Source organism: Gobio gobio (genome assembly GCF_949357685.1).
Source record: "Gobio gobio genome assembly, chromosome: 20".
Lineage (NCBI taxonomy): Eukaryota > Metazoa > Chordata > Actinopteri > Cypriniformes > Gobionidae > Gobio > Gobio gobio.
In genome coordinates, this window is record NC_137113.1 from 28,504,321 (window position 1) to 28,576,409 (window position 72,089).

Sequence of the window (72,089 nt, forward strand, 5' to 3'; positions counted from 1 at the left end):
AGCGCTGCTTGAGCTTAAATGCTTTTGCTCTTTATATTTTACGTTTACACATATTTTTAATCTTTTCAACTAAAAGAAAACCTTAAGATATAACGCAAGCTGGTTGTATATGTTGCCTAATCATAAGCTTGTTCAGAAATGGTGACAAAAACAATGCCTTTCTCGTTAAACGTCATTTAAATAAACAAATATTTGTTTTTATGAGGCCAAATATTCAAATACAATGTTTTTGAAAAATGCACATCCATAATTAGTTTGTTTATAGTTTAACTCCATGCCAGCAACCCCAGCTATATTCATGGCGAGAAAGAGATTTAAAAAAAGAACGATTAAAATAGGGTTTTAGTTTTTACATCTGGTCTTACTTCATTAAAAATTATTTAATATGTCAACAACTGAAAAATAAAGAATTTAGCGGAGTTCAACTAAAATAATGATTATTACACACTCACATGTGTGCATGAGTGATTAAATTGCTCTTCAAAATGGATAAAATTTGTTTATAGTTTAACTCCATGCCAGCAACCCCAGCTATATTCATGGCGAGAAAGATTTAAAAAAAGAACGATTAAAATAGGGTTTTACATTTTATCTTAGATAACATTTCTAAAACTAGATCTGGGGCCTCATTTATAAAACTTTGCGTAGGATTTGCATCAGAAGTGGCATATGGATGAAACATAGGACGTGCGTACGCACAGAAATATTCTGATTTATAAAACCGTGCGCACGCACATCCTACGCAGTTTTCCCTTAATAAATCACAATCAATTCTAAATGTAGCGCAGCTTTTGCGGCTTCATGTCACACCCATAGTTGCCCATAAATAGTCTGTGAAACACCCACAAGTTCATCGATTGCGAAATCATGGCAAACACAGAGAGGAAATAAAAAAACGCAACTTCACTCAATTTGGAGTAGAAATTATCGTTGGCGAGGTGAAAAAGAGGAGAAAAATGTTGTTTGGAGGGGACAGTGTGGGCATTACTAATGCCAAAAAGGCACTTAAGGTGCAAAAGGTTGCAGACGCTGTAAATGCTGAAGCCTCACAACCTCGGACCATCGGCCGAAATAAAAAAGAAATAGTCGGACATCAAAGTCGAGGCAAAAAAGCGTCTAGCGCTCCATCTCCAGATTGTGGATCTGCCTCCCATGGTCAGAAAGGCTCCCACAGTTGAATGTTTTAAGTCTCGTCTTAAGACCCACTTCTATTCCTTGGCTTTCAACTCCATGTGAGTTGGGTGGTCCTGTGTCTTATTGATTTTATTTATTTTTTTGTGTATTTTTCTTGTATTGCTAATATTTTTATGTGCAGCACTTTGGAAACTGATTGTTGTTTGTTAAATGTGCTATATAAAAAAAGTGGATTGGATTGAACTTGCCCCAGTGGACAATTAATCTGTCTGTCTGTCTGTCTGTCTGTCTGTCTGTCTGTCTGTCTGTCTATCTATCTATCTATCTATCTATCTATCTATCTATCTATCTATCTATCTATCTATCTATCTATCTATCTATCTATCTATCTATCTATCTATCTATCTATCTATCTCTCTCCCTAATTATCTGTCTGTCTGTCTGTCTGTCTATCTATCTATCTATCTCTCTCCCTAATTATCTGTCTGTCTGTCTGTCTGTCTATCTCTCTCCCTAATTATCTGTCTGTCTGTCTGTCTGTCTGTCTATCTATCTCTCTCCCTAATTATCTGTCTGTCTGTCTGTCTGTCTGTATCTATATCTGCTCCGCCAGACGGACACATTGACGAGAATATCAGTTTTGTACATTATTTCGTTCTATTTACCATATTATTTATGAGGATGAATTGCATAACATGCCAATATTATTGCAGAACATATTTCACTTTTCTTTTTGCAAATATGTGTTAATTTGCATTTCTGTTGTAATTTTGGTTTGATTTAGTTTGTTTTACACTGCGGATTGATCAAACGGGTGTTCGTGTAGGCTGTTAATTGTAAGACTTGCTTTGTGAAGTCTTCATGTTATTTATGAGAGGCAGTATTGCCATTTCTTTTACACAACGGTCTACAGTTTCACACACTTTCACGTGTTTCTTCATCTGCCGACGGTGTCTCCATTTCTCATTTCACCCGTTTTTGTGCGTACGCCTGGGTCAGAGCTTGCGTGAAGGACCACACATTTTCCTGTCAAGTTTGCTTTTTATAAATACCAATTATTGCATAGAGAGCGGCGTAGGCCTTCTTTTGTGCGTACGCAACGTTTATAAATGAGGCCCTTGGTCTTACTTCATTAAAAATTATTTAATATGTCAACAACTGAAAAATAAAGAATTTAGCGGAGTTCAACTAAAATAATGATTATTAGACACTCACATGTAGGGCTGAACGATTTTGGAAAAAAATCTAATTGCGATTTTTTTAACCAATATTGTGATTGCGATTTAATATGCGATTATTTTTAAACTCTTTATCTTCTGTATTATTCAACAATACATTATTGTATAGTAATGGTGGAAATCTTTAATTGGTACCTCACAATCCGATTCCGATTCTGGGAGTCACGATCCGATTCCAAAAAGATTCTTGAACTTTCTCCTTTTTAAGTTTTTAATAAATTAATAAGATTAATATTAATAATTAATATGTTTTTTATTATGATATATGTAATAAGCTTTTTAAAATAACTACACATTATAACATTTTAATTAAAACAATTGCATGTTAATTTTAAATATATAAACTAATATAGCTGCAAAACATAAAGTAGTAAATCATAAAGAGAAACAAAAAAACATATTACAAGCAATGAACAAAGAGTGCTTTCAGTATTTAAGAGTGTCTGAACTGTGAGTGATTTTTCTCTTTCTCAGCTTTACTGTTGTTTGATTATTAATCATGACATCATAGACAGCGGGAGACCTGCATTCACACTAATGCACAGATCTCTTTTGAAATATAAGATGTTTTTGCCCTGTCTGTTTAATTAATTAAGACATTACTGATGGTGTTTACATTAATTTTGACGCGTGCTCGCAAGCACTCTTCACAATGCGCCGCGTGAGCATTTGAAATGGAAAGCCTTCAGTCAGTGAGTTTCTAACGACATGAATGAAGCCTTCGTTGAGCATTTGTAAGGAAAATACCGGCGGGCGAGAACACACACTGTAAACGTGACATCAGTTTCTCACAGCGCTAATCCTGTGCAAAGAAGCCTGCGAATGTCATTGCAATTCGCGCCGTCAACCTTTCCGAACGTTATGAAATATTATTTTATGGTTCGTGCGTGATTGTGTGTATGTGTGTGTGAGAGAGAGATATAATGGAAGCAATCAGAATACGGGTGTTTCTAAAACACACGCAGCACCACCGCGCACCTGCAGTTAAAATCTAAGCTCAGAATCGATCCAGAATCATTGGAGAGATGATAGTAGCCTATAGTATGAACAACACCATATTAGATAGATCAAACACAAATAGTTTTTTTTTTCTTTTAGGCCAGGCATATGATATGTGTAACGTGCCAAGTTGATGCTTCTTCTGCAGACTTTACTCTCGCGTGTCACGTGACCAGACTGTAATCGCAGCCTTTGCGGTTAGGAAATTGCGTTATAGCATATCGCGATATTATCGCAAATGCAATTAATCGTTCAGCCCTACTCACATGTGTGCATGAGTGATTACATTTCTCTTCAAAATGGTATAATCGTTTTTTTAAAACCATAAGAAACCAGCATGAAAGTACATTTTAAGAACCTAGTACATGTATACACCTTATTTTGAACATAGGAGCGGTTGTGGCCGTTTGTAACATGAATGTGCGAGGCTTCCCAGTGTAATTCACTTCAAGTTGTGCATTGTGCTGCTTGATGTTGCAAATATTATCAATAGTTTTACTGTATACTCTATTTACATTTTACAATATTTACTATATTTGCATTTGTAAAGTTTACAGTATTTATCAATAGTCAACTGTTATTCTTTTGGTTTACCTATTCATGTATAGCAGCTAATGAATCAAAGTCTCAAACATTCACAAGAAATGGCTTACTTCTGCACTGAAAATAAGGTGTCCTAAACTACCTTTTCCTTTCCTTTATTGTGGACAATCTTATTTGTCAAATCCAAAAGTATTTTCTGCTAGGACTTACCTGTAGACAGGTGTCACATTTATATGGCTTTTCTCCACTGTGTGTTCTTTTGTGTCTCTCCATGTGGTACTTCTGAATAAAGCGCATGTTGCACTGGTCACAGCTGAACGGTTTCTCCCCTGTTGAGTAATAAATAAAAAAAATCTCAACACAACCATAATATTTACTTATGACAAGTATAAGACAAAAGTAAATGGACTCACCGCTGTGGATTTTCTCATGCCGTTGCAGCAGATACTTCTGTATGAAGCTCATATTACACTGACTGCATCTGAAAGGCCTCTCACCTGTACAATAAAATCAATTTTACCACATTAATGTTGTTCACCAAAACATCCCATGAATGCTGCTTGAGCCTGAAATGGGCAGTGAAAGCTGCTCACCTGTGTGAATGAGCACATGTCTGCGCAGATGATAGGAACTTCTGAAGGCTGCATTGCAGTGTTCGCATATGTGTGGTTTAGAGTTGGGAGAGAGGGGCCCAGAATCCCCATCCAGCATGAGGGACTAAAAACAGCAAGACAAATAGAAATTAATTTCTCCATGTATTAACTTTGTGTAATAAAATAAACTCAGCCTTTTGTTATACCTTTGAGATATATATATATCTCAAAAGTATAACAAATGTATATATCTTGATATTTATTCATTTGTTCCGAAATATTTATCTACCACAATTTTAATGACATGTAAATCATAGACACAAAATTAGGCACTCAATTTTTTATGATGGAGGTTACACAGGGTTCCCACTCTTTTTCAGCAACCATTTTCCAGTACATTTTCAATTTTACTACGGCGGGAATAAAAGACAAGGATCATGCCAAATATTGCTTTCAAAGTCTTTAAAAGCCGTACAGTTTATTGCCATTACTTAACAATCCAGCATTTTTCAATATGAGCTATTAATCATACATTATGACTATGGAAGCTTGTTTACACCACAGAATAAGAAAGAAAAGGTAATTGTGACTTTTAATCTCGCTATTCTGACTTTCTCGCAATTGCGAGTTTACATATTTGTGATATAAACGCGGAAATTGTCGCAATTCTTTTTTCCTCAGAATTGGACTTTATAACTAGCTATTGCAGTTTAGATCTCACAATTCTGAGAAAATAAGTCACAATTGCAAGATATAAACTCGCAACAGCGCAAAAAAGTCCATTGTGAAAAAAAGGTCAGAATTGCGAGTTTATATCACGCAATTCTGACTATATCTTGCAATTCTGACTATATCTTGCAATTCTGACTTTATAACACACAAATGTGACTTTATATAAACGAGTTAACATTCACTGCATACATTTGAGCAGTTAATAGCATTAGCTAACGGCTGCAAGTGGCAACACAAGACTAAACATCATTATTCAAAATACAACTCACACGCATTCCTGAACATGTGCTTTCTGCAACTAGCGCTAATTGTTTGGGCCAGCGATAAACTCCTTATACTCGGCTAAAGAAATAACTTTTTTTTAAATAATTTTCCCAGACAACAACAAGATTTTCCAGGATATTTTACATTTTCTCTAATTTTCCATGAGTTTTCCAGGACTGGAAAATTTGTCATCAATTTTCCAGGTTTTCAAGGTTTTCCAGGACGAGTGGGAACCCTGATACATAAGGTAAAATTAACGTCATATGTACATCTCTGGTAAAAAATTAAGAGACCACTGCAAAATTAGCAGTTTCTCTGGATTTATTATTTACATGTATCTGATCACCAGATCGAGACCCTATCATGGCCATCACAATCTCCAGAAATAAACCCCCCTGAAAACCTCTGGAAGGTAAGCAAGAGGTTCACCAGCCATTAAAAAAAGCCAAGCTGCTTGAATCTTTCAAAGTCTTAAGCCACTCCTGGAGAAAAAAAAGCCCAACAGCAATGTAAACGATTGCATGCCAAGACACATGAAAGATATGATTGGAGATCAGGGTGACTCCACCAAATATTAAACTCTTATAAACAACTCTTCTCATATTAAAACTCTAGTATTGTGTCGTTGTGTCGGGTGTTTTCTTTGCATTATTCGAGGTCAGAAATTCTCTTTCATTATTTTGACCAGTTGTCATTTTCTGTAAATAAATTCTCTAAATGACAAATGGAAATTTGGAAGAACTGTTGTCAGTAGTAAAATAAATAAATAAATGTTTATTTAACAAAACAGATACCTATAAATAATAAATTCAGAGAAACTGCTAATTTTGCAGTGGTCTCTTAATTTGTGAAGTTGTTGTACATAGTTGTACATTGAATATATTGTTAAAAAAATAAAAAACTATTTTTATAAGGTCATGATATATAGGTGTATTTGAGATGTCTTAGGTTCATGTTGAAATAAAAGCTGATAAATAAATGAATACTTCTGTAGTCAATTACATTTCTGCTTTTGGCATACACGGTCATACCAAAGCATCCAAAAAGAATGCATGATCCATCCACAATGCTTTTCAAAATCATACAAACTATGAAAGCTTTAAAGTGTCATGAAACCCTCCTATTTTAGAACAGGTTGTTCACACCTCAGATTTGAAAAAAGACTTAAGAAATGGGCATGTAAAGCTGTGGAAAAGTGAAAGTGTAGCAGGTGGGAAGAGGGGAGACAACAACCAATAAAATACAGACCTGCAACACACTCATTATACAGACGAATGAATATTAAAATATGTGCAGAAAAAAAAAAAAATAGCCCCATGAAACGCAAATATTTTCACTACTAACAACTATCATGAACAAATCAAATGCGTTTTGATAAATTATTCTTAGAAATATCAACCAAACAGTATTATAGTAGAGCTATTGGTTTGAAAAATTAGGAAGAACAATTAAAAGATACAATATTTGTATTACCTTTACGAGCACTACAATCTCTGAACAAATGACAAATCAGTTTAACAAAAAATAAAAGCATAGTTACGTATTTGTCCATTCTTCTTTGAATTTTCAGTCTACATCATTGTCTTCTGTGTATCAGAATAATTAATCGTGTCATCATGTTCATGATCAGACGTATAGCTGTACCAGTGTCCTTATTTGCACATATACATTTCATTTGATGAAATGTGCGCATACACAATGCTGGTTCTTGTTTGGCATTAGAGTATATGAAATATGTCTGTAATAAGTTAAACACGCTGGCTCTGGTCTGGAAAAGAACTGTGATCGGCTCTGCAAATGTTGTTAAACTCAGTGCGGCGTTTCGCGCATTAAATATGGTTAGTCATATTTTCCATGTATTAACTTGGTAGGCAAACTCCAACTCTAACCCAAAAAGTGTTGTTTGTGTTTTCCCCACTGTACAACAACACAAAGCTGAACAAGAAGAGATGAACGAACAGCGCTAAAAACTGTCTTCTTTGACACTTTTCGCTGTAAAGGCCCATTTATACTTCTGCGTCGAGTGTACGCCATAGTGTACGCCGTAGTGTACGCCGTAGTGTACGCCGTAGTGTACGCCGTAGTGTACGCCGTAGGCTACGCGCGTAGCCGACGCCGTTGTGAGCATTTATACTTCTGCGCTGTTGTCTGCGTCAATGTGCAATTCCACATGCAGATGCTAGAAGGCAGTGTCCTCGGGCATGTTGGTGTAATCAAGACAACAGCCGAAGAAGAAGCAGCTTGATGTGTAGAATCTGTACATTCATGTCGGAATATCAGCAGCAGTGAGAGAGCGGCTTTTCTTGCAGCTTGAGTTGTTGTATCTAATACAAATTAAGCATCTAGTTGATTAGTAAAGTTAAATAAGGCGATCTGGCGCAGGAATGTGTTTGTGAAATCATGCGGAGCTCGTGGCCGCTGTTTTCAGCAGCGGTGGCTCGAGCAATCGATTGCTGTTGCGGAGACTTCATTCACGAAATATACCCTAATGTGTCCTTGTTCTTGATATACAATTACTGATTAACATCTTTGGTTTTAATGAGAAAATAAATAAACTATATTCAGCGGATCTATGTATTTATTTACTACCATAAAGAATCGCTGGACTGCAAAATAGTGTGTTATAGCAGACGTAAGGAACTCATCCAATTTCTGGACACACACACACACTCCTATCGCAGATTTTTTATTTATTTATTGACCTGAGGGAAGGGTTCTGGCAGACCAATCACAGCGCTTGCGGTCCGCGTAGAATTGACACGTTGTTACATTTTTGGAGAGGTGCGCGTCAGGCTACGGCGTAGGGTACGGCGTATCCAACGCGTCTATGCGTAGGGTACGCCGTACCCTCTGCGTGCACTCGACGCAGAAGTATAAATTGGCCTTAATGCGATCTCATGCATAATTAGACATGTGCCGGTAAACGGTAATACAATATACCGCAATAATGAACATGCACAATATTGTTATCGCCGGCACTTCAAAATACCGTGAATAATTATTTATTACGAATTATTCCGATTTTTAGAATGAATTTTAAGAATACAAATCATGTATTCATCTTAGTTAAATGTAAATTGCAGCAAAATAATAACACATTATTAAAATCAAAAGTTGTAACTGTATTATTTAATGGACCTGAGCTAACACTAACAGTTGCTTTTTTTAACTAACATTATCAAAGAAGAATAACTTCTGTAAAAATGTAGCTATTTGCTCTTTGTTAAAGCATTAACTCGTGAGACTTTATTGTAAAGTGTTACCTATTGTTCTTTTTAATTCTTTAGCACTTTAATCTGTTTTAAAAATTTGTTTACTTTATACATTTTTGTGTATTGCTTTATTGTATTTAAATGTTTGGTTATTTTGTTATAAGAAAGTTATTAAACCTGTTATAGTATGGCAACACTTTTTTTGCAACTTATTTCAATATCGTGAAAATACCGTATACCGTGATAAAAGCTTCAGCACTCATGAATAATGCGGAGAAAAACTGATGACTTAGACACGTACTCTCCAGTCACGGCAGCCAATCACTAGGGCTGGGCGATATATCAATATAAAAAAATATATCGATATATTTTTAGACGCGATATGGAATTAGACCATATCGCGTATATCGATATACCGGTAGTTCAAATTTGCCCTGCTCCCCGCGCCACCGCCCCTCCTCTTCGAGGGGGGGAGGGGGCAGGCACACAGAGCCACTCTTAAACAAACATGGAGGAAGCAACTACGTCTGCGGAGCGCGCGGAGGATTCAAAGTATCAGATGAGCAACAACATCACGTTATTTGTAGGGAGTGCAATAAACAAGTTACAGCCAGGGGTGGAAGCACTACAAATCTTTTTCACCACCTAAAACAGTGGCACAAACTGCAGTACGAAGAGTCTTTGAAACTGCGCGCTGCAGAAGCCACAGCCGCAAGCCATCGACAACCCGAAAAAGCTCCCGCCCCGAAACAAAGCTCACTGCAAACTTCATTTTCCCGCAATGTGCCTTATGAAAAGAAAAGTGTCAAGTGGTTACTATAACTAAAGCGGTGTCCGTACGTCCTACGGGGGGGACGTGTCCCCCGCACTTTTAATAAAACGTACATTCGTCCCCCGCACTTTTACCGGGTTGCACCGGTCCAAGTCGACCCGCTCCGTGCGGGATTCGAACCGGCGTCTAGTCTTACTGGCCTACGTCTGTTACACAAGCAAGTGCGTTTACGTAGAAGCCAACGTAAATAAATCTAGATTTAAATTCAAAGACACAAAATAATCTATACATGACTTGTCATTTTATTCGTATCCAAAAACAAGGCGATCTGAACTATGGAGTGCTAACACTCTCGTGCAACACTCCAATTGACTGATGAAACGTGACAACAAACACGATTGCGACAATAGCCTATATGGTTTGTGTTTTTCCAGCCATCTCAAGGTATTTATTGACAATAAAGAATATAAATAATGCAGTGCTAACTGACAGCCTTTTTAATGTTTAGTATCTTCTGCTTGCCAAGGCTGCATTTATTTAATAAAAAATTACAGTTAAAACATTAATATTGCGAAATATATTCACATATATATTCACAGATGTTTTAATTTGTATAGTAAAGTGTAATTTATTCCTGTGATCAAAGTTGAATTTTCAGCATCATTACTCCAGTCTTCAGTATCACATGATCCTTCTGAAATAATTCTAATATGATCATTTGATGAAAAGGAAACATTTAGGATTATAATCATTGTTGAAAACAGCTGTGGAAACCATGATGCATTTTATTTTTCAGGATTTTTTAATGAATAAAAAGTTAAAAATGAACAGCATTTATTTGCATTGAATAAAGCATGGATAAATCTTTTGTTATATTATAAATGCCACTTGATCAATTTAAAGCATGTTTGATGAATAAAAGTATAAATTTCTCTCTTTTTTTATCTTACCACAAATGTTTGAATAGTTTCATGATTTCCACAAAATGAAGCAGCACAACTGTTTTCAACATTGATAATAATCATAAATGTTTCTTGAGCATCAAATGAACATATTAGAATGATTTCTGAAAGATCATGTGGCACTGAAGACTGGAGTAATGATGATAAATTCAGCTTTGATCACAGGAATAAATTACACAGATTTTTTTCTTTTTTACTATATATTCACATAGCTGCTTTACATTGGGATAATATTTCCCTGTATTACTTTTTTACTGCATTTTTTTATTAAATAAATGCAGCCTTGGTGAGCAGAAGACTTCTTTCAAAAACATTTAAATGTTTCCAAACTTTTGATAGGTACTGTATATTTTCTGCCTTATTCAGTGATATTTTTTTTACAAAGCATAAAATCCATGGGGACTTAATGCACAAGTGTTTGTAGTACATAAACCAATCATAAAATTGGCATAACATATAGGAAAAACATTATATATATTAGTGGTTATTGTTCAGCAGTGTATTTGATATCTTACTGAATTAAAAGCAAGAGATAAGATCAATTAAATCTGTCAATTAGACAAAGGTCAGAAAAAAACTGGTATTACACCTGACATTTCTGTCCCCCTCACTTCTGAAAAGATGGCTACGCCCCTGCTCCTGTCCTATTGTTATACAGTATTTATTTTTATTTTTTTTACATTTTATTGTTATTTGAACAGTTGAGCATTTAATTATGAACCAGGTGAAGAAACCTGTTTACTATTTATTCATTTGATTTTGCAACTGTTCACTGAAATGGCCGGTTTCAATAAAACTTGTGACGTCATATTTGGCTTTGACTTTGACTGAACATTTGCTCTCACTTTGCGGAAAAATATCGGGATATATATCGTATATCGATATTCAGCCTAAATATATCGGGATATGACTTTTTGTCCATATCGCCCAGCCCTACCAATCACCACTCCGAATTAACGCATATGAACTTTGTGACGTTGGTTCAACTTTGCTTTTTAAACCAGAAGAATGAATTGGCCCCCCAAAAAAGAAAACACAACAAACACTTTTCACTTAATAATAAATGCTATTGTTGTTTTCATGGATGTGCATCCTGTTCATATATCGGTTAACATCTCAAAAACAAAATTTGTTTTAGGGTTTAAAGTCCCTTTGAGTGATGAAAAGGCATACACACCTTTGCAGAGTCCCCTTGTTTCCTTCTGGCTTTGCCCTCTGGTCCTTCTCCATTTGCTCTTCTTCCTCTTCTAGGCCCAGATTCTTTTGGGTCTTTTCCCAGTCTTCCAGAGAACTGCTAATGAATCATAAAACAGCTTAAAATAAAACCACAAAGACAGTATAATACAGTAAGGACACCATGTCTCCTCATTTATCATCTAGACTTACGTTGCTAAGGCTTAGGTCATGCAAAAGCATATTCTGGTGGTTGCCAAGCGAAATGTCCAGCATATCAGTGCTTTTCCCTCCTGCTGTTCCGGTTCCCGTTGCATACATTGGGAGGCGGTAGTCCAACTCGCTGAGCTTCTCCTGTTTGATACCCATACTGTGGAGAAAGCCACCACCATGATCAGGAGAGTCACGCTCCTTCTTCAGGATCATCTCCTGGGGAAGATCCGCCATGGATGTTTGTGAAGTCAGGCGTGTGAAGCTGGTCACTGGAGGTAAATGGCTGAACATGATCATGCTGGGGGGGAAGTTGGGGTCCATGCCTCCGTTCCGTAAAAATTCATTGCCTAGCTTGTCCTGGATAATACTCATGCTTGGGTCTTCCAAAGGGCAAAGTTCATTGAGGAAATATGCTATGGAGAGAAGAAAATACGAGATTGCTTGTTCATGACATTAATGTAGTAACTTAATGCATAAACTACTGCATAGTAAATTAGTTATTTACAGAAAAAAAACTCTTGTGAATAGTCGATGTAAGCTTATTCGAATTATAATATGCAATGCATAATTTTCTCAATTATTCCTGGACCATAAATACAATTTATTTCAGTTACTACACTGGCTGATGATTCAGGGAATTGTGCACAGTGTGTGTATGACATGGCAAACTGTAATTGCAAAGCTCAATTAGAAAATGTATCCGCTGCTGCATTGGTTTGCCATGAAAGATGCAACATGTTCATGCCACCAAAGACTATCAGATATCTTTAAAATCAAGGTCATAATATAAGTGCAGGTCATTAACGATTAAAAAGACCTTTTAAAGGTCAGAAAGACTCAGAGCTTCTAACTAAAGCAGATGAAAGCTGAAAATATATATATATATATATATATATATATATATATATATATATATATATATATATATATATCAGTGGACTTCAAAACTAGTATCGCTTAAAACAAAAAAACAGTTACTTAACAAGTGTTTAATATGTTTAATTGACAGGGATATTTATAATGTATGGTCTAAATGGCAAATATAGTATATTTCTTTAATCAGTCTCATCAATAATGTCTAAAATATAATAGTAAGGAAATAAAGGCGATTACTCAGTGTTGAGATCATTTTAAACTAAATTCGGGTCAAAGACCAAAATAAATAAATAACTAATAATAAATAGTTTTGATTATTGTGTAAAAAACAAGTTCAGGGAAATACATATAAACAACCATTGTGAAGATCCAAATCAGTGTTTTTTGATGATCTGTTAGCTAACCTTAGCATCATTAGTTTAGAGATACTTGCTTAAAAAAGAATGACTATGAAACTCTGTTTTCGGAAACGCATGAAATTATTTCAATAAATATTTAAAACGCCCTTAATATGAGATGTATCATCTTTTCAGAAAGCAAACACGGTCCAAGCTCTAGTCTGTGGGTGCCGCGAGCATTGTTCTCTATTGTGATCAGCTAACGTTAATGGATAGCTGCTTAATCTTATTGATATGGCCCCGTCTCTAAATATATGATTTTTTGTTGTTGTTTAAATTAAAGCAAGTTTAGGTGCTACGATACTTTAATTTCACACTGTTTATAAGTTTACTTTCCAGAGCTAAACTGAGTAAACGTGTAATTCGTTTTATCAAATCCAGCTAACGTTAACCTAATCGTTCATCACAATTACCAAACACATCTCGTTCTAAATGACTCCATTAGCAGCTAACGGCTAACTAACGCGAACGAGTGAAACACGAGAACTTCAAACCGCAAGATTTTAAACAAACTCGTATGTGTGTACATATAACTTTCCACAAGAATACATACGAAAGATAAAGCTTTAAAAGCACAACCAAAGTGAAGTGTTTTATTGAACTAAGTGATGAACAGGGCTAGCCAGCAATAGCATGCAGATGAAAGAGCTACTGCTAACAGCCCGTCTCCACACCGCACGCGACGCGTTACAACGCTTCCATTACAACAAACGAAACCCGATACACTGAGAATCGCGATCTTCCAGTGTACAGTTTATTTGATAATAACAGCAGCGTTGTAATTTTGTCGCCTCTCTCGTTCTTGCCCTGAACATGAGTGTGATATATCGTGACCATTCATCCATTCGTCACCATCACTAATTATAGCCACACACAGTAACACAATCCGCCGGGAATATGCGGCGATAAGTGTGATGTAAAGAGCATGCCGAGACTGGTATACATGTCCGCCTGCAAATGTACATCCATTTTTTTGCTAAAAGCGTTTCTAATCGCCACATTATCTTGAAGCAGAAACAATGATGCTCGGCGCTGAAATGCATCTCTCGCTTGAGCGGCTGTGATTTCAGTTCGAGATTTCAGTCGTGCGCAATCTCTCATCTTTACAACCTCGGGCACTAATAAATGGTACAAACGCAACCCCACTTACTTGTACATGACCACGGCCGACTCGCAGCGTTCAAATTAATCCCAGCGCTCGATTCTTTGTGTTATTTTACAGCCAAAATATTGTTCTCATGCAGCTGTTGGCCTCTTCCATGTTGTGTCGACGCTGGGAATTATGGGTTGAGCGGACGGGTCGTGAGAGGAGACAGACGGATACAGGCAGGACTAGTCAAGTAGGGGGCCACTATGCAAATTAAGATTGTGCCTGAGCATCTGCGACTTTGTCCTGCGTGTGAATTGGTTCTTTACATAATTGATGGCACATTTTTTTATTATTAGCTTCCCTATTCCTCAAATAAACTAAATGTTAAATAATACAGATCTGATCTATCTATCTATATACGGTCAATGTGGGCAGATCAGTAATATCGTTTAATATTTAGCGTCCCCAACTAAGCAAGCCAAAAGCCAAAGGCAATGGTGGCAAGGAACCAAAACTCCATCAGGTGACAGAATGGAGAAAAAAAACCTTGTGAGAAACCAGGCTCAGTCAGGGTGCCAGTTCTCCTCTGGCCAACGAACAAACAGTGTATTATTATGATTCAGGTAACATTACAAGTCAGAAGTCAGATTAGATGGGAACAGAATATTTGTCCAGTTCCATCTGGTTGAAGATCGGAGTCATCATGCCGGAGACGGGTTTATTGAGGATGTTGTGCCGATAAGGCCGTCACAGAGGAGAGTCTAGTTGACATGTTCTCTGCAGACACTTCAGGGATGCGTTGGTCATGTCTAGTGCAGGTCCACCATCTGAACTGAATCCGGCTGACTACAGTAAACCTTGGGATAAAAAGAGAGACAAACATTAGCGTAGATGCCATTCTTTTTATGATGTAACGAGTACATCCGGTCTTACGGGAAGTGTTCCCGGTTCCGGCTGACCTAGTTAATGCAGCCTAACAATCATTTCATTGATTTGAATAATATAAATTAAACATGTTTTATGTGTATGCCATAGTAAAGAGATGTGTTTTTAGTCTAGATTGAAACTGACAGAGTGTGTCTGCTTCCCGAACAATGCTAGGAAGACTGTTCCAGAGTTTAGGTGCTAGGAATATCGACCACCTGCAGTTGATTTTGATATTCTAGGTATTGTCAACTGGACAGAATTTTAAGACCGCAATAGATGGTGATGGAGTATAATATGTTAAGAGCTCAGTCAAGTATTGGGGAGCTAAACCATTTAGTGCGTTGTAAGTAATAAGCACGATTTTAAAATGTATGCAATGTTTAATAGGGAGCTAGTGCAGTGTTGACAGAACTGGGCTAATATGGTCACACTTCCTGGTTCTAGTAAGAACTGGAGCTGCTGTGTTTTGGACCAGCTGGAGTTTATTTATTAAGCGAGCAGGGCAACCACCCAGTAGAGCATTACAATAATCTAGCCTTGAGGTCATGAACTGTTCAGCATTTTGCATTGAAAGCATGTGCCGTAATTTAGATATATTTTTAAGATGGAAGAATGCAGTTTTACAGATGCTAGAAACATGGCTTTCAAATGAAAGATTGGTATTAAAAAGAGCACACCCAGGTTCCTCACTGACGACGAGGACTTGACAGAGCAGCCATCAAGTGTTAGAGAGTATTCTAGGTTACTAAGTACAGAGGTTTTTGGTCCAATAATTATTATTATTTTTTTTTCAGAATTAAGTTGCAGGAAATTACTATCAGCTATGCATTCCGTTAATCTTGTGAATTTGTAAATTTCATCAGGGCGCGAAGAAATATAGAGCTGAGTATCGTCAGCATAACAGTAAAAACTAACGTCATGCTTCATAAAGCAATGGTCCTAGCACTGAGCCCTGCGGTACTCCATACTAAACTTGTGATCGGTGTGACATCTCTTCATTTACTGCAACAAACTGATAACGGTCAGATAAGTATGATTTAAACCATGCCAATGCAATTCAACTAATGCCAACATAATTTGAGAGTCTATTCAAAAGAATGTTGATAGTTTCAAATGCAGCGCTAAGATAGAGTAATACTAATAGCGAGATACAAACACGATCGGATGATAAGAGTAAGTCATTTGTAACTCTAATGAGAGCACTGTCAGTACTATGATATGATCTAAATCCTGACTGGAAATCCTCACAGCAGAGCCGGCCCAAGGCATAAGCGAACTAACGAGGCCACCAGGGGGCCCCCAAGAGCACATGAAATAACTTTTTGCTGAATGTTATGACGATTGAAATCGCGAAATGGCCTTAAACAATTACTAAATAAACTGCAAAATGTTACGTTTTCTAATAAATGCACGGATTGATTCTGACAGCACTGCACGAGCTCGCGGCGCCATCGCTCGGACACTATTCGCTTGTTAGCCAGGGTTCAAAGTCCAAAGTGCAAGAAAATCGGCGCTAAAACGTAGGCCTACTCGTCTATTGCCCGGTAACCTTTTTATGAATGAATGATTTGAGAATGCGCTGTGGTTTGGTGCGAATATCTTGTCTGACGTTCTGCATGTTTTGGAGTAGGCTACAGCATCTTCCAGTTTCTCAGTAAATGCTTTTCTGCAAGTGCTATAGTCGTCCCCTTGGAATTCTAAGTTGTGTTGCCTACATTTTGGAAGTTTTTATTTAGAAAATAAAAAGGTTGTTTCTACACAGACGAATGGAATGTAAAAAAAAATTATGTTTATTTCCGCCAAAATAAAAGCTCTGTTTAATATTTGAAAGAAATCAACATTTCTTTTTTTAAAAGAAGTCTCTTCTGCTCACCAAGGATACAGTTATTTGATCAAAAATAGCTACAGTGATATTGTGAAATATTATTATAATGTAAAACAGCTTGTCTATGTGAATTTATAGTAAAGTGTAATTTATTCCAATGTTCAAAGCTGAATTTATCATTATTCCAGTCTTCAGTGTCACATGATCCTTCAGAAACCATTATGATGATTTGAGCTCAAGAAACATTTATGTTTATCAGTGTTGAAAACAGTTGTGTACAATGTTTTTAGGATTTTTTGAAAGCTTTCTATTTCAGAGAAATGCTGTTCTTTTGAACCTTCTATTCATCAAAGAGTCCTGGGGGAAAGTGAGCATATTCAGCATAAGAGACTACCTAAAAAAGAAAAAAAAAAGTACATATCCCAGTCTGAACTGTAGTGCTGTATGGCTTTGAATATCAACACCTGATCACTCTTATGGGTTTGCTATTGTTACAATTAAAAACCGTATAAGGGTAAAACATGACAGCCAGACATGATGTAAGCAACACAGCTACAACTACTAACATCGTATTGGTGGCACCTAGGGGCCCCCAAATAAAATTCTGCTTAGGGCCCCATAAGGGCTTGGGCCGGCCCTGCCTCACAGATACTATTTATTTAAAAAAAAAAAAAAAGGAGCATAGTTGTGAAGACACTGCCTTTTCTACTATTTTTGCCAGAAAGCATAGATTTGAGATTGGCCTGTAATTGACTAATTCTGTAGGATCAAGTTGTGTTTTTTTTAATAAGAGGTTTAATAATACTGCCGTCCAAAGGCAAAGCGCAGTAACTACACATTTGGTCAAAATTGAGTTAAGACTTGAAATGGGCTTTGTGACATCTGTTCTGTCTTGTGACAAAGTTTGCTGGTTCAATTGTGTCCAGTTTTAGAGAAACGAGCGTGTCAAAATTGCAGTAACTACAAAATCCAAGCCAAGGCAAACCGCAGTAAGTGATGTTACTGCGTTCTAGCTTTGTTTCCCCGTTTTTGACACAGCAGATACTGCGGTTTCAGCCTTGTCACGATGGGGATTGTATGCGGTTTGCCCCTATCGTAACACACAGAAACAACAAGCCAACCATGGCACAATCCCGCGGCCAAATGATGGTTGAACTCGCGTTAAAATGCAAATTCAAAGACTGGTAAGGAGGATAGCAAAATAATAGCTCATAGTAAGGCAACTGGCAGCTTTATAATCAGTTAACATTGACTAGCCAGCCGCTAGCAAATTTTGACTTAACGTTACTTGTGCTGCTCTATTAAAGGCAATATCCTCTGACAACGTAATGATAATCCGATTTAATCACGTTGGTGTTTGTTGATTCGGACATCTCTCCGTTTCAGGCAGCTAATCCAATTGTATTGACAGGGGTCACTCCTTCAAAAGTTAGCTGGGTCTGGTAAAGTTATCTTGTTAGACAAAGTTACTCAAAAAGTTAGCGGCGCCAGTCAGCAGGTGACAACCGGACGAGTGCAGCCGGGCCGACAGCAAGCACTAGGTGAAAAAGTACACTTGCATAATGTACTGAAAGTACTCTATTTTTCACGCACTAATTTCGTAGGCTACTTAATATACAAAAAAAGTGCTCAGTTTTTTGGATTTCACAGATAGGCTATCTAAGAATACATAATAATTATATTTTAATTATTAATTATAGCTTTAAGGGTGTAGATAGCATAAACAGGAAATTTACATGTTTGAGAATAGCTTAGAAGTTAGGCTAAATGCAGAAGAAGCATACGTAAGTTAACTTACTCTCTAACCTCTAATTCTAGGAAATGATGTATGGCCAAATTAAAGGGATAGTTCAACTGAAAATGAAAATTCTGTATTATATAAAGTTTACTATTTGATTTCATTGATTTTACTGTTAAACTCTCTGTCACTCAAGGCTTTGCTTTATTGGTTACTTTACAAACATATTTCCCTCTTATCGGTTGTTAATGTAAATCAACATACTGACACAAATGGACAACTGAAGGCCTACTAATTTTACTGTTGTGAAAAAACATTTTGAAGAGATAATAAATACAAAATCCTTAATCAAAACATAAATTGCACAAAACCCCAAACATAAATGACCTTTATTGTTTTAGATTTATTACGAATCAAGTTATTTTAAAGGTCCCATGGCATGGCATTTTTCTATTATTTTATAGTGTTTCCTGAGGTGTACTTATATTGTTAGTATGATTTTTACATCATAAAATGTCATAATTTAGAAATAAAAGGCATTTTTTCAATACTGATGTTTGTCCTCTGGCTGAATGCCCTGCTTCAAGAGGCGTGTCTGCTGTGAGACTTCAGTAAAAACGCCCACTGTTGTGATTGGCTGACATCTTTGCATTTTAAATGAGCGGAGGGGGCGTGGTTTGACGAGGTCTACGACGCACGAGCTGCTGCCAGAGAGACGGATGGACCTGAGTTCACTTCACATCAGTTCTCTCAGCATGTCTCAGTTCAGGGTGAACTGTTGTAGTTACAGCATATACTTCAGGTTATTAGTTTATTTCTAGTCGGAGGGGCTGTCACTCATGTCAGAAAGTTAGTAACTTTAGTAAATTATGGATCAGCGCTGACTCGAGACGCGAACCGTTTAGAACGATTCAGTCCGATTTGGTGAACTGGTTCGGTTCACTAAAAAGAACCGATTCAAAAGAATGATTCGTTCGCGAACCAGACATCACGGAGACGGAGCGATTGCTAACAAAGTTATTTACAGTAACTACTGAGTTGTGAGAGCGATGTCTGTCAGCGCAAGTTTATTGTGTTTGTACCTGAGAGTTCTGAATAAACACGAGTCCCAGTCACGCCGAGTCCGTCTTCATCATTATTCTACCAACTTTGTAACACATGCAATGTACCATTACAGCTAGATGAACAAGTTAGTAAGTGTTGATTAAAGCATTATTTCTACATATGTTCCAATCATATAAAAAGCGTCAGTGACGCGCATTGAGTACACAGCGCAAACAAAGACACAACAGCAGTAATCGAATGTAATCCAGTTTATTGTGGGGAAAGCTGGCTAGCCTAGCCCGGATATGCTCACGCTTACCCCCCTTTTGCTTAATCTCGCGCCGCGTAAGGCGCCTCCGCTGTGGGCCAGATGCACTACTGGGGTCGGGGATGTTGAAGGCCGAGCTTCGGCGTGTGTGAGGTTTATCTCTAAATGCACATTGTAGAACAGATAGACGCGACGAGGACGTACAAAAACACTGACTCACAAGATAGAAAACACGCTCTGGCGGGAGAGAGAGAAGCCGCAGTGTGTGCACGAATAATAAATAATTAGCTACACATAATAAATCACTGATCACAGATCAGAAGGAACTGAAGAAAGACTTATGTTTTCATTCGTACATCCAAACACTGAGAAACTGCCAGCGTTCACTCGTTCACAAGTAAGGTTAATGATCTCTCGCGCTTGCAAGGGCGTGCCAGATTCTCTGGGCGGAGGAAAGGGAGGAAACCGTTCCTGCTTGGACGTCAAACCAGGAGACTTCAGGATTGGCTCGTCTGGCCTGTCATTTTCTCAAAGGCAGAGAAAGACAGCCAGAAGTCGGTTTTACACCGATCAACATTTCTATCCACTTGGGGACAATATTCAGGCTAGGGGAATTCATATTAATGTTGAAATACCTCATAAAATGTAAATTTCATGCCATGGGACCTTTAATTTAATAAGATAAATATATATATATAAAAACAGATTCTCATTTGCAGCAAATGCACCATCAGGTACCTCCAAAACATGCCTAATTAAAGATATAGTCTGTTTTTCCCCCTTTAAGTTTGGATATAGACTAAACTTGGACGTTTTGAGAAAAAATATTAATTTAGAAGTACTATATGATATTTCGTCATAGGCCCATTTTTAAAGGAAATATATCAGCTCAGAACACAATGTGTTGTCTAAATCTAACTATTATATCCAATTTAGGCTCTATGCACAATATTAGAACAGAACACAGAGTGTTTGCATATTTTGTATATGTAACGACTTATTTTTACCCTAAACTTCTATAGATTTTCCCTTTATATATATATATATATATATATATATATATATATATATATATATATATATATATATATATATATATATATATATATATATATATATAAATATTTTAATGTCTTTTTTCATCGTTTACTTTGGATATTTGATCATATATATTACCCTTATAGGCCTACGTGATTTCCTTTTTTACATTATTGCTCTTATGCAAATGAGATTTAAGTGTCTTGTCTGCTCTTAGCCAATATTCGATGACCTAGAGCGGATGTTATGATCAATATGTTCTCAGTAGATGGCACTGTAATGCTATATTTCACAGCAGACAAACGCGCTCTAGCCTCGAGAGATACAACCCCTTTCTCCTCACACTACTATTGCTGCTTAGTGATTTGAAAAAACAAACGCGCACACACACACACACACACACACACACACACACACACACACAAGAGGGCATTTGCCCAACCTCTGCCTCCCTCTCAGTATAGGCAGAAGAAGCGCGCGTCAGTTTAGATTCAGTGCCGCAGTTTATCTAGCTACACTATACATCTCCACGCTGAGAGAAGTTGCGGAAAAGACACGGGAGCACTTGCTCTGTTTTTTTTTTTTTGTTTGCTACTTTTTGCGTGCCCACACATCTTGATTATTTGAGGGTAACAGTTAAATAATCAGTTAGGCAAATAAATTGTCGACATATGGAGCGATACGGCGTAAACTTAAGTGTTTAATCTGACGATTGTGGCTCAATCATGTCTGCGATCAGGCGAAAACTGGGCGAAGATTATCAGGTGGTGAACACCAACCGGACCATGTCCTTTTCTGCCCCGGCCAAAAGAAAGCGCCAGCGGTTCGTGGAGAAAAACGGGCGCTGCAACGTCCAGCATGGTAACCTTGGCGGGGAGACAAGCAGGTACATCTCCGACCTCTTCACCACGCTCGTGGACCTAAAGTGGCGCTGGAACCTGCTCATTTTCCTCTTAACGTACACGGTCGCGTGGCTCATCATGGCATCTATGTGGTGGATCATCGCGTACATCCGTGGGGACCTCGGCCACGGCCACGACGAATCTTACACGCCGTGCGTCGCCAACGTTTACAACTTTCCCTCCGCTTTTCTGTTCTTTATCGAGACTGAGGCGACTATAGGCTACGGGTACAGATATATAACGGAGAAGTGCCCGGAGGGCATCATACTTTTCCTGTTTCAGTCGCTGCTGGGCTCGATCGTGGACGCGTTTCTCATCGGTTGTATGTTCATTAAGATGTCTCAGCCCAAGAAACGCGCAGAGACGCTAATGTTCAGCCAGGACGCGGTCATCTCACAACGGGACGGGAAGCTCTGCCTCATGTTTAGGGTCGGGAATCTCAGGAATAGCCACATGGTGTCGGCGCAGATCAGGTGCAAGCTCATCAAGGTAGAGCTTTTTGCGGCAAATACCTACTGAAATAGCAATAGAGCCCCATGTGTATGTTGTGATGTGTGTGTTTGAGCACAGGGTTTAGTCGCATCTCGCAACAATGCTGTAGAAAAAAATATCTCGCATGAAATTGTGTTACTGGTTCTGGTGAATGTAGGCTACATTTAACCGGACCTCTCTGGGAAGACCAATTTTCGATGTTTTGATGCTTCACGTGACATATGGGGAGGGGAGCTCGCATTGATTCAAAGCTCGCCATACTGTAAATGTGGCCACTGCATTTCCACCCCTAATGAAATGCAATCTGATCTCAGAAGTCTCTGATGTGCATAGAAATCGTGTTTGCTCTCAGAACAAAGAGCAATGACGTGCATAAATGAATGGGACACATTCCCATTCTGATTATATGGATTTCCGTGGGAATCCTTGCGGTAAGATTAGACCTATGCTTCTTGGACACAAAGTACATTTATTTCTGCTCACTGTCAGTAAGTTATTAGATCCTGGGCTTTAACGAGCAGATTTATACCTTTGAATAGAGACAGTAAGTCTTTGTAAGGTCCAAGGTCACATTGCGTGAAGACTGAAAGGCAAAGATGTTCTTATGTTGTTTAAACACACACACACACTCAAACATTATATATATATATATATATATATAAGAATATATATAAGAATATATACACCACCGGCCCAAGCCCTTATGGGGCCCTAAGCAGAATTTTATTTGGGGGCCCCTCGGTGCCACCAATACGATGTTAGTAGTTGTAGCTGTGTTGCTTACATCATGTCTGGCTGTCATGTTTTACCCTTATACGGTTTTTAATTGTAACAATAGCAAACCCATAAGAGTGATCAGGTGTTGATATTCAAAGCCATACCGCACTACAGTTCAGACTGTACTTTTTTTTTCTTTTTTAGGTAGTCTCTTATGCTAAATATATGCTCACTTTTCCCCAGGACTCTTTGATGAATAGAAGGTTCAAAAGAACAGCATTTCTCTGAAATAGAAAGCTTTCAAAAAATCCTAAAAACATTGTACACAACTGTTTTAAACACTGATAATCATAAATGTTTCTTGAGCTCAAATCATCATATTACAATGGTTTCTGAAGGATCATGTGACACTGAAGACTGGAATAATGATACATTCAGCTTTGAACACAGGAATACATTACACTTTACTATACATTCACATAGACAAGCTGTTTTACATTATAATAATATTTCACAATATTACTGTAGCTATTTTCGATCAAATAAATGCACCTTTGGTGAGCAGAAGAGACTTCTTTTAAAAAAGAAATGTTGATTTCATTCAAATATTAAAAAGAGCTTTTATTTTGGCGGAAATAAAGTTTTTTTTTTTTTTTTTACATTCCATTCATCTGTGTAGAAACAACCTTTTTATTTTCTAAATAAAAACTTCCAAAATGTAGGCTACACAACTTAGAATTCCAAGGGGACGATAGACTATAGCACTTGCAGAAAAACATTTACTGAGAAACTGGAAACTATGCTGTAGCCTACTCCAAAACATGCAGAACGTCAGACAAGATATTCGCACCAAACCACAGCGCATTCTCAAATCATCCATTCATAAAAAGGTTACCGGACAATAGACATAGACAGTAAAAGAAATGGACAGAGCGACTCCATAGACTTCAACGGCGAGAATTGAAGTCAGTTAGAAGCATCACTTCCTGATGGCTGATATACTGCAGCCTCAGGCTGATCTTGAGGATGTAGATGTGACGTGATCAGCCTGTCTGACAGTTGTAAGTCTTCTAGTAGTGGTGCAATGTAAAATTTGAATCACCGAATATTGCAGAGACAGAGAGGGTGAGCAGGAGCAACTTTTGATGAATGAAGCAGGATCTGCAACATCTCTATCTGCGTTTATGCCTCCACGTCCCCCCGATTGCCTCATAGACAGTAAAAGATTGTCTACGAGCTTCTCCTCGGGTCTATACGGTAATTTGCTCAACAGCGCAACGGAGTCACGTGATGGAGCCTCAGATGTAAAGATATTCACTGTCAAAGTGACATCAAAATGAATGGGAGTCAATGGGATACTAACAGCAGGTGATGGCTTGGTTAGCAATGGCCGCGCCTATAAAAGGTACGCTTTCCGGAGGCTGGGCTACCCCCTTGGCAATAGACGAGTACGTTTTAGCGCCGATTTTCTCGCACTTTGGACTTTGAACCCTGGCTAACAAGCGAATAGTGTCCGAGCGATGGCGCCGCAAGCTCGTGCAGAGCTGTCAGAATCAATCCGTGCATTTATTAGAAAACGTAACATTTTGCAGTTTATTTAGTAATTGTTTAAGGCCATTTCAATCATCATAATATTCAGCAAAAAGTTATTTAATTTGCTCTTGGGGGCCCCCTGGTGGCCACGGGGCCCCTAAGCAGCCGCTTAGTTCGCTTATGCCTTAGGCCAGTGGTTCCCAACCACGTTCCTGGAGGACCCCCAACAGTGCACATTTTGGATGTGTCCTTTGTCTGACACACCCACATCAGGTCTTGGAGTAGCTACTAATGAGCTGATAACCTGAATCAGGTGTGTTTGATTGAGGAGACATGCAAAATGTGCACTGTTGGGGGTCCTCCAGGAACGTGGTTGGGAACCACTGCCTTAGGCCAGCTCTAGACCGTAAAAAAATATGGACGACGCGACTTCATTGACTTCCGCTGACCAGAGTTGAAGCTTTCATAGGCCCGCACACGGCGCTGGCATCTTGGGACCGGAGTTGCACAGTAGAGAGCAGGAAGTAGAGGCGCGATTATCAAAAGCCCGCCTACACTCTCACAGATGCAGAACAATTCATTATGTTGGTGTGAAATAAACAGTTATAGAAATGTAGAAATTAAAGCTAAAGCTCCAATCTCCTCCCCAAAATCCCCAAAAAAGTCTGTTAGTGCCTCAATGACAACTTCACTCAGAGAAGCCGTCAATCTCAGCTGTCAATCATGACGTCACACCGCCCGTTTTTATAGCATCAAATAACTCACTAAACTAAACTTATTTAAAAAACGAACACTTGAAATGAAATCATCGTAATAAAAACTGCCTAAAATGACAGAAACCATCTTTAGGAAACAATTATTTGAAGTGTAATTGAATTGTTTAGTGTGTCTCGCGTCCATTCTTATACAAGGAGGGGTGGGGTTTATGAGCTATACTGGGACCGGCCACCGGGGGGCGATCGAGGCGCGGAAGCTTCAGTTTCTCACAGGAGAGCTGCAGGCTGCTTCCCACGGCTTCCCACCTTACTGTCTATGCTTCCCACCCGTGAACTCGTACCAGATCGATGTACTCCCAGTTACGAGATCTGACGTCACATAGCTCGCGAAACAACAATGACAGCCCCTATGGATGCGGTGTTTATGAAAAAAAATATACGAATAGCGTAAAATAAAAGGTATAACAGCTTCTCTTGCCGTATGCGCCGTTTCTTTCCCCTCCGTTTCCCTTAAATAAGCAAGTAAGCACCTTTGGCGATAGAAATTTCATTAATGATTGTTTTCCTCATGACAGCGTGTTAGTATTGGTGTGACCGGTCTGAATTTCGCACGGGGTTGCACCAAAGAGTATAGAAGCCCAAGAGGCGAAACTCAATAGAACGCTCCATAGCAACAGTTGCCCCCATGACGTGACGGCGCGGCCGCCATTATGGACTGAAAACTGAAGGAAAACGCCGAAAAATAATGGAAGTCAATGCCACTGAACCAACTTAACATAACAAAAACTTAACATAACTTAATTTTTTCTGGCCGTCATATGAAATATGAAAACAATTTAAAATACATTAATGAGGATGACCGACGTTAAATGACAGAAAATGTTACGTCTATGTGTTGGTTATGCATGGCCTAATTACCCTAAGGAAAATTGTATTTTGGGAGAAAATATTACTGTAGTACTATAAGACTACTATAGATGTGATGTTCTGTAATACCTCTATAATATTTTAAAGCTGCTATAGTAGTCTTATCATACTTCTATAGTATGTCCCAAATTACTATAGTAGGCTATTCCTATAAGATTACTATAATATTTTGTCCCAAAATACTATAAGATTCCTATAGTACTTTTTGTAAGGGTATGCCCCCCACCGAATCGGCTTCATTAGCCTACCACTTACGGTTTGCAAAGATACAATTATAAAATTACTGCAAACCATTAATCTATCAATATTTATGTTCTATTATGCATTTTCCTTGTTATATGAATAACAAAAATTCATGAAATAATATATAGGCAGACACACAGTAATAAGATATTCAAATGTTGATTTTGAAATTAGTGAACATCACCATATATGATTTGGAAAAAAAAAAAAAAAAAAAAATAAATGAACATTTCTAAAGACAGTTAATCTTTTACATAGAATATCACAAACATATTAACAACTTGTTATTCAACATCTTCAGTGAAAGTGCACACAGTGAACGTTTCAATGGCAAGAACAAAAACAAAAACAATCTTTGAATGTCCTATTACAGGCGGAAAGGTACAAAAAAGATGTGCAATCTAGCAGGGCCGGCCCTGACCAATTTGCTGCCCTAGGCAAGATTTAACTTGGTGCCCCTTGTATTGAATTACTACTGTTTCATTTTTGTAATGCATTGATGTTTTTATTTTTATTTTTATTGTTGTTGTTTTATATGATGTCCAGTCCATTCTACCCCGTCATTATGTACATGATATTATTATTATTATTTTATTTTTTAAAAGGCTGATGATAGTTAAACTATACAAAAATAGCACCTACGCCACATTACAGCCTAAACACAAATGGCAAGAGTGCATCTAACATTCATGCACAAACTGTTCATTGAGAACTAGCAAAAGTGTTTGTTTTCCAGTAGATGGCAGCAATCTTCCACTAAACTATGCACATTCATGTTTTCACCATGAATTAAACTGAGAAATTTAGATATTTAATGTGAAATTTAAATAAAATGTTGCTATTTTAAATAAACCTATATATAAATATCATTACTAATTTCAGCAAATACATTTTAAAATGTCCATATGTCCCCTTAAAACTGCACAACTGTAGAGTAAAAACATTAGGCTATTAAAAATGATATTACAGGCGTTTAAAAAAACAGATATGATTTTTATTTTTACAAAATGACAATTTCACACTTTCAAATCACACATATAGTTTAAGGTAAAACTGGAATGAAATAGTAAACATTAGTATTTTACTACTATGCAATTAAATAAACTGTTCATTCATTACATCACTTTACCTCTGTATTTACACTGCAAAAAATGCTCTTCTTATTTAGTATTTTTTTTCTTGTTTCCAGTCCAAATATCTATCTGTTTGGGACAGAAACAAGATTTCAATCAGAAACTAGATTATTTTTTCTCACTCCATTGGCAGATCATTTAGCTTGTTTTAAGCAAAAACTCACTTAATTTTGATTTTATTTTCAAGACAACAAGAAAATATATCATGTCATTTTACTTTTCTAGTAAATGCATCTTGATTTAAGAATGTTTGTTTAGATATTTAGACTAGAAACAAGACACAAATACTAAGTAAGAAGAGTATTTTTTGCAGTGTATCCCTTATCTTCCCTGCATCAGAGGGCTTCTGGTTTTTTTGACACTACAATCCGGCCATCCGTCATAAATTATCAGGCAACTTTCACCGTGTCTACACCTGGAGCGAGCGGCCAAGCACCCTAAAAATGAAAGCAATCCTGTCTACGTTAGATGCGGCGAGAGGCGGCGGGACACAACAAATTCCCAACCTTAAACTGATTGCGCGCTATATTTCTGACGCACTTCAAGTAACCCGGCGGGGGAGATTGATGAGGCGGACCGGGAAGATGCGGGGACTTGGTTAAATTTTTTTGCGCTTTATTTGGTAATATTTCAAATTAATATTAATAAAATAGTATCAGAAATAAATTTTGGCGCCCCTATGGATGAGTGGCGCCCCTATGGTTTGCCTATTCCGCCTATGCCACGGGCCGGCCCTGAATCTAGCAAGTGCACACAAGAACTATAAACAGTACTAAAATGGAAGTGGTGTCATAAGATCTCAGTAATTAATCAGACACCACCATCTATTGTGTGTGCATTTGTGTATGAGAAGTTTTGTTGTATTTTTTTCTTTTTGTGAGAGAAGAGGCATTGACATAGAAGGGAAGCATTAGTCAAAAAGATGTGTAATTAACAAATGCACACATGAACAAAAAAGAACTCTGAACATCTTTCGGAAACTAGTGTAGCCTACTACTAGCCAGCTACTTGCTAGCCAGTTCAAGTTTTGTATAGATTTCTAAAAACTGATAATTTTTGCAATTTATTGCAAAACACTGCTTGCGTTTTGACCACTTGCTCATCTTCACAGTTGTGAGGTGCGCTAACGATTTCAGCAGCTTTCAGTCCATAATGGCGGCCGCGCCTCCGCAGCGCCATGTACAGACTGTTACCCATAACACAACAGAGTTTCGCCTCTTGGGCTTCTATACTCTTTGGTTGCACATAACGTTAATTCTACTAATTCCCGCCGATTTAGCGCTCGCATCTGAAGCGCACACACACATACCGTAATAAAGCCGCCTCTGACAAAGTGCAAAAATGAGCTCCTTTTTCCCGCTTATTAATGGTCAAATACTCTCAAAAATGTCTCAATGCCCATCTTGGTGAGTTTTAACGTAAACACAGTCGTAACCAGCTCTCAGGAACAGTGTTTGGGATCCATGCATGCATCAGGTCTTAAAGGGACAGAAGTTATTTATTATTCAAACTACAAAAAGACAAACGATCACTTACGAGCACACATATTCTGAATTTAAATGAGCCATTTTAATCTAGATTAATCTAGATTAATTCCAAGATTACAGTTAGATTAATCTAGATAAAAAATGTATCTATGCCCACCACTAATATATACAGTGAGGAAAATAAGGATTTGAACACCCTGCTATTTTGCAAGTTCTCCCACTTAGAAATCATGGAGGGGTCTGAAATTGTCATCGTAGGTGCATGTCCACTGTGAGAGACATAATCAAAAAAAAAAAAATCCAGAAATCACAATGTATGATTTTTTTTTACTATTTATTTGTATGATACAGCTGCAAATAAGTATTTGAACACCTGAGAAAATCAATTTTAATATTTGGTACAGTAGCCTTTGTTTGCAATTACAGAGGTCAAACGTTTCCTGTAGTTTTTCAGCAGGTTTGCACTGCAGGAGGGATTTTGGCCCACTCCTCCACACAGATCTTCTCTAGAACAGTCAGGTTTCTGGCCTGAGTTTGAGCTCCTCCAAAGATTCTCTATTGGGTTTAGGTCTGGAGACTGGCTAGGCCACACCAGAACCTTGATATGCTTCTTACAGAGCCACTCCTGGCTGTGTGCTTCGAGTCATTGTCATGTTGGAAGACCCAGCCTCGACCCATCTTCAATGCTCTAACTGAGGGAAGGAGGTTGTTCCCCAAAATCTCATCCTCTCCTTAATACAGTGCAGTCGCCCTGTCCCATGTGCAGAAACCCAATACCCCCCCCCCCCCCCACCCACAGCATGATGCTGCCACCCCCATGCTTCACAGTAGGGATGGTGTTCTTGGGGTTGTACTCATCATTCTTCTTCCTCCAAACACGTTTAGTGGAATTATGACCAAAAAGTTATATTTTGGTCTCATCTGACCACATGACTTTCTCCCATGACTCCTCTGGATCATCCAAATGGTCATTGGCAAACTTAAGACGGGCCTGGACATGTGCTGGTTTAAGCAGGGGAACCTTCCGTGCCATGCATGATTTCAAACCATGACGTCTTAGTGTATTACCAACAGTAACCTTGGAAACGGTGGTCCCAGCTCTTTTCAGGTCATTGACCAGCTCCTCCCGTGTAGTTCTGGGCTGATTTCTCACCTTTCTTAGGAGCATTGAGACCCCACGAGGTGAGATCTTGCATGGAGCCCCAGTCCGAGGGAGATTGACAGTCATGTTTAGCTTCTTCCATTTTCTAATGATTGCTCCAACAGTGGACCTTTTTTCACCAAGTTCCTTGGCAATTTCCCCATAGCCCTTTCCATCCTTGTGGAGGTGTACAATTTTGTCTCTAGTGTCTTTGGACAGATCTTTGGTCTTGGCCATGTTAGTAGTTGGATTCTTACTGATTGTATGGGGTGGACAGGTGTCTTTATGCAGCTAACGACCTCAAACAGGTGCATCTAATTTAGGATAATAAATGGAGTGGAGGTGGATATTTTAAAGGCAGACTAACAGGTCTTTGAGGGTCAGAATTCTAGCTGATAGACAGGTGTTCAAATACTTATTTGCAGCTGTATCATACAAATAAATAGTTAAAAAATCATACATTGAGATTTCTGGATTTTTTTTTTTTTTAGATTATGTCTCTCACAGTGGACATGCACCTACGATGAAATTTCAGACCCCTCCATGATTTCCAAGTGGGAGAACTTGCAAAATAGCAGGGTGTTCAAATACTTATTTTCCTCACTGTATATATATATATATATATATATATATATATATATATATATATATATATATATATATATATATATATCACAAACCTTTACATTAGATGTGATTAATCGTGAATAATAAATTGGACAGCATGAAGTAAAGGGTCACTGCCCCAGGTCATCTTTTAGATGTATTTGGAATTGATTTCAATGTATAAAAAATAATACAAAAAATTAAAAATAAACATAATACATATCAAATAAATGATACAAATATAAAAACAGAAGAATCTGAACTTGGACACTGCAAAATAACATTTTTATGAATATTATAGTTTAGTTTTTCAGTAAAAAAAATAAAAATCTAGGACTACTATGTGCTTTAAAAAATTTATGATATTGAAAATTAAAAATGTTCAACTTTTTTCCCAAATAATATATCTAATCATTTTACCCTAAAATTAAATAGTTTATTATTATATTTTTTTTATCTTATTGGCAAATTTCTCCATATGACAGATTTCACCAGCACTTCCTCAGTGAGAATGATATAAGAGCGAGTGAGCATATGGGGACAGGGCAAAGAAAATATGAGCTCATGGAATTGTGAAAAGAAAGACTGGAAGACATGGGACTGATCAGAGAAGAACGGTGTTGAAATGTAGAGAAGGGCTGTTTGGCTGTGTTCTGAAAGAAGAAGAGCATGATTGACACATGGCTCTCTTCACACCACAGCAGGCGCAATGCAGTGAGCACAGGATGATGGATGGTTGACTTTATAAGCTCCTTCCTCCGTTCTGTTCTGCCCTTTGTCCTGTAACTGTCCCATGCAGAACGTTGGGGGAAAAAACCCCAGCAGCCCATCTATTGCTCTCAGAGCAGCCTGCAGTGTAAGCACTCTGTCATGCCTTGCAAATGTAGTCTCTTTTGCAAACAGTCATTGAATTGGCTATGAGCCTTTGTGTGGTATTTGTCTGAAGTTAAAACCTTAGGATTAAACCTTTTCATCTTTTGGACAGAATAGCCTTCACAATGATGACATTTATTGAATGCTTAAAATTGAATTTGCAAGCAAAAAAAAATATCTCAAAAGTTACAATTCTGACATTCTGAAGTGTGCTTTTGGTTTGCACACATATACACTATATTGCCAAAAGTATTGGGACACCCCTACAAATCATTGCATTCAGGTGTTCCAATCACTTCCATGGCCACAGGTGTATAAAATCAAGCACCTAGGCATGCAGACTGCTTTTACAATTATTTGTGAAAGATTAAGTCGCTCTCAGGAGCTCAGAGAATTCAAGAGTGGTACTGTGATAGGTTGCCACCTGTGCATTAAGTCCATTCGTGAAATTAAACATTTATTACTAAATATTCCACCGTCAACTGTTAGTGGTATTATAACAAACTTCTGCTCAGAAGTCGCCAACTTTCTGCAGAGTCAATAGCTACCTACAGACCTCCAAACTTTGTGTGGCCTTCAGATTAGCTCAAGAACAGTGTGTAGAGAGCTTCATGGTCGAGTAGCTCATCCAAGTCTTACTTCACCAAGTGCAATGCAAAGCGTCGGATGCAGTGGGGTAAAGCACGCCGCCACTGGACTCTAGAGCAGTGGAGACGTGTTCTCTGGAGTGACCAATCACGCTTCTCTGTCTGGCAATCCGATGGACGAGTCTGGGTTTGTCATTAAAGTTCATGTGCATGTAAAGGCAGGTGTCCCAAAACCTTTGGCAATATAGTGTATGTGGGAAGTGCAATTCACACTAGTTTCAGGGACTGTCAGCAGATATCACTCTACTACCTTTATCACACCAGCAGATGACATATCGTGTTCCTCTTTGAAGGTTTTACACTTGTGTTTAACAATTTCCTTAAAATAAGAATGTGTGTGTGGCTCAGGTAAAACCTAAAAGATGGCAATATCCAAAATCCAATTTTTAGTCCTCATGAGGAAAACAGCTTATAATCATACTAAATGATGTTTTTTTTTTTTTGTAAATGTAAAATGCCAAAGGTTTTCTGTGATGGGTAGGTTCAGGGGTAGGGTTAGTGCAGGGCGGTAGAAGATACAGAATGCACAGTATAAAAATTATGGAAAGTCCCCATAAAACATGAAAACACAACGTGTGTGTGTGTGTGTGTGACAGTGGCACTGCATGTATACTTGTGAAAACTCTCACTCTTTTCCACCGTGATTGGAGCTCTCAGTCTGTTCACCATCTGTGGCCTTCGGCACAGGCAGCCAACCCCGCTGACTTCACTGCCAATCTCCAATGTTAATATGGAAACACAAGGCTATGTGTAAAGGTATATTAACAAACCATGGTTGTTCACTGAAGATGCCCTTTAAAAGGTTTTGTTCTGCATGTAGATATCTGTCCATGTTTGACATAAAGACCAGAGGTACATTTTGTATAATTTTGCACAGATGACCCTAACTTTGTATGTGGGTGGGTAGTTGACATGTCACACTACAGGACACATCTGTCACGTTATACTTAAAGTAAAAATCTTCTAAACAGCAACTGCAATATTGCGCATTCAGTTTGAAGACATATTAACTTGCGTCAACATGGAATATTTGTAGTTTAAAAAATTGTCACACCACCGCAAAAGTGAACAGTGACGAAAAAGATGTTTCAACATGCCTCCTTTTAATGTAAATTAGCTTATTGATAATTTTTTATTTAATAATTTTACATTGATCGGTAAGATTTTTAATGTTTTTATAAGAAGTCTCTTATGCACTCCAAGGCTGCATTTATTTTATAAAAAAAAAATAAAAAATAAAAAAGTAATATTGTGAAATGTTATTAAAATGTAAAATAACAGTTTTTAAAATGTAATTTATTTCTGTGACGCAAAGCTGAATTTTCAGCATCATTACTCTAGTCTTCAGTTTCACATGATCCTGCAGAAATTATTCTAATATGATGATTTGCTGCTCAAGAAACATTTATGATTATTATCAGTGTTGAAAACAGCTGTGTAAAACATTTTCTTTAGTATTCTTTGATTAATAGAAAGTTCAAAATAACAATATTTATCTTAAACCGAAAGCTTTTATAACATTGTACTACCGTTAAATAAGTTTTTTGGGGGGCCGGGGGGACTTAAATAAATGTCTTCATTCAGCATTATTTATTCAGCAAGGATGCATTAAATTGATCAAAAGTGACAGTAAAGCAATTTATTTATTTATTTTTTATTTTTTGTATTTAACAGACAGACATACAGACCAAAATAGTGCAGTAACAAACAATAAGTAATTCCAAATATAGAAAATTCCATAATTCCTGAAGTGAAATAAAAATGTGTAAATGTATAGGTGTGTGGGTGGGTGTGAGAGTGTGTGTGTGTGTGTGTGTGTGTGTGTGTGTGTGTGTGCATAAGCAAAGTAACCATTAATTATTTATTACCATCTTCATTACCATCACCACCACCACTCCTCACTATCATCATACTGCCATCATTGTATTAGTTAAAAAATAACACATTTTTTCTCCTATGTAATGATTACCATTGTAACCACTCTCTATAGATAAATTAATTTTAGAAAGTAAGTTAATAATAGAAGATAATATAATAAGAGAATATAAGATAACCCTCCCCCCACATCTCTTCAGTCCCTATTTTCTCCTATACTTTTTTTTTTTGTATGTTATGTGTAGTGTCTAAGGTGCATTAAAAGAAGGGGTACAGTGTGAGAGTGTCTCAACTTGGGACCGAGATGCTGTCCTAGGGAGACCACTTCTCACCTGTCTTGCCTGCCTGAGTGTTTATGAGGTTTATAAATGAGTAACGACATTTATAATTTTACAAAAGATTCTGTTTAAAAAAATGCTGTTCTTTTGAACTTTCTATTCATCAAAGAATCCTGTTTTTTTTTTTTTACACAACTGTTTTCAACATTGATAATAGTCATAAATGTTTCTTGAGCATCATATTAGAATGATTTCTGAAGGATCAGGTGACACTGAAGACTGGAGTGATGCTGAAAATTCAGCTTTGCATCAGAAATAAATTACATTTGAAAATATATTTAAATAGAAAATGGTTATTTTACATGTTAATAATATTTCACAATATTACTGTTTGTTTTTTGTAATCAAATAAATGCAGCCTTGGTGAGCATAAGAGACTTGTTCTAAAAACATTAACAAACTTTTGAACAGCAGTGTATTTAATATATACAATTATTGTATTAACAAGATATTGATACAACATTTAATTTAAATAATTTTATAAAAAACATTTTCTGGCCAGAGTGTCTCCTGACCAGCTGAAAAGTGCCCACAACCCCTCTGCCTGGCCAGGCTGAGAGACCTAATTATAGCAAGATGTTTTTGATAAAGGAATGAGTGATTCAGGTACTTGGATTGCAGATGTTATACAGTCCCAGTAAACACCAGATCACAGTAGTTTACTACATCCTACACCTAACACACAGAATCAACCTGCAATGTTTGGGCAATTGCATCATGCAAACTGGGTTCAGCATTGATTTTTGGGGTGTGTTTGTGCGGTTTTGTATAATTCCTTCAAAGAATCCAGCCAGGGCTACAACAGCGGTTGCAAATAAACCACTATCAACGGGCACAATTCATTTATAGTTCCCCACTGAGCACCACAGGCTGGGATCTCTTAAAAAAAAATCCTCTGAGGTTTAAATGCCAAATTCTAGTATATGAAAGAGAAATTGTGAATGTGTCAATGTCTTAAAACTGCTTATCTCACCCTGTGTTTGCTTTAGTCTCGTCAAACCCCTGAGGGAGAGTTTCTACCATTGGATCAGCGGGAATTGGATGTAGGATTTGGAACGGGAGCTGATCAACTCTTTCTTGTCTCGCCCCTCACAATATGTCATGAGATCAATTCCAATAGCCCCTTTTTCGACTTGTCTCAGCGCTCCCTCATGAACGAGCAGTTTGAGATTGTCGTCATCCTAGAAGGCATTGTGGAAACTACAGGTTAGTATCATACATTTTCAGTATCATACATTATCAGAAAAAGATAATGGTGGGAGCGGTGGCGCTGGTCACACTACATCCTGGTGCAGAGGTGGAAAGAGTAACAAAATATTCTACTCAAGTAAAAGTACTATTACTTCAATGAAATTTTACTTAAGTAGAAGTAAAAGTACTTGTCTAAAAATGTACTCAAGTAAAAGTAAAAAGTAGTTCATTTAAAATGTACTCAGAGTAAAAGTTACTTTTTTTAACAGCGGGGTGGGGGACTCTCCCGTGTAGGGTTGTAATAGAATGAGAACATCAGTTTAACAGCATCACGGTATTAATTATTTAATAAATAAACTGTGTTATCAAATTATGGTTATTATTATCACCAGTTAAAATGGCATTAAATTAATGAAAACTGATTAACAAATGCTTTATTATAAACTTGAAACCATTTTTTAATTTTTTTTTATTAAAATGTCAATAAAACATGTCTAATGAACTAAATAAATGATTATGAATTAGATTAACAACTATAAGAATAATAGAGTCCTAAGAAATGTTTCTTTTTATGATTTAATACAAATACATTGCCAAAACGGTGGTAATCAAATACTTATCCTTTCATTTTTGGGGCAAAGCTCTGCTGTTTTACTAAATTAAACCATGGATTTAAAAATATATTCTTAAATTATGTAATATTATTATTGTTGTTATTATTATTATGACAAGTATTCTATAGGCCTACAATACTAATACATTTCTGTCACAATTTCATCTAGTTAAACCGGTTTTAGTGAGGACCTATTTCAGGGAATATCTGTTTCAGAGTGTATTTGATAATGGCTTTTAATCGAATAAAATGATGAAAATGTTCATTAGGGGGTCTCAGATCAGCTCTGGAAATGTTCATACTGTATGTTCATGCCCAAATATGTTTTTTGAGACGTTAAACACCACGAGCAGCGCATAGGCTACTTAAAGGGTAACTAAACCCCAGCTCAGAACTTAACTCCACCCACTGGCAATTTTTAAAAAATGCTGGAAAAGTGGGCAGAGCCCAGCGGAGACAGAGGGACGAACCGAGGGCGGAGCTGAGCGGAGGGTGTGCACCTGAGACCCGCAGTGACGGATTGATTGACAGCTGTCTGACTCGCGAGTCGCAAAGATGGAGAATGACTGGAATGACGCCAGTAGCTTTGCAACAGAGCGGTCATTTCTCCTACCTTCACCTGAAGTGGAGGAGGGTGAATTGTCTGTAGACACAGACCCAGAGCCTTATCAATGCGAGCCGCTGCTCAAACTGCGTTAACTCCCGATGCAGACGATGCTAGTGAAGCAGCAGCGCAAGAGAACTGACCTAATCTATGAACAGTCAAATCCTTACACTGAATGCCACTAAAAATAGATCAGATATCTGATATACATACGATGTATTTTCTTTCAAATTAACTGAATCAGCGCAGCACCAATAAGTTCAGACCTAAAAGCCTATTATAAACAGATTTCCTCAAATAAGTTAGACTATAGAATATAAGCCAGCATGTTACGATATTGTTATTCGTTACCGCATCCACGGCAACCACTTGCGTGTCAGGGTTTGAAAGTGTGTCTCATGTTTGAAAATTATCTGTACACATGACGGGCGGCAAAAATATTGCAAAAAAAACCTGACGTGTACTGACAACTGCATTATTTAACCGTATTTTCTTCATTACAATGTTAAAGCAAGTGTCAAGTCAGTTTCATTCATAATGTTTCTACTTCATGTAACGTCTCGGTTACGTATGTAACCCTCGTTCCCTGAAGGAGGGAACGGAGACGCCACGTCGGAGTACCGACGAATAGGAATCTCGCTCGCTTGCCAATCTACTTCGAGTGTAACTAAACGAGCCAATGCACATTGGCATGCAATGATTGCACCAGGTGCTCATGCCACGCCGTGCGGGTATAAATGAGACACAGGTGATTGCATCAAATCAGCCTTTTGCTGAGGAGCCGGGTAGGTAGACAGGCACCCCAGCAGGGTACAGAGGACATGGCGACGGGACGTGGCGTCTCCGTTCCCTCCTTCAGGGAACGAGGGTTACATACGTAACCGAGACGTTCCCATTCAGTCGGTCACTCTCGACGCCACGTCGGAGTACCGACAAATAGGAATCCCTACCAAAGTGCCATGGCTTCTGCCCCCATCCAGTGCCCTTTGTGAGCCGCCTGAGCTCTCTTACCTGATGAGATGGGGCTCACACCGGGAAGTCCATCACTGCTGTTCCGCATGACCCGCTCAGTGATTATTGGATAACACTGGGAAAGCGTGCCCTAGAGAAGGGAATGCTGCGGAGCCCACATCGTACCCCGAAGGAGTTATGTGGAGTACAATGCTGAGCCGTAGCCCGCAAGGAGAAGGGGGCTCAGTTCCACTGCAGGGAAGGCTCTCCCAAGGGAAAGATACGGGCTTCCCGTAGGAGCGACCGTGGAAGAAAATATGGGATCCCCGCAGGGTCACTCATATGGCCCAAGCCCAATACCGGTTCTCAAGGATTCAGCGGCAAGGGGCCTGATGCCAGACATTCCGCCACGTCTGGAACCGAGGGTGGTGGAGGACTCACAGAGTTTTCTTCTGGAGAACATAAGCGCCGTAGCGCAGCAAGCCGACAAGAGCCGGGGCCTCTCAGTGCTTCTACCCGTTTGAGGTGAGAACACAGGAGGAGACCGGCTCTACACGTAGGCTATAGAATCTAGCGAACGTGTTGGGTGTCGCCCAGCCCGCAGCTCTACAGATGTCTGACAGCGAGGCGCCACGTGCCAGTGCCCAGGAGGATGCAACACTTCTAGTAGAGTGTGCTCGCACCCTGAGCGGACAGGGCACACCTTGTGCTTGGTAAGCCAAGGTGATGGCATCCACTATCCAGTGGGCCATCCTCTGCTTGGAGACAGCCTTTCCCTTCTGCTGGCCTCCGTGACAGACAAAGAGCTGATCTGAGGTTCTAAAGCTTTGAGTTCTATCCACGTAAACCCGCAGAGCGTGGACGGGACAGAGCAAAGCTAGGGCTGGGTCTGCCTCCTCCGGGGGCAGCGCTTGCAGGTTCACCACCTGGTTCCTGAAGGGAGTGGTAGGAACCTTGGGCACATAGCCAGGCCGGGGTCTCAACACCACGTGGGTATCACCCGGCCCGAACTCTAGGCACGATTTGTCGACCGAAAATGCCTGCAGGTCCCCTACCCTCTTGATGGAGGCCAATGCAGCCAACAGCAAAGTCTTCATAGAAAGAATCTTTAGCTCTGCTGACTGCAAAGGCTCAAATGGGGCATTCTGAAGTGCTCGGAGCACCAGAGCAAGATCCCAAGAGGGTATGGAGGGAGGGCGAGGAGGATTTAACCGTCTCGCCCCCCTAAGGAACCTGACGACCAGGTCGTGCTTCCCAACCGTCTTACCTTCTACATGGTCGTGATAGGCGGATATTGCAGCAACATAAACCTTGAGGGTGGAGGGCGACAGCCTACGCTCCAACCCCTGTTGCAGGAAGGAAAGCACAGACGTGATCGAACATCTTCGGGGGTCTTCTTGGTGAGAAGAACACCACTCGACGAACAGGTTCCACTTCAAGGCGTAAGCCTGTCTCGTAGACGGCGCTCGTGCCGAAGTGATGGTGTTAACTACCTCTTGGGGTAAGTCACCTAGAACCTCCGCGTCCCGTCCAGGGGCCAGACATGAAGCTTCCACAGGTTTGGACGCGGGTGCCAAAGGGTGCCCCGTCTCTGAGTCAGAAGGTCCTTCCTCAGAGGAATCGGCCAAGGAGGGGCTGTCACGAGGAGCATAAGTTCTGGAAACCAGGTCCGGTTGGGCCAGTACGGCGCCACCAGCAGGACCTGCTCCTCGTCCTCCCTGACCTTGCACAGAGTCTGTGCAAGTAGGCTCACTGGGGGAAACGCATATTTGCGCAGCCCCTGGGGCCAGCTGTGCGCCAGGGCATCCGTGCCGAGTGTACCCTCGGTCAGTGAATAGAACCACTGGCAGTGGGATGTTTCTGGGGAGGCAAACAGGTCGACCTGTGCCACCACACGAGCCCGATCTTCTCGGCGGCCCGGGAAAGCATGGCCATCATCTCTGGATCTGTATCGGGCACAGCAGATCTTCCCGAAGGAGCCCCCTGCGCCGACACGTCATCTCCAGAGAAGTCTGACCCTCCCTTCGATGCAGCGATGGACATCTGATCATCAGGGGGAGCCCCGAAGGATACGGATGGTGCACATCTCGAGGACGGCCCACCACATTCCAACGACAGCTCTACTGGCTGCGGAGTGCGAGAGGGATGAGGGTTCCCCGGGGGTTGGTTCCCTGGGGGAAGCGCGCTCACCGTAACCCTCAAATCACCCGTGCTACTTCCTGAAGTAACCCTCTGTGGAGGGTTAGATCGAGGCAGAGGCACGGGGACTCTACCCCTTGCGAGATGGAGTCTAGACCGCAACTCCGAGATGGTCATGTTCCCGCAGTGAGAACATGAGTCATCCACCAGCGCTGCCTCAGCATGCTGAACGCCCAAACACGAGATACAGCGCTGGTGACCATCCCTTGGTGACAGGTAACCACCGCATCCAGAAACACACAGATAGAATGTCATCTTGAAAAAGACGCAAGCTCTATCTGTGTTTGCTCTTTCAGAAGGACGCTCTCCTTGGTGCTGAAGCACGCAGGGGGGCGGAGTCGCGGCGACACAGTCAGGGGGTGGGTGCAGCCTGACGTGCGCGCTCTCTCACACGAAGGCGCTCTCTTACCAGCCTTAAGAACGGCTTTTCAGCACTCTCCACCTAGCGCACCGAACCAGCTGTGAGAACAGCCTTTGTGATTGCTCTAACAAACAACACAGAGAGATGATCCGAAAACCACGCAACCGCTACTGTGCCGTCACACCAACACCGACTGAAGAGATCGCTTCCGAAAGGCGGCTTCCGTCTTCAGTCAGGACTGCGAAGTAGTGAGTGATATCTGGCGTTACCATCTACCACCCGGCTCCGAAGCAAAAGGTTGATTTGATGCAATCACCTGTGTCTCATTTATACCCGCACAGCGTGGCATGAGCACCTGGTGCAATCATTGCATGCCAATGTGCATTGGCTCGTTTAGTTACACTCGAAGTAGATTGGCTCTCGCGAGCAAGATTCCTATTCGTCGGTACTCCGACGTGGCGTTGAGAGTGACCGACTGAATGGGAACATGAGAGTTCATACTGGAGTGAAGCCGTTCTCATCATATGATTGGGGAACACATTTCTAAGGGGCGTGGTGAGCTCGTGCCAGGGGCGCGGATAGTGAGCCGTTTGAAGTGCCATCCTACGTCACGATGACCCACAACGTCCAATAGGAAAATTCAACTGCAGTAGCCACCGTTCAACCTTAAGAGGGCAGCACTTTGGCGGTTTTACACCATATTTTATAGAATTAAAACACTTTATACTCAAATGTCAAAACATTTACTCGAATCAATGAACAGCATTAATTAAAACCCCAGTATTACAGATCATTAACTAAAAAAAGTTGGTAAAGGGTTTAGTTACCCTTTAAGTATGTAGGCTAATAGACGAAACGGCGCTGCACGTTCCCACAGAGACAGAACAAGCAGATCATATATTCATATAGCAGTGTTTTGAGCTTTAATATTCTCAGACCATGTCGTGATTTGATTTATTGTACAGCTCTACTGTCGATGTATTCATTCATCCATCATTTTGCGTGTTTTACGTGACATCTGCGTTATACTGTAATTCCGGGATTCCCTCTGCATCACAGAAAACATTCGGCCTCAAGTTATAAACGTACCTTTATCTGCACAGAGGGATGGTGTTTCCGAACATCTTCTATGTGTTTACTCCTTTGCATCAACATTTTTTTGCTAATTTGATATCCTCCAGGACAACACCCGGCTATTTTTGGTCTTTATCCAAAGTTTTTCCATACTATCCAGGGGTTCACAACGGCGTTTCGCTTTCAGCCTGGTCTGACGTCTGTCTTGTCCATCCGTCTCCCGCCCTTCAATTCAATGCAGTCGTTTTCCCCTCTTTTTATTATTTATTTTTACTCAGTAACGGATGTGGTTTAAAATGTAGCGAAGTACAATACTTCAAACAAAACATACTTAAATAAAAGTAAAATTACAGATTTTTAAAACTATTTAAAAAAGTAGAAGTACGCAGAAAAACTTATTTGTTAAGGGAGTAAACTACATATTAAAGGGTTAGTTCACCCAAAAATGAAAATTCTGTCATTAATTACTCACCCTCATGTCGTTGGACACCCGTAAGACCTCCGTTCATATTCGGAACACAAATGAAGATATTTTAGTTGAAAGCTGATGGCTGAGAAAGGCTTCACACAGGCCTCCATTGGCATTCAGTACATTGACACTTCCAAGATCCATGAAAGGCACTTAAAACGTCGTTACAAAGTCTATCTCACCACAGTGGCTCTACAATAATCATACAATGCGACGACAATAGTTTTTGTGCGCAAAAAAAAATCAAAATAACACCTTTATCCAACTTGTTCTTGTCTTCCGTGTGCGCCTCCACGACGCATGCGCGAGAATATGACGTAGCGCCGGTGTTCGGGAATCGATGAAATACACACTTAAGCTCCATTTTGAGCACTACGCCGAGACCTAAAGCACGATCAATGTAGAATCCAACAGCTTAGACACGCGCGTCTTCCTCTGCTCGTAAACAAATCGCTTCTGGGTCATATGTCCGAACGCCGGATCTGCGTCATATTCTCGCGCATGCGTCGTGGAGGCGCACACGGAAGTCGAGAACAAGTTGGATAAAGGTGTTATTTTGATTTTTTTTTGCGCACAAAAACTATTGTCGTCGCATTGTATGATTATTGTAGAGCCACTGTGGTGAGATAGACTTTGTAACGACGTTTTAAGTGCCTTTCATGGATCTTGGAAGTGTCAATGTACTGAATGCCAATGGAGGCCTGTGTGAAGCCTTTCTCAGCCATCAGCTTTCAACTAAAATATCTTCATTTGTGTTCCGAATATGAACGGAGGTCTTACGGGTGTCCAACGACATGAGGGTGAGTAATTAATGACAGAATTTTCATTTTTGGGTGAACTAACCCTTTAAAACATTTGGAATAATATGAATAATTTGTATATTATGAGGAATTGCTTTCCTAGAAGCAACACTGAGTGTGACATGAGCAGCAACACATGCACACATAAAAACCCCATCAGAATAGCAGGAAAATCTAGGTTGTACATTTAAAATACCAGATATTACCAGTTTTAAAAAAGTCCTTACACAATTTCAGGTTTATAGGCATTATCAGTTGAAGATTGTGCATGGAAATGCACTCATTGTTCTCAGTGTATTGATATGGATGCAATGATTGCAGCCACCATATCAAATAATGCAATGGAACATAAATGATAAAATAATACATATTCTATTTGAATGAGGTCCATTTTATGCAAAAAAAAATAAAATAAAAATAAAATAAGCCTATTTAAACAATGCTTTCATGATGCCTGCAATACATGGTTCATGACCAATGGCTGGTATTATATTCATCCATTCAGTTTCTGTATTTACATTGTATTATGAATCCATGGCTTCCCTTTCAGGCATGACGTGCCAGGCAAGAACATCTTACACAGAGGACGAGGTGCTGTGGGGTCACCGCTTCCTACCCGTCATGTCGTTGGAGGAGGGATTCTTCAGGGTGGACTACTCTCAGTTTCATAACACATTTGAGGTTACTACTCCTCCATACAGTGTGAAGGAGCAGGATGAGAAGTCCTCCTTGCCCTCCACTGGCCCTGTTCTCTCCCCTACGTTCCTCAATGGTCGTAGTCGCAGAGAGCGCATCTTCTCCTTAGACGGGGTTCCTCTCACTGAAGAATCTGGGTCCAAATTACCACGCAAGCTCCAGCGTATGAACTCCAAGAATGGAAAAGAGGTCCTCAAAACTGGCGCGCAGCCAACAGAAAAGGCCTCCAGCATGGGTGACCTGCCACTCAGGGTGCAGCGGCTCGGATCCCTGGTGGGTCAGGGGGAGGTGGAAAATCAGCTCCACCTCAAACCTCTTAATATGGGTTCAGAGGCCCACACCCAGTCAGCAGGAGAACTGGAGCATCACGGACTGCTTTTAATGCCTGCTCCGATCCCAGGGCCGAGCCTCATCTCATTGCCTGCCTCCAGTGGCCGACCAGAGGACAACCTCCCCCCTAAATTACGCAGAATGAATGCAGACCACTGAATGGGTCTTTATTTTTCACACAGAGATGAACAATGAGGCTTAGAAGGTAGAGATAATTCTCGAAATCATTAATTATTGAATAATATTTATTTAAAAAGGACTACAGTATAATGCGATTCCTCTTCTCCATGCTTATGGAAGAGCCACATCCATTTGGTCAACAATCAAACTCATTCCTTTGCCCTCAATAATATGAGTATTCTAGATATTCTGAATTCAATTTGAATTCAAATAAGCTTCAGCTACTTTTAAATATTTAAGCACCTTTATAGTATGAACACAGAATATCAGGTGTATTTATTTATACAGAATAAGTTATTTATCAAGAATTTAGAGCAAGGTTTATTGATACAGTATGTACAGACGTTAAATGTTTAAGGCTTTTTGTCATTTCTGTCAGCAATATATACTTACTTTCAAAAGCATATATATGTTAAAAGGAAATCTTGGTATGCAAATTATTTACATCCTTCAATACTGAGTTTAAGAAAGAACTGAAATAACTTTTTTTCTTTTTCAAAAGAAAATTTTTCCTCATTTGAGAACATTTTCAAATATTTCTCAAACTTTTTTAGTGAGAGACTCTGTGCAAAGATGACAATTATTGTGCAGTTAAACCAACAATTCTGACTATTTTAATAAATTCATTATTTCTACAACAGAGTACAATAACTTGGAAAGCATTATTTTTGTGTTCCTGACCGGCATCTACAAATATGTTAGTTATAGTGCCCAGACAGTAAAAACAAGGCATGAAACATTTAGCATTGAACCTTTAAATCAGGGGTCTCCAAACTCGGTCCTGGAGGGCCGCTGTTCTGCAGAGTTTAGCTCCAACCCCAAATAAACACACCTGAACCAGCTAATCAGTGTTTTACAAGGCCCTAGTTAGACACCTATTAGCTGGTTCAGGTGTGTTTAATTGGGGTTGGTGCTAAACTCTGCAGGACAGCGGCCCTCCAGGACCGAGTTTGGAGACCCCTGCTTTAAATCATGGTTTTTGCATTAGGTCTCATCTGTGTTTAGGGCCAGAGACCTGTGCATCCTCTACAGCTAACACTAATTATCATCTCCTTGGAAACCTCGTGATCTTTACCTCAGGCAATGGGAGGAAGTCAAAGTAATTCAATTAGCCTCCAAGAAAGAATAACTGTGTACACGGACATGCCATAAACCACCATTACTCTTGATTAGATGCACAGAGGTTCTCTCAAATTGTTCATTACCCATGCAATTCATTTTTAAGGAAACAGCAGTGTCCAGAGAGGATGTGAAATAATAGTACAGCATATCCTGATGGGTTACATAGCGAAAGGGGGGTTGGGTGGGGTTTTAGCAGATTAATGCAAAGATTTCCTAATTCAGTCAGTGTCCTCATAAATCACTATATATACTATATCTGTCGGGAATGGAGATTGGAAAAATGTATGTCAGCATTGGGAAATCAATCTAATTTACATGATGAAATTTCCATATTTTCAAAGAAATTGTCTTTTTAATTCAACAAGTCCATTTCTTAAACTCAATAACCGAGAGGTCAGGAGTAAATACTCCAATCACCTGTCCAGGGTCGTGCAGCAGATGAGCAGACAAAGTGCTTTTCCAACATGAAGGACTGTGTCTGACCCTCGCTCTGATGGAAAGGTTATTTTCCTCCGTTTGACTGGGTGCCAAGAGGCTCTGCAGTCAGAACTCAGACGAAACCATTGATTGCTGGGCGCCATCACATCACTCTGGATAAATGTTACATCTGAATAATCTCTTCTCTAGAGATGAAGCAGCACAGAAGCATAAAAATGTGCTCAGAAAGGAACACAGAAAATGGGAATCATGATCACAGAAGTCTGATACCCTCAGGAGAGTCAGGAGAATAGCTTCAAGTCAGCAGTTGGTCTTGATGGTAACATATTTACAGTATCTTTATTACATGCCTTTCAGGGTGAAATAGAACCTATGCATCTGAATTAAGGTACTTTTATGTACCATATTCAATGAAGGACAGGACTGCGATGATGCTGAAGAATGCTCTTTATAGGAATAGTCAAGTCATCATGCACACCCTCATGTCGCTCCAAACCTGTGTCTTTCTTTTGGAATCTGTGGAATATAAAAGAAGAAATGTCTGTTTTTGTCCATCCATTGAAAGTCAATGGACTTTCAATGTTGTTTGGTTCCCAATGTTCTTCAAAATATTTTATTTTCCATAGAAGAAAGTCAGTCATATATACATACATACTACATCTGCCATTTTTCTTTGACCAGTATGTTCTTTGACCTTTGAATGTACTAACAACCACAAACAAAATTGACATGGTTGAGAAATAAAAGTACTATTTAACCTTCAGGACTCCGACCGAATCATCATAAATGTGCGAGTATTCAGGGATCCTTCTCATTTTATGCTTTGATTTTTCCATCCTGCCTCAATCTGTAAATGAAAAAAAAAAATAGGAAACAGAAAAATAGGCTATCAAATATAGATTAGGATGGAGGAAGATGCCCCTCTTAAAAACAATGTGGATTTACTTTTAAATTGTAACATATTTAGATATAAGTTTAACATGTGCAGGGGAAATATGAATATTCAAACAGGTCTTCATACTTGGATGTTATGAGGATGAATGTTATGAGGTCTAAAATTTGGGCTACATATACGTTTAAAAAAATACTTCTCAATTAACCTGGTCCTAAACAGCCCTGTTCTCATTTCTAATGCAGGAACAGTGCTTTTCATTGCAGCATAATGTCCATCACGCTCACTATGCACTCTAGAACACAAATCCAGATGCTGATTAATACATAATGAGCTTATTAAATTCAGTGTCAAACCAAACCAAACCAAAAAAAAAAACAGTACATTAGCATTAGCTATATACAGATACATAGAGTGAAGAAACCGTGAGTGGAGTATTACCTGCACACTCGTTACACCCCTCAAAACGTGCTCAGTGGAAGCTGTCAAAAACTCATTTATTTAACTTATTTCAATGCCAACTGCTTGAAGTACAATCCTTTGTTTTTATCTTTCATCTGTCAGTAATTTGTGTAAACTGTTTGAAATTCATTCTCCGATTACCTTCAAGGTGGTTTAAAAACATTCTTTGAAGCGTCTGCAAGTCTATTTCACATCAAGCTTCCTTCTGAAAAGGCGAAGAAATAACCCTGAGCTGCTGCTGCATGGCATATTTACGCTGCAGGCTTGGCCTTTGGCATTCTAGAGAAAGTGCACAGTCAGCTATGGCCCTGAATCTAAATCAATGAAAACTGCTTTGCTTTGGGTTACAACTTCAGTAGTGAGAATTTGCTGCTCGATGAAGAAATCCAGCAAGATTGAAAACACTCTGCTTTCCATAAGGTCAGGAGACAGCCTGTCCTTTCCTTTGTTAATATGTTGATTTAATAAAATACTTTAACCAAGTTTCAGTGCATTTACATGAGGAAGGCATAAGTCATAAGATCCTGCTGAACTTCAATGACAGGTCCCACACTGATGAAAAAAACCTAATTTAAGAGAAATCAATTAAATTAAAACAATTAAAACAAATGCTTGTTGTCACATGTGCTTCATAAATTGATGTTGGAGATTAACCAAGGGAAACCCTTTGTTGTTTCATAGAGGAAAACGTCTCGGTTACGGATGTAACCCTCATTCCCTGAGGAGGGAACGGAGACGTAACGTTAGTGACTAACGAATGGGGGTTTCGCTTAGAAGCCTATCATCTTCGAGCTTAGAGAAAACGCCCAATGGCGTGCCAATGCCATGGGGCATGCGGAATTTGCATACGTAACTCCGCCTCACCATGTGAGTATATAAGGAAGTACGTGGCAATATCGCATTATGTTACCTGCTTGAGGAGCCAAGACTGAACTCCTGCGTTCCAGATTGCACAGCTGAAGTGGCAACGGGACGTTACGTCTCCGTTCCCTCCTCAGGGAACGAGGGTTATATCCGTAACCGAGACGTTCCCTTTCGTTCAGTCACTACGACGTAACGTTAGTGACTAACGAATGGGGGTCCCAATATAATCCCGCCACTCAGCTGTCTTCCAGCGCCCTGCGTAAGTGTGAGTACCCTGTCGTAAGACTAATACGGACGAAGGACTCCCACTTAACACAGGAATACCAAGGTACACTGGGAAGCATATCCCAGTGAGGGAATGCCAAGATGCCTATCCGTGGGGAGGACTTAAGAGACACATATGAGCCGGTAGGGGCTGCATATGGAAGATCTCTAGGGTACCAGCCGAAGGTGGATTTTTAACCCTAGGGGTGGCGGGGACACGCCAAGGGAAGAAACCCGCTCACTGCGGAGGCTTACGGTGAAATACACATGTGGGGGTCGCCGGAGGGGAACCATGCACATGGGGCACCTGGCCGGACATGAGGGTCTGGGCTCGAAAGGGCAGACTGAACTGATGTCAGCGTCGACAGTGCTGGAGGAGCTCAGGGCTCTCGGGGAGCTCACCTGAGGAAAAATCGCACGTATCCAGTCCGTGGAGTGGAATGGCGAGCAAGCGAAGACACCTGAGCCTGGTCCATTACCGGCCCCTCGGGGGGGCGAGTACATAGTCGGACACTGGCTCCACTCGGAGATTGTAGAATCTGGCGAATGTGTTGGGTGTCGCCCAGCCTGCAGCTCTGCAGATGTCTGCTAGCGAGGCGCCATGCGCTAAAGCCCAAGAGGAGGCCACACTCCTAGTGTGGTGTCCACTATCAATGTGAGACAGCCTTTGCTTTGAGAGAGCACTTCCCTTCCGCTCTCCACCATAACAGACAAAGAGCTGGTCTGAGGTCCTGAAACACTGCGTCATGTCTACGTAGGCGCGGAGGGCGCGTACTGGACAGAGCAATGCCAAGGCTGGGTCTGCCTCCTCCAAAGGCAGCACTTGCAGGTTCACCACCTGGTCCTTAAACGGAGTGGTGGGAACCTTGGGCACTTATCCAGGCCGGGGTCTCAGGATCACGTGAGAGTTGGCCGGCCCGAACTCCAGGCACGCTTCGTCAACCGAAAATGCCTGCAGGTCCCCGACCCTCTTAACGGAGGCCAATGCGGTCAGCAGAGGCGTCTTCATAGACAGGAACTTAATATCAACCGACCACAAAGGCTCAAAGGGAGGTCTCTGCAGAGCACTTAACACTACTGCGAGGTCCCAAGAGGGTACGAGAGGAGAGCGAGGAGGATTCAGTCTCCTCGCTCCCCTCAGGAACCTGATGACCAGGTCGTGCTGACTTACCTTCTTGTTCTCCAAGAGATCGTGGTGGGCAGATATTGCGGCCACATATACCTTGAGGGTGGAGGGAGACAGCCTTCGCTCCAGCCCCTCTTGGAGAAATTCAAGCACGGACCCGATCGGGCATTTCCAGGGGTCTTCTTGGCGGGAAGAGCACCAGGTGACGAAGAGGTTCCACTTCAACGCATAGGCATGCCGAGTGGACTCTGCCCTAGCGGAAGTGATGGTGGCGACCACCGTAGGTGGTAGGCCACTCAAACCTGCCACGTCCCGTCTAGGAGCCACACATGGAGGCTCCAGAGGTCGGGACGCGGGTGCCATAGGGTGCCCCGTCTCTGAGTAAGGAGGTCCGGTCTCAGAGGAATAGGCCAGGGAGGGGCTGTCGCAAAGGAGAATGAGTTCGGGGAACCAGGTCCGGCCGTGCCAGTACGGGGCGACCAAAAGGACCAGCTCCTTGTCCTCCCTGATCTTGCACAGGAGCTGTGCGAGTAGGCTCACTGGGGGGAACGCATATTTGCGTAGGCCCCGCGGCCAGCTGTGCGCCAGTGCATCTGTGCTGAGCGTGCCCTCGGTCAGGGAATAGTACAGGCTGCAGTGGGAAGAGTCGTGGGAGGCAAACAGATCTACCTGTGCGTCGCTGAACTGTTCCCAAATCAGCTGAACCGTCTGGGGATGGAGTCTCCATTCTCCCGGGAGAGGCTGAAACCGCGAGAGCTCGTCGGCTGCGTGGTTCAGGACTCCCGGAATATGGACAGCACGAAGGGACTTCAGGCGCTTCTGACTCCATAGGATGAGATGGCGGGCGAGTTGAGACATACGGCGGGAGCGTAGACCGCCCTGGTGGTTGATGTACGCTACTACGGCCGTGTTGTCCATTGCACATGGCACCCCAGCCCGTGGCAGAGGCATCCGTCGATACGACAACATGCCTGGAAACTCGTTCTAAGGGCACACCGGCCCGTAGAAAACTGAGGTTCGACCACGGGGTGAGCGTCTGTAAGCAGGCCGGAGTCACTTGGACCCGGAGCGTGCCAGACTGCTATGCCCATCTCGGGACTCGATCGCGAAGCCAGTGCTGAAGCGGTCTCATATGAAGCAATCCGAGCGGCGTTACCGCGGCTGCAGATGCCATATGCCCCAGGAGCCTCTGAAATAGTTTCAGTGGAACCGCACTCTTGCTCTCGATTTGACGGAGGCAAGTCAGCAGAGACTGCGCGCGCTCGCTCGTAAGCTGCGCGCACATGGCGACCGAGTCGATCTCCATACCGAGAAAAGAGATCCTCTGCACGGGGCAAAGTTTGCTCTTTTCCCAGTTGACCCGAAGGCCCAGACGGGCTAAGTGGTGGAGAACCAGATCTCTGTGTCCGCACACCTGCTCTCGAGAGTGGCCTAGTATGAGCCCGTCGTCGAGGTAGGTCAGGATGCGAACCCCGTGCTGCCGAAGGGGCGCAAGGGCTGCCTTGGCAATCTTCGTGAAGACGCCAGGGGACAGAGATAGCCCGAATGGGAGAACTGCGTACTGATATGCCTGCCCCTCGAAAGCAAACCGTAGGAACGGTCTGTGTCGAGGAAGGATGGAGACATGGAAGTAGGCGTCCTTCAGGTCGATCGCTGCAAACCAATCGTGAGGACGAACGCATTCGAAAAGGCGCACTGCCGTCACCGATCTCTGGGGGCTCAGGGATGGGGTTGTCAGTTCTTTCTTTAACCACATTAGGGTGCTGCTGACCCGGGGGCCAGCAGCTGAACAAAAGATTCTCCCCCGGCCCTCCACCGGGGGAAGGAGCGGCCCTGCCGCCGTCTCCTGGAAAGAACTGCCCATCCCTGAGCCGTCCGCATCAGGAGCGCCGCTTAGCCTGGCGTTTCTTCGCGGGCTGCGGGGCTGGAGCGGACTGGGACGCCTTCCTGCGGCTGCCTCTGCGCGGCCCGGGTGGAGGCTGCTGCTTGGGTGGCGCAGAGGTAGAGGGAGCCGCAGGAGGGCGCCCTCGGCGGCGAGCAGGCTGAGGCACCTGCGCGGGCGGTGGGGTGGAGGCAGCAGCTGACCGCCGGGGCAGGATATATTTTATAGCCTCAGTCTGCTTCTGAGCGGCCGAGAACTGTTGGGCGAAGCTCTCGACCGCTCCGCCGAATAGCCCATCCTGGGATATGGGGGCGTTGAGGAAACGGGTTCGCTCAGCTTCACGCATATCGGCCAGGGTGAGCCATAGGTGTCGCTCCTGGACCACATTTGTGGACATCACCTGACCCAGGGAGCGTGCGGTCACCTTCGTCGCCCGGAGAGCGAGGTCGGTGGCGGCACGCAACTCATTGCTGAGTCCTGGGTCAGCCCCCCCCTCGTGCATATCACACAGCAACTTGGCTTGGTAAGCCTGAAGAGTTGCCATGGTATGCAAAGAAGCAGCGGCCTGCCCCGCAGCTCTATAGGACTTCGCCACCAGGGATGACGAAAACCTACAGGCTTTGGAGGGGTGCTTTGGGTCACCACGCCAGGACGAAGCGCTCTGAGGACACAGTTGCATCGCAACAGAACGTTCGACTGGGGGGACCCCAGTGTACCCTTGAGCCGCGGCTCCATCGAGGGAGGTGAAGGCGGAAGAGTTCGCCAAACGTTCGCGGGAAGACAACAGGGACTTCCAGGAACGCGCAATCTCTTCATGCACCTCGGGAAAGAAAGGATTTGGAGGAGCGGTCGGACGGGTGTCCGAGCGCGCCGCCCCCAAAAACCAATCGTCCAACCGCGAACGCTCAGGCTGAGGCGGAGGGTTCCACTCCAGTCCAAGCGCTGCGGCTGCCCGAGACAGCATGGCTGTCAATTCTGGGTCCGACTCGGGCAATGCTGGCGCACCCAAGGGTGGCAGCACAGCCGAATCATCATCCTCAGATGACTCCAGCCCACCTTGTGATGTGGCGATAGACATCTCCTCATCCTCCGCCGTGCCAAACGCCACAGTCGGGACAGCAGGAGCCGGCCCCGATGTAGACGCTTGAGCACGGGCCGGGTCAGGTGCATGAGAGGGGGGTGTGGGCCGAGGAACTAGCGTCGCAGCTTTGTTCCACACCGTCACCCTCAGATCACCCTGGTCACCAGCCAAAGTGCCGCCTCCAGAGGAGACCGCAGATTGGGGGGTGACGGAGGGGACTCTCGTTCCGGCATCAGCACGGAATTCACGGAGTCTTGATCGTAACACCGAGATGGCCAGGTTCCCGCAGAGAGAACATGAGTCATCCACGAGCGCTGCCTGAGCGTGCTGAAAGCCCAAACACGTCACGCAGCGCTCGTGCCCGTTGAAAGAAAAAAGAGATCTACCGCACCCAGAAGTGCACGGACGAAACATCCTGAAAAGGACGTGTCACGTGCAAGCTCTTTTTGTGAGAGGAAACTTTGCAGTCGATGCCGAAGCGCCCAGGGAAACACACACGAGCTGTCAGGCGGACCACTGCACAGATCAGCAGGCAGGAAGTATGCGATCTCTGGAACGCGCCGTCACACCAACACCGACTGGAAAGCTGCTCGTCTCAAAGAAGCTGACAGAGTCTCAGAAGGCTGTAGGAGTGAAGAGGTAGGTACTCTTGGTTCCGAAAGCAGAAACATAATGCGATATTGCCACGTACTTCCTTATATACTCACGCGGTGAGGCGGAGTTACGTATGCAAATTCCGCATGCCCCATGGCATTGGCACGCCATTGGGCGTTTTCTCTAAGCTCGAAGATGATAGGCTTCTAAGCGAAACCCCCATTCGTTAGTCACTAACGTTACGTCGTAGTGACTGAACGAAAGGGAACACATCTGTCTGATAAATTACATTTAGCTAGTTATAGGGGAGCTGGTTCACCCTGTAAATGTTTATCAGGGTTTATTTTTGAAAGTCAATTTCTGCATATACAACCTTTAATGACTATTTAACATTTCCACCAATTGCACAGGAAAACAGATAGAGTTCATTTAATGAACTCTTACTTCCTGCTTCCTGCTTCGCTACTGCCTTACTTCCTGCTTCGCTACTGTTCGGACGCTCTTGCTTACTGCTCCGCGCTTTGCTCTATCGCTTCTATATTTTACAACTTCAGCAAATCAGCACAGTGCTCAAACGACAAAGCTTGACCCTAATGATAAAATTAGAAACTCTGGTGACTGAATTCCTAAACAAAAAGCGGAATATTTCAACCGACCAGCCTCCCACTGCCTCCAGCTTACATTCCGGAGAAGGGAAAACACAGCTGCCTACATTCAAAAGGATAAGAAAATGCCTCTTCTAGAATCTACTTGCTGCACAAACTGCCACAGACTTTTACAAAGGATTGCAGTTCTTGAAACAAAGTTATTTGCGGAACCATCCAACCAGACGAATCACACAGCAGAGCTTCATCATGATCGCCCTCTGCACACTGCCGGTGAGTCCCATAAATGTAGTGCTACTCAACATGTAGAGAAACAAGCAACTGATCAACACACTAATCGATGGAACAAACAGGGAGCAAGACCAAAAGGCACTCGAGACATCAGATTGTCACGAGCATCACATATTGCTGCAGTAGCATGCTCTACCCCAGACACAAGGATTGCAAACACTAGTTTTCTACCACCAAATATACATCTTGAAAACAGATTTGAAGTGCTAATGAATGTGGGTGAGGAATCCCCAAACGTGATAAATGTGACCGAACACAGATTGAATCAGCCCGCAGCTAACACTAATGCTAACAGGCGCTCAAGGTCAAGCAGACAGCGGCCCTCAGCTCAGAGCGCAGCCGAGCCCAGGACTCTGATAGTGGGCGACTCAACAATCAGAAACATTAGCAGCAGGGATACAACTACATGCTGCCTTCCACAAGCAACAGTTTCTGATGTCAACAGGGAACTTAAGAACATTCTGATGAAACATAAGACTGCAAATCGACTCATCATTCATGTGGGAAAAAACGATATTCAGAGAGAGGAGTCAGAACTCCTAAAGAGGGATTTCAATGAACTTTTTGAAACACTCAGAAAACTGAAAGTTCAGCCGTTCATCAGTGGACCACTTCCAGCAAAAGGAACAAATAGGTTCTCACGGCTACTTGGGCTTAATACATGGCTGCAAAAAACCTGCAACATGAAGGGAGTGAACTTTATCGACAATTTTAATCTCTTCTGGAGTCAGAGACAATTGTTTACATCAAATGGCCTCCACCCAAACAAACTCGGTGCAAGAGTGCTAAAGGACAATATTTATTTTTCCCTTCATCATCCTTCAGCTGTGTATGCTAACCCACTCAACCTGGATGGCACACACACACCAGTAAAGTACGATCACAGGACTTCATTTCAGCATCTGAATGGACATGCGGTTGATACACCCCACAAGGACAATGATAACACCACGCAGCCACAACAACCACTTCTCATGGACACACTCCCAGCTGAGCCCCGCCCTCAGAGCTCACCACAGACACACTGTGACGGTAACATCTCAGCCCATACTGTGGAGTCTGTGGAGGCACTGGTAAAAATGGGGACCTTCAGGGGTGAGACTGTGAACTTTTACAACTTATATGTGATATAAGCAATAAGCTGGAAGAAATGTCACTCCTTGAACCGGACGATAACATATTGAAGCTTCCGGTAACACCAGAGAAACAGCCCCCCTCACCAGACATGTTATCCCGCTCTACAGCATCCCCGCTTCTGAGCTTCACTGAGAAAATGGATTTTGTTTATACTGGAAACAGACAATCACACTCGATCACTGCGAGCCCCCAGATATCAACCAAAAGGCGTCAAGCCCCACAACCACCAAAGACTGTGGGCCCAGCTCGCTCTGCCCCTCCTCCTGTGAGATTTCTTCGGTCACAACGCCATGGCACACACCCTCCTCCATCTGCACCAAAAACAACTGATACCAGCTCTCAGTGACGTGCCCTGGGTCCACGCAACGTCAACAGCAATCTTATCAAATGTTTACAAAACATGCGTGAATCCAGTGTGCCTGCTTCTTTCTCTATTTCTGTTCTGTTACGTGATAGAAAGTCCAAGGCTTTCTCAGGCCGTATGGCAAACCCATCTAATCTGCTGCCTGTTACTTGTCAAACTAAGATTACTGTGGGGGAAAAAATTAAAATGAATACTGTTAAGTTAGCACTTTTAAACATCCGTTCACTTAAAAACAAATCATTTCTAGTCAACGACTTAATATCCACAAACAACCTAGATTTTTTGCTTCTAAATGAAACGTGGCTAGAAGACAGCAGCAGTGCAACAGTCCTCAATGAAACAGCCCCTCCTAACTTTACTTTTATGAGTGTCTGCAGACCAGTCAAAAGGGGTGGGGGGGTCGCTGCTCTATTTAAAGATGTTTATCAATGTAAGCAAGTATCATTTGGTGATTATTTGTCTCTAGAATATCTGGGCATTGTGCTAAAAGGTGCACCACGCATCCTGCTTATCATTATTTACAGGCCTCCAAAATATTCTCCGGCCTTTATTGATGACTTTACAGAGCTGTTATCAGATGTGAACGAGTGTCATGTCAAAGCAATAACTAAATCAGCTTACTATCATCTGAAAAATATTGCAAGAATTAGAAGCTTTATTTCCAGGCAAGACTTAGAGAAACTCGTTCATGCTTTTATCACCAGTAGGGTGGACTATTGTAATGGTCTTCTCACTGGCCTTCCCAAAAAGACCATTAGAAAGCTGCAGCTCATACAGAACGCTGCTGCCAGGATCCTGACCAGAACCAGAAAATATGACCATATCACACCAGTCCTCAGGTCTTTACACTGGCTTCCAGTTACATTTAGGATCGATTTTAAAGTACTATTACTTGTATATAAATCACTAAATGACCTAGGACCTCAATACATTGCAGATATGCTGATTAAATACAAACCCAACAGATCACTCAGATCATCAGGATCAAGTCAATTAGAAATACCAAGGGTTCACTCAAAGCAAGGAGAGTCTACGTTTAGCTATTATGCCAGCCGTAGCTGGAACCAGCTTCCTGAACAGATCAGATGTGCTCCAACAGTAGCCACTTTCAAATCCAGACTCAAAACACATCTGTTCAGCTGTGCATTTACTGAATGAGCTATGCCACTGTACGTCCGACTGATTGCACCTTATCTTATGCATTTACTCAATGAGCTCTGTGCTTTGTCCGAACTGCTTGCACTTTAATTATGTTTCATTTTAACCCTGTTTTATTTTTAGTTTTTAATTATACTTTTATTTTTAATTATTTTTTATTTTGTTAAGGCTGTCTGGGTGGAAGAGGTTGAGAGACGGGGGAGCGTAAACCTGACTCTCCATTTTCTTCCACCCCAGAAAGGGGATTTCATCTTTATTTTTATTTCCTTTTAATTCCTATTAACTATTATACTATATATATTTTTATTTTATTCACTTATAACTATTTTAACTTCATTTCTGTGTAAAGCACTTTGAATTGCCACTGTGTATGAAATGTGCTATACAAATAAACTTGCCTTGCCTGCCTTGCCTAATGCAAACTAACCAATAATGTGGCATTGTCAATATAAAAAAATGTCTATTAAACAGCCTATAGGATTTTATAGGGGGGAAAAAAATCCTATAGGGAAAAAAAAATTATTAAATGAAATCAATCTGTAAATGAAAAAAAAAAATAGGAAACAGAAAAATAGGCTATCAAATATAGATTAGGATGGAGGAAGATGCCCCTCTTAAAAACAATGTGGATTTGCTTTTAAATTGTAACATATTTAGATATAAGTTTAACATGTGCAGGATGATGATGCATCAGTCAATGAGTTCTTGTAGGAAACAAATAGAAACATTTGCTAATTTAGCTGTTATAGCACAAAATGTCAAATATTAAAAGAGAGGTAAGATGGCCCCTCCTGGGGTAAGAAGCCGCTCCTGGATAACAGAATGCATAAATGACTTTTGATATAATTCTTATTAAATTAATATTTATATATTTTTAAAGTGTCTTTCATGCAAAATATGAAATAAACTATTGTAGCCTATTTAACATTTTACTTTGACAATGTAGTTGATAATAATTAAATAAACAATGACAGAAAAAAACAGAATACAAGTAAAAGAGATTCATTTGAAAAGTACAATTATTTTATGACTTATATACAGGCATTAGTGCTGAGCGGTAACCCGGTTCATCCGGTAAACCGGTTTCAATTTCTCAACCGATATGATTTTTTCAAAAACCGCCATATCGGTGCATGGCTGAAACAACTGCTGTAGGCCTATCTATTAAGGGAGAGTGGACCACTATTAACTGCATGTCCTTCTTACACTAATGGTAATAACTTTTTTTTAACACAACAATAAATAACTCACAAAACAAACTCTCTTTAATACGGCAAATACCACTTACAGCTGAGCCATATAATTTTGGCGATGCGGAAAACACAGATGAAAATCACAGAATCCAGTCTTGCACTAGCCTACTCCATAAAGCGAAGGTCACAGAATTTGGCGATTTTTGGATGAATTGATATATAAAACATACACAAACTCAAAGGTCTTCATTCCAAGCCGGCAAAATAAAAGCTCTGTCTACCTTGAAATTATTATAACAGAAATTGCACAGTAAAGCATACTTATGATCATTATTATTAATTTCTTATAATATTTATAATAATTAATTACATTTTAATTTCTAGATGGTTAGGCTTATTTCATTTTTAAATTAATTTGTCTTACAGTGTTTATATGTTTATTGTTTTGTCTTACTATCTATATATATATATATATATATATATATATATATATATATATATATATATATATATATATATATATATATATATATATATATGTATAAAACAATAGTTACACCTGCTGGAAAGTTCTACAGTCAGCACCTTACTTCTGTGAGTAGGGGAGAACCGGGGCGAAAGTAACAAAGCGATTTTCTCCAAGCCCTGACTACATTTGCATTCCAAGCTATGACAGCACGTTCAGCACACAACCCTTGACGGATCCTGCTCTCCCCTATCCCTTAGCGACGAGTCTGCACTTGTATCTCTCCACTCGTCCATCACTCTGATGCTTGACTTTGAACACCCATCTTGATCCTATTGCCTTCCGACCCTTTGGTAGTTCCACAAAATCCCACGTCTCATTTTCCAGCAGCGATTCATATTCCAAGTCAGCCGCATCCTGCCATTCCTTTGCGTTAGGACTCATCATTGCCTCTTTCAGTGTGCTTGGTTCTGCAGCACAACAAAAACCAGCATAATGATCAACAGTCACCAGGTCGGCAAACTCATCATATCCATATCTCTTGGGTGGTTTTCTGATTCTGCCGTCTACTCTAGCAGTCTCATCGACAGTAGCATCGACTGATGCTTTCTCATCAGTTTCATGTTAACTTCATTTTCCGAAAAAGAAATGTCCACTTCTTGTTTCCAGTCAAAGTCTGACTCGTTGAAGATCACATACCGACGAATTAGAATCCTTTTTTTTTCTTCGTCAAACAATCGGTAGCCCTTTGCGTTGTTGGCATATCCTACGAAACGAAGCTTCACAGCCTTCTTGTCCAGTTTTCTTCTTTCTGCGTCTGGGACATGTGCATAAGCTCCACAACCAAACACTTTCATGTGACTTACATTTGGCTGCTTATCGTACCATCTCTGGTAGGGTGTCTCTTGCTTCAGAACAGATGTGGGCAGCCTGTTCTGTATGTAAACTGCAGTCGCTACAGCCTCTGCTCAGTACGTCTTTGGCAATTTAGCATGAGAGAGCATGGTTCTTGCTGCTTCAATTAATGTCCGATTTTTTCTTTCTGCAACACCATTTTGCTGAGGTGTGTGAGGCACAGTTGTTTCATGATGGATACCTTGAGCCTTCAAATATTCTTGAAATTCTTTGGATGTGTATTCCCCACATTGTCCATTGTCCATTCTTAACCCTTTCATGCATGAATTATGGAAAACATTATCTAGATTTTTTTAAGATTATTTTAATTACTTTAATATGATGGTAAAATTGAAATCCATTTAAATTTTTACAAAATTCAGTTTTATTTAAAAATTATTTAACTGTCCACGTATGTGGACACTATGCAACAAAGGCGTAAAATGGGACAAAAAGCCACAGATGACAATATGGAATATTGTGCTTTCATTATGTCATTTTATGCTATGCATAACAGCTCAGATATTTAAAACATTAATATTACAATATAACAACGATAAAACGCATAGTGTAGGAACTATAATGCTAGTTACATATATGTGGAAACCTAATAGCAATATGGCCTGGGCTTTGCTGGCACACACTCCTCATCAGTGCGGTCACACACACACACACACACACACACACACACACACACACACACACACACACACACACACACACACACACACACACACACACACACACACACTCTCCTCTGGGATAATCTCTGTTATTCTGAACTGAGTGCTTGACCTGTGCTGTCCCTGTTTGGTAGGCAAAATACTCATTTGTCTCGGTATGTATGTGTAAAGTTGCCATTTAATGCCATAATATGTCATTTTTTATGGTTATTTATGTTGATATATTTGTTAAATATCTGTTTTATTACAATATAAGACAATTCAAAACATATTTGCAAAAACAGAACAGATATACTAGCAGGGTACAGAAATCAGACTTTATGCAATCTGACTCCACTGTTGCATGACGTCCACATACGTGGACAGTTAGTTTTTGGTGTATAAAAACGACATTTTACTCTAAATTTTAGTTTTTAAAATACTAACATATTCATCATACTTTACTGTACATACAAAATTTTTTTTTTTTAGCTCAATTGACCTTATGTAAAAGTTTTTCACAGATATGCCTGGGGCATTTGGCACATGGCTATCGCTGTCAGCCATCTTGGATTAATGATGTCATCAAGCAATGAATATTTGGGATACAAGACAGTAGCCACTGTTAAAATATTGCTGTCAATCTACTGACACTGCCCTCAAGTGGTTTGGAGAGAATTGCCAAGATTAATGAACCCTAAATGGAGTTAAATTAACTGTCCCCAAATGTGGACACCATGCATGAAAGGAATCTTGTCACTTTCTCTCCACACTCATTGGAGAATGTTTTCTCAAATTCCTTGAATTTGTTAAACACTTCACTCTTCTGCTTCATAAAGTATACCTTGCAACATCTAGAATAGTCATCGATAAAAGTCACAACGTACTTTGACCCACCTATAGACTCACCTGCATGGGACCACAGACATCACTATGAACCAACTGCAGTTTGCGTTTGGAATGGATTTCTCCCACTGGCTTGTGAGGCTTTCTAGACAGCTTGCCTTCCACGTAGGCTTCACAGAAGATAACTTTTTTCTCTGCAGGAAAGTCCACTCCATTCACCAGATTATTAAGTTCCTTCAATTTGGTGGTGTGTCCCAGTCGCTGGTGCCACACGCTGGCTGTTACTAATGCACTTGACGCACAGTGACAGTCGGGCGAACTTCCCTCGACATCCAGCTGATACAGCCCGTCAGATCCTCTGAGATCTCCATTTTTACTACGGATGTAACAGCGAGATTTTTTTTAACTGCACCATATTTCCTCTTCTGACAGCAGCTCCCACTGAGAAGAGATTCCCGGATAACTTTGGAACATACAGCACATCAAACATCGTGACATTTTTGACATCATCGACCCTGAATGTCATTCTCAGCTTAACATTACCAAGTCCTAGGGCGTCTACCATTCTGCCGTCACCGAGTTTCACAGACTGTGGCTTTGGAAATTGCTGGTAGTTTTGGAGGATTTCTTCATGACACGTCATGTGCTTTGATGCTCCAGAGTCGATCAACCACTCAATCTATTGTGTCATTTTATCCTGGTTTGCCTCTTTAGCGATAAAAGCACTCTCAGACGAGTCTTCTGAATGTTCACATGTTACGTTTTTGGCCTTGTGGATTTTATTCTTTTTTTTTTACTTGGACAGTCGCGCTTGATATGTCCCTCTTTCCCACACTTGTAACATCTCCACAAGCTGGATCTGTCAGCTCTCACTACCTTGGAGTTGGACTGCATATCACCATGAACTTGCGTTGACATCGCTGACGCGCCACCGGACACAGCACCACCATAGTTACCATCAGTAGCACTCGCTTTTGTTCTTCATTTATTAATGCTTGCTGAACAAACTGCAGCGTTAAATTGTCCAACTTGGTTTCCAGTGCAGTAACAATTGTTGCATAGCTGGATGGCAAACTACACAGCAGTGTTACAATCTGATCCTCCTCTTCAATCACAGCACCTATCGCTCCTAGCTGGTCAGTTAGCGCTTTCATTCGTTTCAAATGTTCAGTTATGCTTTCTCCTTCCTTCATTTCACATCTGAAGTATTTTTTCTTCAGAAACAGCTTGTTTGCAAGAGTGTCTCTCTCAAAATGTCCTTTTAGCGTATCCCACGCTTCTTTAGGTGTCTTGCAGCTTGTTATCAGATACAACTGGGGTCTACTCACATTCAGCACCAACACAGAAAATGCCTTTTCTTTCCGTTTTTCGAATTCTGCTCTTGCCTGTGCTTTTGCTCCCTCTGACATGTTGTCAGTCTCCATCACCATGCCCCATAGTCCTTTGGCTTTCATCAAATGTTCCATTTGAAATTTCCACGTTGCCCAATTCTCTGGCCCACTCAGCTTCTTAATAAACAGTCTATCCTCCATTGTGAATTCCACAATACTGTCTATATCACACAAAATCCTGTGTAAACACCTTTTTAGTGAAGATCTGGGCCCATAACCTGTTGACCTTTTACGCGTTTCTTTATTTTATCAACTGAACAGGAAGTAGGAAGAAACAGAACTGCAGTGACACTAGATGGCATAGTATAACAGTGACACCTATTGGCAAATTACTATATTACAACAGTTATTTCCGGCATGTTCTTCTGCGCCGCCCGCCATTTATAAATCCAGAAGTTCAGCAAACAACATGATGAACGTGGATATGGACTAAGTGACCAAGCGTTTAATTGGGGAGGTGCGGAAATACAGGCATTTATACGACTCCTCTTCAGCCGATTACAAAGAATGCCAGATGTCAGCGAATTCGTGGAGAGAGATTTCTTCCAACGTTGGGTTGGAGGTGGCTGAATGTCTGAAACGATGGAAGAACACCAGGGACAAGTACATTCGCCTTCGCAAAAAACTCACCACAAGAAGTGGAGATCCAGGCGGAAAAAAAGTCCCGGCGTTTTATTTATTTCTCTCCTGGCTGACCCCCCACGTGTAACATCGGTTTACAGAGTCATATTTTGACGATAAGGTAAATTTTACATGTCCTTTGTTGTGTTTAGGCTAACATTAGCTAACTAGTAATGCTATCATGCCGCAAATGGCGTATTTGTGCAAATATAATGCTTATGTGAAACAAAGACCATGTATGTATGTGTCATAGGTTGATATTATAGGCTTTGTAGGTTGTATTTATATTACAAGTAAGTTAAAAGGGTGTAATTATATCTGGCTTGCAGATAATACAAACAGAACATAACACAGCAATTGCAATTTAGGAATATGCAGTAATCATAGCTTTGTTCCTCTGTGAATAAACACTGGATGCATCAGTGGGATGTATAATAACGTGTACTATTTGCTATTTCTTTCATAATCACAGGATGGGAGCGATGCAAGCTCAAACTCCTCATCATCCACTTCTTTGGCTGTTGTGAGACCTCCAGCCAACCACGACATCAACCATCAACCAGCAAGCAGTAGCCTCCATCACCAGCCAAGTCCTCCGTCCCCCCAGCCATCTCTTCAGTCACCCAGCCCAAGGATGACACAGAAAAGGAAGAGGAAGGAACAAGATGACTGGATCCAAATGCAGTTTACTTGTTTGGAGGCTCAATTGGAGGAACGGCGGGTGGAACTGCAACAGAGATTGAGTCAAGGGAATGATGAGAGCGACCGGGTTGGGCACACTGTTGCTGACATGCTGCGGAGGGTATCTGAGGAGCACCGGGCGCAGGCAATGTTTGCTGTGTCCAAGGTTCTGTTTGAGTGGTAGCAGAAAATATAAACAATCGTACCCATTTCAACAACTTTGCACCTACTTCAACAACTTTGCACCCACTTCAACAACTTTGCACCTTTTAATTCTGTGCACTCAGTACATTTATTGCACTTTTGCATCTTTCAATTATTATTTTTTTGTGCAGGTTGTAGTTTGCACTTTTTGCTACATATATTTTGTCTGTTTGCATGTTTGCTCCATTTAATACATTTTTATATGTGCAACTATTATTGTTTCCATGTTTTCCACCTTTTAATTTTTTTTTTTTATGTGCACCTATTATTGTTTAAATTGTTTTGACCTTTTAATATTTTTTGTGCACCCATTATTGTTTAAATTTTTTTGGACATTTTCATATTCATGTGTATCTATTGTGCCTGTTATTGTTGGCATCTTTTGCACCCTTTCATATTGTGAACATTTGCACCTATTGTGCAGGTTATAGTTTGCACTTTTTACATCTTTTAATATATATATATATATATATATATATATATATATATATATATATATATATATATATATATATATATATATATATATATAGTTGCTTATCTTCTGTGTATATAAAGCTCTTTTTAATCTATTTTAATATAAAATGTTTTAGACCATTGCACCTTTAATACACTGCACTATATGTACATACATAGTATGGTCATTTGTATATATGGTTTTGACTTTTGCATGTATTGTGCAGGTTTTATCTGTGTATATATATACACATGTGTAGTTTGCACTTTTGTACTTTTTTAAAATAAAAATACTCTCTCTGTTCCTGATGTTTGCAACTTCTATTGTGCAAATAAAGAACAACGAAACAATAATATGGTTGCATGTCATTTATTTTAAACCAGTACAATTTACTCACCAAGCAGACCACAACACACAATGTTGTTCTGCCATGGAACAATTCCGTGGGGTGACTGGAAGAAGGCCATCAGGTCGTTCCGCACACCAATTGCTGCTCGGGTGGAGCGGGCCCTTGAAAGGTGGCTTCGATCCAGTGGTTCCAAAAGGTTTGTGTCCCCTGCCACCACTCTGCGCCACTCACCTAGCTGAGGTGACCCTGTAGTGTCCGAGTCTGTGAAATTAGCAGGGATGTATCTGCTAACAGGAGTGCTGACCTCATCCGTGTATGCCAGGAAGTTGTGTAAAGCAGAACAAGCTTTCACAATGTCAACAGCTTTGTCTGGTAGACATTATAATGGTCGCCCAAGGATTTGCCACCTTGCCACCAAAATGCCAAAGGCATTCTCAATCACCCGTCTGGCTCTGTGCCGGTAATTGTAGGTCTGCTTATCCATGGGCAAGTTCATCTCTATATAGCAAAGCAAAACATTATTAATGGATAGACAATCGTTGTGTGGCAATTTACACAGCAAGCAATGGCAGTCATTATATATACAAACAAAGTACAATTCAATTAAATACATTTCATCTGTGACATACCTGGAAATGGACGCATGAGGTTGTTGTGTAGGGGGAATGCAGCATCACCAACTATCACATGTGGGATTTGGACTCCACTTCCAGGAAGATTGGCTGGTGGGGGCAGATTCAGTTTGTGTTCGAGAAGCTTAGAACCAAATCAGCTCTCCTTGAAAACACCACCGTCACTTTCCCGCCCGTATCCCCTGACATCCACCATGGTGAAGCGATAACTGGTGTCACAGGTAGCCATCAGAACAATAGAGTGTGTGTCCTTGTAATTGTAGTAGTCACTCCTGGCGTGCGGTGGTGCTTTTATGTTGACATGCTTTCGTCGACGCTGCCAACACAGTTCGGAAAGTTCCACAGTCGCCAAAAATCAGCAGCAATAGTTTCCCATTGGGCGACTGAAGGGCAGGGAAGAAACTCTGGCTGCAGTGCTTTCCACTAAGCTTTACAGACTTCCGACACTACGGAAGACACGGTGCTTGACGACACTTTGTAGCTGCTACAGCCTGTTGGCTTCCACCCGAAGCCAAAACTCGCAGGGTGATTGTTAGCCTCTGTGTATTGTCTACAGGCATACTGTGTGTACACTGATGTACGATAAATGGCTGCACACATCGAACCAAATTGTCAAATCTAGCCGCCGACATCCGAAAATATCTGAAGTGCATTTCCTCATCGAGATCTCTCAGTGGCCAGACAAGCACAAAAAATTCACCGTCCTTCTGCCTCAACTGGTTCACAGGTTGCACATACCATCTCCTCCTCCGACGCCTTCTCTCGTTTCTGCTTTTTAATTTGAGTAATTTAAATAAAAGTAACCATTTTTCAATTTCGATCAGCTCTAACTCCAACACGATCCGCCCAGTTTCATTCGCCTTTTTTTTTTTTGCTGGAAAGAGACTAGCGTTTCCAGGGGTGTAGCCGTCTTTTCATAAGTGAGGGGGACAGAAATGTCAAGTATAATACCTGTTTTTTTCTGACCTCTGTCTAATTGACAGATTTAATTGATCTATTGCTTTTAATTCAGTAAGATATCAAATACACTGCTGAACAATAACCACTAATATGTATAATATTTTCCCCTATATTTTATGCCAATTTTATGATTGGTTTATGCACTACAAACACTTGTGTATTAAAGGGTTAGTTCACCCAAAAATGAAAATTCTGTCATTAATTACTCACCCTCATGTCGTTCGACACCCGTAAGACCTCTGTTCATCTTCGGAACACAAATGAAGATATTTTTGTTGAAAGCTGATGGCTGAGAAAGGCTTCAGATAGGCCTTCATTGGCATTCAGTACATTTACACTCCCAAGACCCATAAAAGGCACTTAAAACATCGTTACAAAGTCCATCTCACCACAGTGGCTCTACAATAATTTTACGATGCGATGACAATAGTTTTTGTGCGCAAAAAAAAATCAAAATAACGCCTTTATCCAACTTGTTCTTGTCTTCCGTGTGTGCCTCCACGATGCATGTGCGAGAATATGACGCAGATCCGGCGTTCGGACACATGACCCAGAAGCGATTTGTTTACAAGCAGAAGAAGACGCGCATGTCTAAGCTGTTGAATTCTACATTGATCGTGCTTTAGGTCTCGGCGTAGTTCTCAAAATGGGGTTAAAGTGTGCATTTCATGATTTTTTTGCGCACAAAAACTATTGTCGTAGCTTCATACAATTATTGTAGAGTCACTGTGGTGAGATGGACTTTGTAACGACGTTTTAAGTGCCTTTTATGGGTCTTGTGAGTGTAAATTTACTGATTGCCAATGGAGGCCTTTCTGAGCCATCAGCTTTCAACAAAAATATCTTCATTTGTGTTCTGAAGATGAACGGAGGTCTGACGGGTGTCGAACGACATGAGGGTGAGTAATTAATGACAGAATTTTCATTTTTTGGGTGAACTAACCCTTTAAGTACCCATGGATTTTATGCAATGTTAAAAAATATCACTGAACAAGGCAGTGTAGTTAAAAAATTACAATTGTTCAATGTTTTTGAAAGAAGACTTCTGCTCACCAAGGCTGCATTTATTTAAGAAAAAATGCAGTAAAAAAAAATACAGTGAAATATTATGCCAATTTAAAGCAGCTGTTATCTATGTGAATATATAAATAAATTAAGTAATTTATTCCTGTGATCAAAGCTGAATTTTCAGCATCATTACTCCAGTCTTCAGTGTCACATGATCCTTCAGAAATCATTCTAATATGCTGATTTGCTGCTCAAGAAACATTTATGATTATTATCAACGATGAAAAGTTGCTTACTTAATTCACTGCTGAAAACACTGCTGCTTAATTTTTGTGGAAACCATGATAGTATTCAAACTTTTGTGGTAAGATTAAAAAAGAGAGAAATTCATACTTTTATTAATTAAAAATCCATTAAATTGATCACAAGTGATATTTATAATATAAATAAAGATTTATATTTAATAAGTGCTTTATTTAATGCAAATAAATGCAGTTAATTTAACTTTCTATTCATCAAAGAATCCTGAAAAATAAAATGCATCATGGTTTCCACAACATTTTTAAGCAGCACAACTGTTTTCAACATTTATAATAATCATAAATGTTTCTTGAGCAGCAAATCCTCATATTAGAATGATTTCTGAAGGATCATATGACACTGAAGACTGGTGTAATGATGCTGAAAATTCAGCTTTGATCACAGGAATAAATTACACTTTTACTAGCTCAGTTACATAGTAAACAGCTGTTTTTTATAATAAATGCAGCCTTGGTGAGCAGAAGATACTAAACATTAAAAAGGATGTCAGTTAGCACTGCATTATTCATATACTTTATTGTCAATAAATACCTTGAGATGGCTTGAAAAACACACATGAACCATATAATGTCGAAATCATGTGTTTGTCGTCGCGTTTCATCAGTCATAATTCTCTTTATTTAGCTGCTGGTTCAGTGCTGTGAATGCCTTTGGAACGTGATTACTTCTACGAATCCGTTTTGGACTTTCTGTGAGAGGGCGCCCTCCGGCTTCGAGTATGAATTGGAGTGTTGCACGAGAGTGTTAGCACTCCATGGTGTTCAGAGCGCCTTGTTTTTGGATACGAATAAAATGACAGGTCATGATTTATTCACATTGGCTTCTACGTAAACAAACTTGCCCGTGTAACAGACGTAGGCCAGTAAGAGCGGTACGACTAGACACCGGTTCGAATCCCCCACGGAGCGGGTCGACTTGGACCGGTGAGACTCAGTAAAGTGCGGGGGACGAATTTACGTTTTATTAAAGGTGCGGGGGACACGTCCCCCCCGTCCCCCGCGTAATCTACGCCCATGAGCGTTTCAGTGGTGTAATTGCAGAACAACGCAGAAATTTAAATGCTCACGACGGCGTCGGCTACACGCGTAGCCTACGGCGTACACTACAGCGTACACTTGACGCAGAAGTTTAAATCGGCCTTTACCGTGTTTGTTGATTAATCCAAATCACCACAGTTGTTTAATGAACTCAGAAAACAGGAGACCCAGGTGCAGAGAAGGCAAGCTAACAGGCTAGCGAAATGCTAACGTGTGATAGTGATTTAGATTAAAAGCTAACAATGTCAAATTTAACGTGATAGGCAATAATAAACAATAGGCCTATATGGTGATGAGTATATTTAGCAGTATAAACAAAGAAAATATATCAAATAGAGATTCAAAAGCAAAGCTGTACAGAGCTACTAACACTGCAGCAAGGCAGACAGGAGGCAGACATGAGACATGTGACAAAGGGCTCCTATTTCATTGAAAGACTGAGCCAGTCACAAAAAGTCTGATTGCTTGCTATAATGAAACGGGAACTAAGAATGTGAGGTGTGGGCTGACCCTTACGAAAATGAACCATGGTTTTTTGGCTAATTGATTACCATTCATATAACCACAGTTTTACCACAAATACCATGGTTAAATTATGGTTAGAGTAGTAAAGCCATGGTTAATTTGTGGTTACATGGTTTAACTATAATAACCATGTTTTTTTGTTTGTTGTTTTTTTGTAGTAAAACCATGGTTAATTTTCTTAAGGGGAATTTGTGTGCATTACAGATTTGGTGAAGGATCCCTGTGATGATGCACTACAGTGAAGGGATTCTGTGCCTAAGTCAATAAAACCCACTTTATCAGCCCTGTTATTACTATTCTCTGCTGTAGCAGCTTAATTAGCTTCCCTTACCTAACAATTTCCGAAAACATTTACAACAGTTTCAAAAGTTACAACAGCTATTTTCCGCATGCTCAATCAGGAACTGATGTATTAATGACACTAGTATTCACTTTCGAAAGAGAAAGTGTGTGTAAACCAACTAGACAATCACTGGTTATTATGTTATATGTTTACTCCATCACATAACATCAAAATTCATTTAATCTCTTGTACATTAAAGAGCCTCTCCCCTGAAATATCAATACAGTTGTCAGCGTGTTACAGTTCCCATTGCACATTTTCTGGCATCTTATAATATGTTGATTTATAATTAAACTGTAATCTATTGTTCATAAGCAAAGGCCAGGCTGAACTGTTACATGGTCTGATAATGTTTCTATCTATTAATATTCCTGAAAACGGTGTCCAAGAAATATAATACAAATGCAAACTATATAAAAGTAATAAACATGCTTTTGAAATGTAAAACATGGTGTGTCAGAACCTTGACCTGCTAATGTGTAGAGCACATGCACCAAGCTTTAATCTTCATTATTTAAGTGCAGGACCCTCTTCAGAGCGTTTCTGAATGGAAGTGCATGAATGCAGCCCTTTCTACAGAAGAGTTTTAAATCTTCAGCGTTAGTGCGGTTTATTAAAATCTCCATCTCCCATGCATCTTATGATATTTTCTATAACAATTTACTTTAATTTTTTAAGTCAAACCAATAAGCAAAGTAATTTAAATAATGCATTTTTTTGTGTTTTGGCTTATCACAGAAAGAAAAGTCCTTGCTGTCTTAAACAGTTGTTGGCGTCCCATGATAGCTTATCAGATAAACACTTAGGCAAAATACACCACAACCCACTATGCACAGATCTCAATAACTTGTATGAAACACAGTAACAAAACACGTATACAACCAAGAGATTACCTGGGGGATATTCCAGAAAGCAGGTTATGTGACATACCTGGGTATGTTTAAGGGTAAGTAAGCGGATAACTTCAACTTTCGGTTCCAAAAAAGGAGATTACTTTCAGGGTATGCAAGTAGCCATAGCAACTCACTCTCTGAACATAACCGGCTCCTGAGCAGGGGCCCGTTTCAATAAGGAGGTTCAACCAACTCTAAGTTTAAACTTGAACTCTGAGTTGACTTACCCTGAGATGGGAAACACTGAGTTTTGGGTTTCAGAACAGCTGAATTGAGTTAGTTCAATCAACTCTGAGTAGACTGACTCTGAGGCTGAATCCGAAATCGCCCCCTATACCCTCAAATAGGGCACTATTTGTATTGTTATAGTGTTGTTAAGTACATGCATTGTTTGTTACAGTTATTTTACCTGGATGTATATGTGTTCTGTATTATCCAATCTGATGTGGCTACGTCATTACGTGGGGATTAGTTCATTGTTTTGTTTTACGTGTAACGTCAGTATGCTCGCAGGCTTCGGTGCTGATGGTTGTAAACAAACCCATCAGCGCTGGGCAAGAGCATAAAACCCCACAATATTGTAACGTGTTACTTAATAAGTTAAGTAAAGTTCCTGAAACGGATCCTCTTTGTTGTGTGCTTCTCTTTACGCCTCCACGGACACTAATATACTGAACACGGGAAAGCACAACAAGTGGTGTCAGAAGCTGAGCGCGATTGACAGTCATCAGTGACGTGTGAGTGTTGTGAACTGCTGGGACATCCTTTGTGATCGATGGACATTATAACCACTGCAAAACGCTGTTGTTAAGTTGCATTAAAGACTGGTTGATCACGTTAGTCGACGCACACTCGCATTAACCATAAAGAAACGGAGCACGAAGTTTCTCGTTCCCTACCCCCAGCTGAGTGGAGAGGCGGGGGCCCGAGCGTTGGCAGCCTGCCAAATCCAGCACTGCTGTTGGAAGCCTGCCAACTTTCAAAGACTACAGCACAGCCCTGCAAATCTACATTGAAGCTCATAAGCCACAAAATATTTGTTACTCAAAAAAAAAAAAAAAATTAAGAAAAAAAAAAAAGAGGAAAAAAAAAAACAATCAAGAGTAACAGTTGTTTTCAAGCTTAATTGTAATTCAACATGGATATGAGTGAGCCAGAAGTTCAACTTGGAGCATCAGCTGCCCCAGACCCCCCACAATGGCTACAGGCTGTGCTGTCACAACAAAATAAGCAACTCCAACATGCCATTTCACCACTGCTCCAAAGATTGGAAGCGACAGAGGCTAGTTTGTTTGCTCTCATGCAGCAACCACATGCCAGCAAGGTAATACGTGGTCCTCAACCACATGAAGACACTACCACACTTGCAGCTGAACCTGATAGAACCCTTATGACGGATGGAGATGCCACAGGGCCTTCGGATGCTGAACGGCTTTTTGCTGCTGAACTCGCAGTCATTGATAGGCATGTACGAAGCCCAATTAGTCCGACTTCCTCCACACCTGGCCCTGATGTAAGACCCAGAAGCCGTACACAGGGACCCAGCCATTATAATGGTCCTTTTAACATGGGTCCGAACATGCACACATCTTTAACTGCTTCCGCGCCCGCCCATCACTTTACGACCCCTCGTGGTAGAGCCCCAGATGGACCTAAAGCTAAACTTGACACATATGATGGTAAAGATGACTGGGACTCCTTCATCATTCCTTTTGAGCGCAGAGCTGTTATTTATAGATGGAGTACAGTAGAGAGAGTGGATAAACTCCATGAATGTCTACGAGGTGCTGCTGTCAGATATCTGTGCTCATTACCCAAACACATACGTGAAGATTACTTTCTTCTGAAAGAACAGCTGGCGTTCCGATTTGGCTAGAAAGAGCCTCCCACCACAGCACGGAGGAGACTTGGAGAACTTCGGCAGTCTAAAGAAACTGTTTCAGAGTTTGCAGAGGAGGTTCACAGGCTGGTCATCTTAGCTTATCCTGGAGTTGACACGGAGCTCAGGGAGCAAATTGCTGCTGATGCTTTTCTCAAAGGGCTGCGCAACCAGAAGGTGGTATACGAGGTTATGAACCGTGACCCAGTGTCACTGGATGAGGCACAACGGCTAGTATCATCTTATGAGCACAACTTCAAAGCCACACTCGGACGAGACTTTGATCAGAGGGGGAGGACACGTCGAGTAT

General features: G+C 40.8%; 2 protein-coding genes across 3 annotated transcripts in view; one reads left to right on the forward strand and one right to left on the reverse strand.

Moving 5' to 3' along the window:
* znf281b (zinc finger protein 281b) overlaps nucleotides 1-14,413 on the reverse strand; it is an 18,911-nt gene extending 4,498 nt beyond the window's left edge. The window contains exons 1-6 of the mRNA XM_079845905.1: nucleotides 14,260-14,413; nucleotides 11,836-12,248; nucleotides 11,627-11,743; nucleotides 4,508-4,631; nucleotides 4,328-4,411; nucleotides 4,125-4,243 (exon numbers count right to left, since the gene is read on the reverse strand). Coding sequence (XP_079702031.1) covers nucleotides 4,125-4,243; nucleotides 4,328-4,411; nucleotides 4,508-4,631; nucleotides 11,627-11,743; nucleotides 11,836-12,207 — 816 coding nt within the window. The 5' untranslated portion in view covers nucleotides 12,208-12,248; nucleotides 14,260-14,413. The remainder of the gene's footprint in view (nucleotides 1-4,124; nucleotides 4,244-4,327; nucleotides 4,412-4,507; nucleotides 4,632-11,626; nucleotides 11,744-11,835; nucleotides 12,249-14,259) is intronic.
* A 7,078-nt stretch (nucleotides 14,414-21,491) lies between these two features.
* On the forward strand, nucleotides 21,492-44,773 carry kcnj19b (potassium inwardly rectifying channel subfamily J member 19b; the record flags this gene model as incomplete). Of its 2 annotated transcripts, XM_079846078.1 has the most annotated exons (3): nucleotides 21,492-22,430; nucleotides 35,659-35,875; nucleotides 43,482-44,773. In XM_079846078.1, the coding sequence occupies 3 exons, from the start codon at nucleotides 21,765-21,767 to the stop codon at nucleotides 44,114-44,116; spliced, it is 1,518 nt and encodes a 505-aa protein (XP_079702204.1). The 2 variants fall into 2 exon arrangements, with proteins under 2 accessions (XP_079702204.1, XP_079702205.1); XM_079846079.1 differs by lacking the exon at nucleotides 43,482-44,773 and having other exon boundaries at nucleotides 21,765-22,430; nucleotides 35,659-35,880.
* Between the last annotated feature and the right edge of the window lie 27,316 nt (nucleotides 44,774-72,089).